This window comes from Perognathus longimembris, chromosome 11 (genome assembly GCF_023159225.1).
Source record: "Perognathus longimembris pacificus isolate PPM17 chromosome 11, ASM2315922v1, whole genome shotgun sequence".
Classification (NCBI taxonomy): Eukaryota; Metazoa; Chordata; class Mammalia; order Rodentia; family Heteromyidae; genus Perognathus; species Perognathus longimembris.
In genome coordinates, this window is record NC_063171.1 from 816,306 (window position 1) to 888,394 (window position 72,089).

Sequence of the window (72,089 nt, forward strand, 5' to 3'; positions counted from 1 at the left end):
TGGAACTAGCATGATGTGGTAATGGATTTGTGACTTGGGGATAGAAAATGTGGATGTTAACATTTTCCTACTTCAGGGAAGATGGTAGAGGAGTAGCAGAGCCCTAGCTAAGCTCCCTCTGACATCCCAGTTTTACCACTCCAGAGAAACTTTTACTCCTAGAAAGACAACCCAAGTAAGTTATAACAGTATAGGAATTCTGGCCAGGAAGGAAAAATCGACTTTGCTGGCCTGAAAACACAGATTTGACCTCCAGACAGTGTCCTGCTGCCATGCCGGCACCAGAGACAGCACAACATCAGGCACTGCACTCCATGCACCTAAAGCACACAGAGGGGACCAGGAAGAAATCCTCGACATGGCAGCAGACAGACGCAGATCACAGGCTGAGCACGGACAGGCTGAAATCGCAGAGAAAGTGTGAGTATCCCATGAAAGAAATTCTCACTGGCATCCACAGAGCAGCTTCTGGAAGCTAGCCCCTCCCCCACTGCCAGAGCAAAGCGCCATCTTTGACACTGGCATAGACCCTGTCAGACCAGACTGGAACTAAAGTGAGCCAGGGGAAGGCAAGGTCGAAGGGGCCATCTTTGAAAAGGGCAAGAGCGACTGAACTGTGAGAGCCAGCTCTGCCCAGGTGGGAGGATTATTCCCAGGCCTAGGCTCAGAGACTCAGCTAACCTCACCCAGCGGTGTCTCACCCCGCCCGACCCCACTGACTCTGATGCTGCCAACTCTCCAGCAACCGGAATTTCTAAAATCAAACTGAAAGCGGCCAGCAGCAACTGGCAGCATGGAACAATAAGATGCGAGAGTAAAGAGTTCCCAAGAAAGATAAATGGCCCCATTATGGAGGTAGCCCAATTCCTACCTGCAAATGGAACTGAACTCCACAGCCAACTCTGCCCAAGAGAAGGTCACCCCATCCAGGAGGGAGAAACCTCCTCCAGGCAAGCGACTCTCAGCCAGGTAAACCAGGCCGGAAGCACCCCGCCCTGCTGAGTCCACAGCCTATTCAGAGCCAGGCATTAAAGGCAGCATCCCCACAGCAGACAGGCGGAGCCACAATTCCCTAGACTGTTCAGAATCCCCCAACTACAGAAGACACCTAAGTCCTACCTGGAAGCTGTGCTAACCATAGGGCCCCAGGATTTAACAAAAAGGGGAGGAGGGTCAAAGCAGATCCACTTCCTGCAATCTGAAAGCAAACCAAACAAGCCAAGCAGCAGGAAAATAGACTGTAGACCATTGCAAGGAAACCAGAGACTGGAGAGAGCCCACACAAACATGGAAGACTCCAGTTTTTAACTTTTTTATTTTTCATTTTTGAATTGATATTTGTTTTTTGTTTTCCATTTTTATTTTTTTTCGGTATTTTTATGTGTTTTGTGTGTTTGTTTTCCTGTATTTTTTCTTTGTTTCTCTTTTCACATATTCTTTCCTTAAAATTACTTTCCTTTGACTAACACCTTTACTCTTTTCTGCACACTCTCCATTCCTTGTCATTTTAACCTCATTCTTTCTACCAATTCTACTTCTCTCCACCTTTCCACTTCACTGAAACTAAACCAAAATCATCACCCGCCATTCATTTTACTCTATTCTCTTCACTACCCCTAACTTACACTCCTGATTTACTTCCAGGACCTCCAGATTACATTGACCCATGATTATCGGGTAGAGTGTATCCCTGTTCAATCTGAGTGAATCAAAGGGGTTCATAGAGAAATCCCATCAGTCCCAAAAGAACTTAATATAAGAACAAAAATTGCTCAAAGGGTTATAATGGTAAATAAGTAATTACTGAATACAGGGCTCGGGATTGGTTGTTATATTAAAATTGTATTCTTTGGGGACACCAAATTTGTTTTTATATACAAAAAAGAGAAGGAAGGTATCTGTATATAATTGTGAACCTCTAAGATTTATACAAGAGTGCTAGGTAAGGTCTGCTTTGGATGTTAAACGGTGCTCACAGGTGCTTGTAGATTGCCATTTCCAACCTAAATGGGCAGAAGAAGCACAAAAAAGATGGCACACAAAACAAGCAGGAAGCAGAGCAGTCAACCAAAGACCTAGAAGAGAACACTCAAAATGCTCTACAAACTCTACTGATAAAAATGGTAATTGAAAGGTTTGAATCAATACATCAATCTGTCTATAAAGTAATAGGCAATATCATGGCCTCCACAAATAAAAAGATAAATGAACTTCAAGAGTCCATTGAAAATATAGCTACCCAGCTAAAAGATTTGAGAGATAGCACTCAGGACCAAGTTAATGAAGTAAAGAAGTCCATAGAGGATCTAAGAGAAAATTATAGCAAAGATATGGAAACCATCAAGAAAGACCAGTCATAAGGAAGAGAGATTTGAAATCAAGTAGCAAGCCTACAGAGCAGATTAGATGATGCAGAGGATCAAATCTCAGGCACTGAAGATTCCCTAGAATCTATGGAGAAAGAACAAAAAACAATACAAAACCACTCCAATCAGCAAAACAGATTATTCCAGGAGCTCCAAGATACAATCAGGAAGCCCAATTTAAGGTTAATAGATATTGAGGAAATGCTAGAGAAGGAAGTCTATGGAATAGGCAACCTATTTAACAGAATATTAGCTGAGGACTTCCCAAATATCAAGAAGGATAGGGCTATCCAGATACAAGACCAGACCAGAATAGGACATCCCACTGAAACATTGTGATGAAAACAGGATCAATAGAGACCAAGGAAAGAATCCTTCAAGCTGTTATGGAGAAGAAAATAATCACATATAAAGGAAAACTAATCAGAATTACCCCAGACTTCTCAGCAGAGACCATGAAAGCAAGGAGAGCATGGAATGTGGTATGCCAAACCCTGAATAAAATTAATAATCAACCAAGAATACTGTACCCAGCTAACCTCTCATTCATAGCCAAAAGTCAAACAAAAGTCTTCCTCAGTAAGGAAAAACAGGAAATAATATATCTCCACCAAACCAGCTTTACAGAAAATCCTCAAAAATGTACTACACAGGAAAATCAATCAAGATCACAATACAGACAGAGAAATGAACCCTAAAGAGAAAACCAGAATATTAGATCATGAATTGGGAAGACAATTTTCATTTATTTATTTATTTATTTATTTATTTATTTATTTATTTATTTATTTATTGCTAGTCCTGGGGCTTGAACTCAGGGCCTGAGCATTGTCCCTGGCCTCTTTTTGCTCAAGGATAGCAGTCTGCCACTTGAGCCACAGAGCCACTTCTGGCTTTTTCTATATATGTGGTACTGAGGAATTGAACCAAGGGCTTCATGTATATATGGCAAGCACTTATACCACTAGGCCATATTCCAAGCCCAAGAAACAGCTTTTAACAGGATAGCAATAATGAAATGAACAAATAATCATGTCTCAATCCAAACTCAATATTAATGGACTTAATTCTCCAATTAAACTATATAGGCTCATAAGTTAGATCAAAAATCAAGATCCACCTTTATGCTGCCTCCAAGAGACACAGCTATCCAGAAAATGCAAACATCTAAAAGTGAAAGGCTGGAATAAAATCTTCCAAGCAAATGGCCTCCATAAGCAGGCTGGAGTTGCAATCCTAGTATCAGAAAAAAAAATGACTTCAAATTAAAAATGGTAAGAAGAGAAAAAGGAGGTTACTACACACTAATAAAGGGAAATCTCCTACAGGAGGATATAACCATGCTAAATATCTACACCCCAAATACAGGAACACCCACCTTCACCAAATAAACATTACTGACTCTAAAAACACTCATAGACCCAAACACATTGATAGTTGGAGACTTTAACACTCCACAGTCACCTTTGGACAGATCAACACACCAAAAACTGAGCAAAGAAACCTCAGAACTAAACAAATGCATAGACCAACAAGACTTAACCGACATCTACAGAATATTCCATCCAGCAACACCAGAATACACATTATTTTCAGCAGCACATGGAACATTCTCCAAAATAGATCACATGATAGGGCACAATGAAAATCACTGCAAATTCAGAAGTATCAAAATCATTCCCTGTTTTGTCTAGACCACAATGGAATAAAATTAGAACACAACTCAAACAACCACCACAGAAAACCCCACAATTCATGGAGACTAAACAACACACAGCTGAACCATCAGTGGGTCATTGAAGAAATTACAAAAGAATCCAAGCTATTATGGAATTAAACCAAGATGAGTACACAAAGTACCAGCTCCTTTGGGATACAGGAAAGGCAGTACTCAAGGGAAATTTTATATCTGAGTGCTTACAACAACAAACTAGACAAATGGCAATTCAACAACTTTAGGAAGCACCTTAAGCTCCTTGAAAGAGAACAAGCCAAGCCACAAGCCTATAGAAGGAAGTAAATAATTAAAATCAAATCAGAATTAAATGACTTAGAGTGAAAAAAAATCGAAAGAATCAACAAAATGAAGAGTTGGTTCTTTGAAAAAATTGAGAAGATAGACAGACCCCTAGCAAATCTGACCAAAAAACAAAGGCAGCACACCCAAATAAACAAGATTAGAGATGAAACAGGTAACATCACCACAGAAACCACCAAAATTCAGAACACAATAGGGGACTATTTTGCAAACCTTTACACCAACAAATTCGTGAACCTGGAAGAAATGGACGATTTCCTAGCCAAAACTGACGTCCCCAAACTCAGCCATGAAGATTTAAACCTTCTAAACACACCATATCCAGCATTGAAATATAAACAGCAATAAGAGATCTCCCATCTAAGAAAAGCCCAGGTCCAGATGGATTCACAGCAGAATTCTACAAGGCCATCAAAACAGAACTCACACCAATATTTCTCAAACTCTTCAATGCAGTTGAGAGAGAAAGTTCACTACCAAACACATTCTATGAAGCCAGTATAACCCTCATCCTAAAACCAGGCAGGGACTCATCACAGAAAGAGAACTATAGACCGATTTCCCTGATGAATATTAATGCAAAAATTCTCAACAAAATTTGGGCCAATAGACTTCAACAGGTCATCAAAAAAATCATAAACCATGATCAAACTGGATTCATCCTAGGTATGCAAAGTTGGTTCAATATAACCAAGTCAATTAATGTAATCTACAACATCAACCGGAGCAAGGTAAAGAATCACATGGATATATCTTTGGATGCGGAAAAGGCGTTTGATAAAATCCAGCACCTATTTATGATAAAAGCGCTTGCCAAACTTGGATTCCAGGGAACATTCCTGAATATAATAGAGGCGGTCTATGAGAAACCAACAACAAGCATTATACTAAATGGTGAAAAGCTAAAGCCATTCCCATTAAAATCAGGAGCAAGACAGGTATGTCTGCTCTCTCCTCTCCTGTTCAACATAGTACTAGAATTCCTAGCCACAGCAATTAGGCAAGAAGAAAATACAAATGGGATCCAAATAGGAAAAGATGAAGCTAAACTTTCTCTCTTCGCAGATGACATGATCCTATACCTAAATAACCCAATAGACTCTACTCCAAGCTTCTAGAGCTGATTCAAAACTTTGGCAAAGTAGCAGGATATAAAATAAACCCTCAAAAATCAATGGCTTTTCTATATGCCAATGACCTGAAGACTGAGGCCGAAATCAGGAAAACAACTCCTTTTGCAATAGCCTCAGAAAACATAAAATACCTAGGAATAACCTTAACCAAAGAAGTGAAAAACCTCTATGATGAGAACTTTAAAAACATGAAAAACGAAATTAAGGCAGAACTAAGGAAATGGAAAAACCTCCCATGCTCCTGGATTGGGGGTATTAATATAGTCAAAATGGCAATATTGCCACAAGCTACCTACAAATTCAGTGCAATACCCATATCCTAACACCATTTTTTAATGAAATACAAGAAGCAATCAGAAATTCATATGGAACAATTAAAGACCGGGAATAGCAAAAACAATCCTAAGTAAAAAGAACAGGGCTGGAGGAATTACTATACCAAACTTCAAGCTGTATTATAAAGGTATAGCAATAAAAACAGCTTGGTATTGGCACTGGAACAAGCCTGAAGACCGATGGAACAGAACTGAATACCCAGAAATGAACCCGCAGAACTATACGTACTTAATCTTTGATAAAGGAGCTAAAAAAATAGGATAGAAGAAAGATGCCTCTTTAACAAATGGTGCTGGCAAAACGGGTTCAACACCTGCAACAAACTAAAACCATATCCTTATGTATCACTATGTACCAAAATCAATTTCAGGGCTGGGGATATAGCCTAGTGGCAAGAGTGCCTGCCTCGGATACATGAGGCCCTAGGTTCGATTCCCCAGCACCACATATACAGAAAACGGCCAGAAGCGGCGCTGTGGCTCAAGTGGCAGAGTGCTAGCCTTGAGCGGGAAGAAGCCAGGGACAGTGCTCAGGCCCTGAGTCCAAGGCCCAGGACTGGCCAAAAACAAACAAACAAACAAAAAACAACAAAATCAATTCCAAATGGATCAAAGCCCTCGAAATAAAAACAGATACGTTGAAAACACTCCAAGTAGGAGTAGAAGAAACACTTGGGCTACTTGGCACAGGACAGAACTTCCTTAATAAAGGCCCAGAAATGCTACAAATCAAAGAAAGGTTGGACAAATAGGACTGCATCAAACTGCAGAGCTTCTGCTGGGCAAAAGACATAGCTCAAAGATAAACACGAAAGGGACCAAGGCATCATACCTAAAATATATGCAGAACTAAAAAAATTATATTCCTCCAAAACAAAACCGCAAAGAACCAACAGCCCCCTCAACAAGTGGGCTAAAGACTTAAAAAGAGACTTCTCTGATGAGGAAATGAGAATGCCCAAGAGACATATGAAAAAGTGTTGTATGTCACTGGCCATAAAAGAATCAAATCAAAACAACATCCAGATTCCACTTCACCCCAGTAACACTGTCCTTTATCAGGAAAACTAACAATAATAAATGTAAGAGGGGATGTGGACAAATGGGAACCCTTCTTCATTGTTGGTGGGGATGTCAACTGGTTCAGCCACTCTGGAAAGCGGTATGGAGATACCTCAGAAGGCTAAACATAGAGCTCTGCTATGACCCAGCAGCACCACTTCTTGGCATCTACCCAGAAGACCACAAACAAGAACACACTAAAGCCACCAGCACAACAATGTTCATCGCAGCACAATTTGTCATAGCTAAAATATGGAACCAACCCAGATGCCCCTCAGTAGACGAATGGATCAGGAAAATGTGGCACATATACACAATGGAATTTTATGCCTCTATCAGAAAGAATGACTGCCCCATTCGTAAGGAAATGGAAGAACTAGGAAAAAATTATACTAATTTAAGTGAGCCAGATCCAAAGAAATATGGACTCTGGTCTCCCTCATAGGGAATGATTAGCACAGGTTTAGGCAGGTCACAGCAGAGGATCACAAGAGCCTAATAGCTATGCCCCTATGAATGCATAATATAATGTTAAGTGAAATCAACTCCATGTTATGGAAACGAGTGATGTATCACTGTTGTAATTACTGTCAACATGCCATGTGAAACTGTGGCTTCTTTTGTTCATGATCCTCTTCTATCCCTTCCTCTGGTTTTCCCCAGGCTCTCACTGTATCTCATCTGAATACACTGGATACTGTATATGCTGGTATTAGAAGTGAAAGGGAATATCAAAATTGATAGATAAAGGATAAAAAGACAACTCCAAAAGCAATACTTGCAAAACCATTTGGTGTAATCCAACTGAACAACTCATGGGGGGAGAGGGAGAAAGGAAGGGTGTAGGGGGGTAATTAGGGAAAAGGTAGCAAACAGTACAAGAAATGTACCCAAGGCCTAACGTACGAAACTGTGACCTCTCTGTACATCAATTTGACAATGAAATTTTAAAAAACAAACCGTTTCGCTAACAGAAGTGATTTACAGTCGTCATATTCTTTTCCTTTCCAATGGATAATTGTTTGGAGCCAGTGGCTCATGCCTGTGATTCTAGCTACTCAGGAGGCTGAGATCTGAGGATGGACATTTGAAGCCAGCCCTAGCAGAACAGTCTGTGAGTAGCAGAGCACTAACCTTTGGCAGGTAAAGCTAAAGGATAATGTCCAGGCCCTATGTTCAATCCCCAGTACCAGGACAAAAAAAAAAAATAGATAGAAGTTACAGGGCCATAGGTTTATGAGAGAATGTAAGTCTGTGTTAGCACACTTGCCTAGCATGTACAAGGCTCAATATTTGCTACAGCAGCACCACACCACAAAAATTAAAGCAACAAAAATAAGAAGGAAGAACCCCAAAGAAATCAATGTTTATTGGATAAAGTTTGGAAGGGTAAGACTAAATCAAAGAAAATCAGTTGTAAGCATTAAAAAAATGGTTGCTGTTGAAACTAGTGTATGGGATCCAAGCTACAGTTTAGGGCTAGAAGTGTACTTTCCTAGAAAGCATAGGTCCTGGGTTCAATCTTCAGTACTATGAGGGAATGAAAGAAGGAAGGAAAGAAGGAAGGAAGGAAGGAAGGAAGGAAGGAAGGAAGGAAGGAAGGAAGGAAGGAAGGAAGGAAAGAAGGAAGGAGAGATATGCCTTGTGATCTGATTTGAAATGTTGACTGACAAATATGGATTTCTTTCTCCCTGGTATATTAAGTGCAAATCCAAATGGTGCATTAAAGAAAACTTTGTAATTGTGGTCCATATTTTCTCTTCGGAACTAATAATGTGCAGTGTGCCATGAGTATTATCTTAATGCTAAAGTTGTGAAGGAGAGAAGCCTCTAGAAATAAGACATGTGAAAGTCTTCCTGATGCTTATTTAGCTTCATCAGAAAGGTATAGTAAAAGAAGGAGCCATAAATTAAGCTTAAAATAATGAGTGAATCTATTCATGAAGGAGCACATCAATGTTATTCACAAGTGCTTGTCTTGCTCCGTGGACTGGGGCCAGGCCCTCCAGGTGCTTGGATGACTGGTACCTGGGGATTTGTTGTCAAACTGGGCCTTGCCTTCACAGTAGCCAGAGAGATTCATTTGCTTAGGCCTCCACCATCTAGGTACTTTGAACAACATTTAAGCTATTTGTGCTTCTGGAAGCTAAAGGTTATGTTGATTCGGATTTGGGAGAATTTAGTTTCTGTTGAGGATGCTGTTGAGAATTCCCTTTCTGGTTACAGGATAACTGCCTTTTCACTGTATCCTTCCTCTCTCTCTGATAGCAATACAGAAAGAGAAGGAGAGGGATGAAAGGGAGAGAGAGAAAGAAAGAAAAAGGGAGAGAACTTGTAAGAGAGAGTTCTTGATATCTCCACCTCTTCCTATAAGGACAAACATTCTATCTGATTAGATCTTCTTTAACCTCAGTTATTTCGCTCTAGAATCTAAAGCCCAATGGGCTTTGGAGCCTTAGTGTGAATTTGGTGGAACACAGTTCTATCCACAGAACAAGGTTAAGGAACAGTTATGGTAGGACCCATTATAAGCCATCTGTCTTTATGTGTGCTAGAGCTGTGGGTCCATTCCTCATTCCTCTCAGTAGATGCTACTCTGTACATTAGGGTGAGCAATCACAGAATGTATAGAATGGAACACAGTCAATTTTGGGTGTGTCGGTGGGGGGGGACCCGCTAGTCCTGGGGCTTGTATACAGGGCCTGGGCACTGTCCATGAGCTTTTATACTCATGGCTATAGCACTATTACTTTGAGTCACAGCTCCACTCCTGACTTTCTGGTGGTTAATTGGAGAGAAGGGTCTTAGAGGCTTTCCTGTCCTGGCTGGCTTTGAATCATGATCCTCAGATCTCAGGCTCCTGTGTAGCTAGGATTTTAGGCATGGAGTCATGTCCAGCTTCAACTTGATCTCTTTATTTCTCTCTTAAGACTATTTGTGGAACTGAAAATGCATTTGAAGAACCTAGGAAGAATCTGGCATACACTGGGGCTTTATTGAAGGCAAGACCCTCAGAAAGATAATCAGAAGCCAATTTTTAAATACAAGAAAAATGAGAAACCTTCTAAGATATCTAACTTTCATAAAGACAACTGTTAAGTGAATTGCCTTGTTAGACACAGAACTCATTCTATCAGATTTTGGTTCAGATCAGAATCCATTATCTACATAAAAGAACTGAATCAGTGTCCATGACATAGGCAGGAATTGATTCTGAATCAAGTCTAGGAACATGAATATTCTTAGATCATAATAGCACAGAGAGTAATTGCTGATGAAGATTGTCATGGGTGTACTTCAATTAGTCATTGCTTGAGGCTGAGCAGAGAAATAAAGGAGGAGGAGGAGACGGAGACATGGAGATGATGGACATCATTATCATTTTGTAACAGTCAAATCACAGGTCTACATATCTATATCACCGTTTTCTAAGTTATATGCTTTAATTTGTGCCAGTTATGTATGCCAGTTACACTACCATGATTGTTTTTAAAGAACACTGACATGAAAGATTCAAATAACCTAAGGCCAAGATAATTTTTAAATATGTATGTATTTGTTTGTTAATCTGCCTTAAAATTTGAGCAAATATAGATTTTGTTCACTTAGAGTATTGCAGTATTTGTTTGTAGTGATATTTGTCTTTACACTTGTCTATAATTAGATTATAATCTTGGCTCTCAAAATATGTCCAAAGGCTGTGGACAGGATGATGGGCAAAGCCAAGGCAGAGTATAAACAAACTCAATGCCACCAGGGATCAACATCAGCTGCACATTCTTTTGCTGTTATTTTTAGATAAATGAAATTAACGTGAACACTGAAATGTCTCTGTCTTTGCATGTGAATGTGATACTTTTATCTAGTGCCAAATACTGAAGTGAAAACTGGCTTCACAAAGTTGTTTTCACTTGTAAGATTGCAAGTAGTTAGATCTCATGGATGTTAAATATCAACTTCCGGGCATTCTGCCATAATTTCAAGACAGTTAAGAAAAAATGATTCTTAAAACAACGTGCTTTGTAGTTAACTTAAACCCCTTAAAGGTCTTCTAGTAAGTTCATGAAGTCATTGAAAGGACAAGTCACAGGAAAGGGACTCTAATTTTTTCTTCATATGTAGATCTACATAAAAGCCACATAACTCAACATTGCTGTTGCCCAATCTGCATTAACCGATACCCAAACTGAACACAAGGGGCTGCTTAATTCTCAGTAGCCACTTCTGTATGTTTTCCTTAAAATACAAATCAGTGCTTCAAAACCATGTGGAGTAGCTACAAAGAAAATCTCAATGTAGATTTCTACTTCCTGCTCCAAATAGACTAGTTGGATTTATCTATGACTACAATCTATTAAAGAACCACAGGTGTGATTGCTATGCATATCAAAACTTGAATGGTACAGCTTTTTCCATCAGGTGTAGTCTTACCTGAGTAAGACAATATATTTCATAAAACCAGGCACATACTCTGGCCTTGTCTGCTTGCTTTGCTTTCAACAGTTTCCTTTACTTCCTTGATCTCTGGCCATACTACACTGAAATCCTGGAAGAATTATTAGATCATATTCAAAGAAGACCCAAAAAAAGTCCAAGACTTGGGAAAGTGGCCAGGATGTAAGCGAGGATGCACCCCAACTATGAGTTTTACCAGCTTTGATAAACCAAAGCATTAGTTTTAGATAGTAATAACAAAATTCACTTATATTGATACAAATAATTCATTATTGAAGGCTTTATCCTGGGAATAATGTATTGATTACAATTCTACAACCTCTATTGTAGCAACTATGTTTATAAATTAAATTTTGTCTGTGTGAGAAATTTAAGATCAGAACTCTAATGTAATTCAGAGAAACGTTTCCAACGTCTTTATGGACCTACAATTATGAGGGTAAGAGCAAGTTAACTGAGGGTACCCAAGATGAAAAATCCTAGTGATATCTAACCCACCCTCCAGACAGCACTTACATTTTTATATTGAAGTTTCTTGTTTTTAGGGAAAAAAGATAACATTGCAATAGTCTAAAGTTATTTCATAACTGTAAGTTAAGTACAAACATTAGGATCTTAAACAAAGATGGTGTAGATACTAGATGTAGACAAAAGCTATGCCTAAAATACAGATGACTTAAAATGTGTTTTTTTTCTGAATAATTATTTATTTATTGTCTAAGTGATGTGTAGCAGGGTTACAGTTTTATAAGTAAGGCAGTGGGTACATTTTTTGTACAACTTGTTACCTCCTCCCTCATTTCCCAAACATGGTGTATTAAATGGAGCCATCTTCAGCAAAAGGAGAAAGAAGATGGCATACCATGCTTACCCTGTCAGTTTCAAAGTTGGCTCCCCCTACCATCCCCTCATGTACTGGCCCTCTAGAACACTACAGCCAGTGAATTGCTGGTGACTTTGAGGAGAATAACCTGGATCTGGGAGATTATACCATGTCTAATTGAGGTCTCAGGGTATGAATTCCCCAAGCTATGATATTCTCCATCTAGCCATTTCCATTGTGCTAATAACACAAGGTTTAAAAACTTACATTGCTACTTGCTTATTGAATTTTGTCTATACAGAATGAGGAGCCTGTTAGTAGTAGGAAGGCAAGGTCAGATAAAGGTCAGTTAAAGTTAGGCAATGTTTGTCCTATCAGAGGAGGCTTAGAATCCAATAATAATGATGGTGATGATGGTGATGGTGATGATGATAATGTTTATATATTGTGCCTTGGAGAAGTTATAGGGAGAAGCCAGGTAATAGACGCCAGATTTAGGATCACACTAATAGAAATATTTGATTTATATGACTTCCACATTAGCTTGGACTCCTAATTTATATACACCATGTGTTCCCGTCCCATCTTAGAAGATTCTTGAGAATCACATGAAGGAAAATATCATACTAATAAGAAGTCCTCACAGCTACTGACCATGTCAAAATCTTTCTGCCCACCTCAAATTCTGAGGCTATGTTAAACTAGATGGCCTTCACTTTACTCACTTATTGTTCCTAATAGACTTTGCATGTAAAACTCATATGCACTTCGTGATTATGATATTGCATGTCTACCTCCTTGATTATACCCCTACAAGGTGTAAAGTGTGTCTGACCATCTATGCACCTTCCCCTGTAGAAAGCAAATTATTGTAAACATTACTGGCATTTGATAATGATTAGTCTATTGAATTTTAAAGGAGTCATAAAATATATATATAATTCCAGCATACACACACACACACACACACACACACACACACACACACACACACAAAGAAAGAGAGAGACAGACAGAGACAGAGACAGAGAGAAAGAGAGAAATTGAAGCACACTGCTCTAGTTTTTATCTGCAAATGCATCCAAAACTCGATTTGTTAAATGGTTGATACATTATTGGGAGGTAAAACATTGAGGGGATGAGAATTCATGGGAGATCATCTTCAGATGTATGGAGTATGTCCTTCAAGTAGAGAGACCCTGATATCTTCTTTGTTTCATTTCCTACGTTTGAGGTATCAGATTTCACTCTGTCAAATGCTTTCACTCTAATGTGTTACATCACATCAGGGCCAATGGAGAATGGACTGGAACATCCAAAATTGAGTAAAGATGAACATTTCTTCTTCAGAAAGTGATGTACTACAGGTGTTTGCTTTAGTGAGGGAAATCCCAGCAACATGTATGCAGGTTGCAGCTAGCGTCTTTCATTAAACATGAACAAATTTAAAATTCACTTAGTTAAAATACTTAAAGAATATCAATGCTGTTCTTTTTTTGGATGTGCCATAATCTGTTCATGGATATTTTTCATGGATACTATTTTTTCACAATTATGAATAAAGGCACAATAAGTATTTGCATACATAAAAAAAATCCCAGCTACAAAGGAGATGGAGGTCTGAGGATCATGATTCAAAGTCAGTCTAGGCAGGAAATTCCATGAGACTCATATCTTCAATTAAAAAGCAAAAAGCCAAAAGTAGAACTGTCGCTTAAGTGGTAGAGCATCAACTGTGAGCATAAAAAGCTCAGAGACAAGTGACCAGGCCCCAAGTTCAAGCCCAACAACCAACAAAAATAAATAAATAAATGATAGATAGATAGATTCTAGAAATACCCTCAGAAGAGGGTAGATGTTAGAGTTATCCACTTTTAACATGGATCTACCAAAACCAGAAGTCCAGCAAATGCTTACTGCACAGTGTGTCATATATTTCATTATGTTTTTAAAAACATCATTCAAGATTCCTCCTTACCAGATTGAGAATTAGAATACGATATGTATATTTATATGCATTATCCATGATATCTTTCTTCAATTGCTGTCATTTTTGGCAATTTGTATACTTAGGTTCATAGCTAGGAAATCTTTAATGGAATAACTTGAGTTGAGATCATCTTGATCGATGCTTACCTGGTGATCAAAGGTTTATTTCAAGGCCAGTATCAATGTATGCTGATAATCAATCCCTAACTACATCAACTATATAACAAATACATCAACTAAATAAAATAGAAACAAAAAATAGTATTTTCACTAAATGAAAATCTAACTAGTGCTATGATTGATTCATATCATTATTATAATCTACTGTACACTAAAATCATCTTTTGATCCTTCCCTCCAAAGTCAAATATATAGGTTTAGCTATAGCTGGATATATCTCCCTAGTGATAGTATGGTTGATTTGTATCGTATAGCAATCTCTAATTATATACACCAGTATATATAAAATAATCCTGTTCTATGTAGCTTGTATCCCAAAAGAAGTAATGTTTATTATTGTCCTCAAATATGAAGATCACCTAGATAGTTTAGGGTTCAACAGCAAGTATTTGGTAATTTAGGAATGATTAACTATATTTACAGCTATCAATTCAAAATGTTTATTTTTTAAAAATTATTTTTGGAATGCTTTTTAATATCTTTAAGTAGTTGTGCAAAGCGATTGCAATTTCAACAAGGCAATACAGTGCATCTTGATCAATGTTGCCCCTTTAGACATTCCCATCCACCCCTCCCAAACTACCTCTCCTCCATTTTCTTTTTTGTCATTTAACAATAAACTTTATATATTAATCATGATTTGTATCAAATTTTAAATTGCTTTGATTTAGGGAAGAGGTTTTTTAAATTTATTTATTTTCAAAGTTATATACAGAGGGTTTGCAGATTCGTATGTAAGGCAGTGAGTAAATGTCTTATCCAACTTGTTACCTCCTCCCTCATTTTTCTCTTCCCTCCTCCTTCCCATATTCCCTCCCCCTCCCACAGAGTTGTACATTTGGTTTACAGCATATTGTCTTGTAAGTACTGCTGTTGCATTGGTTTGCCATTTACCTTTGTCTCTCCATTTTGATGTTCCCTTTCCCTTGCCTGGTTTCAATAAACATATATACAATGGCCAAGGAACTGAAATCAGTAGCAGTGACATCAGGGTTAAAACCCTGGGGAAGAAAGATAAAAGAAAGTGGCAGAATTTCACATGGTACATTGAAAATGACAACAACAATGGTAAACCACTTATTTCCATAGCTTCGAATTCACTTCACTTAGCATCATCTTATGTGTTCATATGTACTAGGTATTGAGCTATTGTAATCTTCTGCTAAGACAATCCTAGATATGTATTAATTATCACTAATGAGGGAAACCATACAGTCTATGTTTCTCTGGGTCTGACTCACTACACTTTATATGTTTTTTTTCCAAGTGTTTCCATTTCCTTATGAATGGGGCAATGTCATTCTTTTTTATGAAAGCATAGAATTCCATTGTGTATATATACCACATTTTCTTGATACATTCATCTACTGAGGGTCATCTGGTTTGGTTCCATATTTTAGCTATGGTAAATGATGAACATAGTTGTGCTGGTAGTTTTAGTGTGGTCTGGCTTGTAATCCTTTGGGCAAATGCCCAAAAGTGGGAATGTTGGGTCATAGGGGAGCTCTATGTTTAGCCTTTTGAGGAACCTCCACACTGCTTTCCAGAGTGGCTGAACAAGTTTACAATCCCACCAACAGTGCAGTAGGGTTCCCTTTTGGCCACATCCCAACCATCATCTATTGTTATTAGTTTTCTTTATAATGGCCATTCTTACTGGGGTGAGGTGGAATCTAAATGTTGTTTTGATTTGCATTTCTGGCAATACTGCCAAAGGCTACCTACAAATCCAATGCAATACTTACCAATATCGCAACACTATTCTTTAATGCAATAGCGGAATCCAAAAAATTCATATGAAACAATAAAATACCCCCAAATAGCGAAAACAATCCTAAGCAGGAAGAACAGCACTGGAGAAATATCAATACCAGACCTAAAACTCTATTACAAAGCTATAGTAATAAAAACAGCTCGGTATTGGCACAAGAACAGACCTGAGGACCAATGGAATAGAAGTGACAACCCAGAAATGAGCCTGCAGACCTATGGCCACTTAATCTTTGATAAAGAAGCTAAACAATAGGAGGGAATAAAGACAGCCTCTTCAACAAATGGTGCTGGAAAAATTGGTTCAACACTTGTAACAAACTAAAACTAGATCCTTATAAATCACCCTGCACCAGAATTAATTCCAAATGGATCAAAGACCTCGAGGTCAAAACAGATACCCTGAAAATATTGCCGGAAGGAATAGGAAAAGCATTTGGGCTCCTTGCCACAGGTCAAAACTTTGTTAATAAAGGCCTAGAAGCAAAACAAATCAAAGAAAGGTTGGGCAAATGGGATTGCGTCAAGCTGAAGAGCTTTCGTGCAGCAAAGAACACAGCTTGCAAGATAAACAGAAAGCCCTCAGAGTAGGAGAAGATCTTTACCGACTATACAATGAACAAGGGCCTCATATCTAAAATATACTTAGAACTCAAAAAATTAAGTTCCCTCAAAACAAATCCACAAAGAACCAACTGCCCCCTTAATAAATGGGTTAAAGACTTACAGAGAGACTTCTCTGAAGAGGAAATGAGAATGGCCAAGAGGTGCATGAAGAAGTGCTCAACATCACTAACCACAAAATAGGGAACAGTTTTATCAGTCATTAAAATGTTCTTAAGCTGCAGAATAGTATATAGTCTTTACTGATACTTAGAGTGATGCATGTGGAGTAATTTTAAACAAATTTATGGTACTAATTTTCCTAATAAATATTTTATTATTGATGCTGGTAACAGTGAAATAACTCTGCAGACTAGAATTATATTTAGATTATCCAAGCTTCAAGAGAAGGGGAAAGTTTTATCTGTGGCTCCTCTGCAGTATCCATTTGCCTTTTTTTTTTTTTTTTGCTGGTCCCAGGGTTTGAACCTGGGCAATGCCTCTGAGCATTTTTTTTTCCTCAAAGCTACCACTTTACCACTCGAGAGCTCCACTTCCAGGTTTTTCTGAAATTGATTGTAGGTAAGTGTCTCACACACTTTCATGACCCAACTGGCTTCAAACCATGAGCCTCAGATCTCAGCCTCCCGAATAGCATAGGATTACAAATTTTTGACACCCATGCCCGCCATTTACTTTTGTCTAATGCAAATATCTATTCTGTTGCTTAACCACACATAAATCGAATAATTTCAAGTCATGCCAAACATTGTGTATTAGGCACCTCCTGCAAAATAAGCAAATAGCAAAGTAGCAAATAGTGATACCTTGGGAATGGATCCCCCAGCTTTATCCTTCCTTCCTTCACTCACTGTCTATCTGAGTGACACGCTAAAGCAACCTCACAGCACTCACACTCATTTTCCTCATCTTTAATATGATGATGGTGCTAGACTCCATCTCATAAGACAAAAGATGGTTAAGCAAAATAAGACATATGGAATCTTAAAGTAGGAGTGGCTAGCACATGCTAGCTAATTAATTTTTGGTCTGAAAAACACTGGGCTGGCCTTCAGGATGAGTGCCCACCACTTCTTTATTATAAAATGAGCCAAGTTGGGAAGCGTCAGATGAACTTCATCAGCATGTCCTTCTCCAGAACACCAGGGTAGAGCTGTCCTGGTCTACTACTAAGAGAATCCATGAGAGATGGACATGTATTTTAATTTCCAACACATCATCATTTGCACGATGTTGGCATTTTATCATTTACACTGGGCAGATTTGTTCTTGAGGGAAATCCCAATTTGCATAAAAGCTTAAGGAGAAATAACTTCTTATGCACTGGTGTCCAATAACATTTAGAGAAAGGCATCCAGGGAAATTGCTTTTTCAGTCTTTTTTGCTATAACTGGTTTTCAAGTGCTGCTGATGACTCTCCCCAGAAAATGGCTGGAAAACACTAATTCATATCTAGCTCTTTCCTGTTTGAGATAAAATTTGAATTTGTAAGTTCAAATTGAAAAGATCAATACACATTTCTGGACCAAAATACCCTCTCACCTCAGAAAAGCTATTTTTATTATTATTTTTGAAGAATCCAGGGGCTTGGCTGCCATTTACACTGGGATAATTGCACTGGGAAATGGCTGAGGGTTGGGTGCATTCCAGAAGGCACAGATCTAAAGGCCATCGGTGATACAAATCCAAATATACTTTACTTGAGCAAACTAAGGAAACTTATTGGCTTATGTTAAAACAAAACTATCTGAACTAAATTGGATTAGGGGTCAGATGACTCAGAACTCAATAAATCTTACGAGGTCCCATGTTTGTGAATGATGCACATGTCCCATGACAGCCCAAGAGCCCATTGGCTGTGCAGTCTCCACAGGAAGACAGAAAAAAGGCCTTGCTACCTGTATCCACTGCTTCCACCTGGGCCACCTGTCCAGCTTTCAGCTCATCTGTGTGGAGCAGGTCATTTGCCCATCTTGGTAGAAGCATTGTAGTGGAGTAAATACAAACAGAAGCCTAGAGACAGACTGCCCAAAAATCGATCTCAGTTCTTCCACCTCTACTATTGAAACCTTCCCCTCTCCACCAATCTCCACTGAATAGAAGCCAAGTGCAGCTTCCAGTGCTACTTCTGGAGGATGAAAGCAACAGCTAAACGATATCATAATTTTGTTATGCGGAATAACCGAGTTAGCACACAAGAGGCACTTAAAGCAGTGTCTGTCACTCTACTCACTGTGAAAGCAACAGCAGTGCTCTCAGAGCATGGTGATAAGGATGCTGGGTAGTTAGCCGAGGAGGAAGAAATGACAATAGGAGCACTCTGCGGCTATTACTCACCAAAGGCATGCGGAGTAAAGAGAGAACAGAGAACAGTAAGAACAACAAAACCTATAGTTAGTTGCTAGTATTTTTTTCCTAACCATGAACCAAACAGTAATGCTTGGTTTTATTCTCTTATAATTTGCCCCAGAGTTTGGTACTAGAGAGATTAAATCAACACAGTACTGTTTATGCCCTGCTTTTGATGTCTTAAATATCAACATGTTGCTTCTCTACTTTTGCAAATGAAGCATGGTAAATAGGTGGTTTTAAAGTAGAAAATCTTATTCTGGCTACTCAGGAGGCTAAGATCTAAGGATCATAGTTCAAAGCCAGCCTGGGCAGAAAAGTCACAGTGAGACTCTTATCTCCAACTAACCACTCAAAGAATGGAAGTGGTGCTGTGAATAAAGTGGTAGAGTGCTAGCCTTGAGCACAAAGATGCTCAGGAATAGCACCCATCCCTGAGTCAAGCCCCACAACTGACAAAATGGCTTAAGCCTATAATCCTAGCTACTCAGCAGGATGAGACTTGAGAATCGTGGTTAGAATGTAGCCTGGATAGAAAAGTTTGTGAAATTCTTATCTCAAACTGATTAGCAAAGGCCAGAAATGGATATATGTCCCAAATGGTAGAGTGGTAGAGCACCAGACTTAAGCAAAATAGCTAAGTAAGAAGAGAAGACACTGAGTTCAAGCCCCAATACACACACACACACACACACACACACACACACACACACACACACACACACGAAAGAAAGAGTTCAAAGTTTTTGTCTTAGCTGGACGCTGGTGGCTCCCACCTGTAGTCCTAGCTATTGAGGAGGCTGAGAACTGAGGATCACAGTTTGATGCCAGCCCAGACAGGAAAGTCAGTGAGACACTTATCTCAAATTAACCACTAAAAACTGGAAGTGATACTGTGGCTCAAAGTGGTAGAAGGCTAGCCTTGAACAAAAGAAGCTCAGGGACCGCACCCATGCCTCAAGTTCAAGCCCCATGACTGACAAAAAAAAAAAAAAGGAACAAAGTTTTAATCTTGTAAATCATATGTGTATGTGTACATATATTATGTACACATATATAATCTTATATATAAGATTAGGCACGCTGTAGTATAAACTGTAGATTTAATAAATGGTTACATATCAATATTAGCTTTGACAAAATTTCTATAGAATTTAAAGTTGGTAAAATATGGGAAAGTAGATGAGCACAGGTGCCTTTACCTTTACTTCTTCCTACTCAGGAGGCTGAGATCTGAGGATTGGTGCTTGAACTCAGCCTGGACAATCAAATACTAGACATTGTTATCTCCAGCTAACCAGTAAAAATTGAAAATGGAGTTGTGTCTCAAATGATAGATCATCAGCCTTGAGCAAAAACAGCTAAAAGACAGTACCCAGGCCCTGAGTTCAAGCCCCCCAAACTGGCACACACAGAGAAAATACTGAGGTTGAACACAACATGCTCTAGGGGGGAATCTACATACATTATAATAATAATAATTTTACTGTCTAAACACTTTTTTCCTGCATAGACAGCTATATATTGGATATGAAGAGGTGGCAGAAACAGTGGGGGAAGAAGGAAGAAGCCCACTCCTGGGTAAAGCAATGGAAATATGGCACTAACAAAGACTTCCCATTCCACAGAGAGCAAGAGCTGGCAGAGACGGTGCAGGGCTGTGGGTGTGCTCAGCTGTGCAGAGCTGATTATAGAAGATGAAAGGGCTGAGCAATTTATTTCATCTCACACTGAAACACTGCTGACAACTGAGATTGAGGACAGAAGGATTCATTTGTTCAACTTCTGTTCTGAAAAACAAGCTTCAAATGATACCACAGAGAACAGGGAGGAAATGTTGTGCTATAATAAAATGTCTTCTTTTTTTTTAACACACTAGTGGCAGCATTTATATTTTGTAGGTGTTTTGGGGAGGCAAAGAGTCATCTTTTTTATGGTTGTTGTCAATATCAAGAACTGTAATGTACAGAGCCCGGACCAGTCAGTCTCTGCGAGGCCAGGTTCACCTGACCAGACTGTGACTCCACGTCCATTCACTTCTGAATCCAAAGATGATTCAGAATGAAAAATACTAACACCGCAGGGTCCCAATAGTTCTAAGACATTGAAAATGGAAAAGATTTCATGCTGCAAGTGAATAAAATACAAAACAGAGTGTGGCTTTTAAATTTTATAATCCATTTTAGAATTGTAGTTAACAAACCAGATTTTCTTTACTTATCTACATTTTTCTGTTGGCTTGCAGTTTTGAAAGAAAATGTCACACTCCATCTTCAGTAAAATGTAGAATTACTTTCCAATGGCATATTTAATGCCTGAGAATGAGGAATATTTTCCAGTTCAAAGACTCATATAAGTTATTATGAAACCTAATCCACCTGGTAAGGTGCTCTTATCCTCAAAGATATATAAATACAGTGTCCTGTAGTGGCAGGCCAGTAGTTGTTTATGAGTAACACACAATACAGACCCAAATGTTAATGGAAAAGATAAAGAAATGAATTTTTCCTGCTGTCATTAAAAGTATCTGTAACCTGAACACATCATTCTTAAGCAATGATTACTTTCTTAAGCAACTCCCTTAAATGATTGCTTTGTTTCTTTGACATTTATACCAGAAATTCATTTAATTTCTCAGTTTGAAATGTAGGGTTTTCTTTGCAAGAAATGACCTGAGCAATAAAAATGGAAAATACTATGGCTAAAATAAATTCTCTAGAGCCCTTAGCCAGCTCAGTAATAATTAAATTTAAGAGTTCAATTTTCAATGGTATTTTTGGAACTCTTGCTGTGTGCCAGGCACAGTTTTAGGAACCAGGCACAGCACCATGGGGTCGCCATGTGAACCTGTGCACATTTACTTGCACATACTTGATCCAGTGGCACCAACCGTGTGGCGACCAGAAGACAATCCTCCAAGGCTGAGCCCTGCTTAGAGTCTCATGCATGCATATGAAAACTCTTTTAAAGGTAACTCTGAACAGGTAGGTTAGATTCTAGTTGTGAGTATAATTAGAAACATGACATGGATAAGACTATACAGGTTTACTATGGGTGGAAAGAAGAGCCATGTAACAAGAAATTTTAGGAAATGTGACGCTAAAGATTTCTTAAACCCAAGAGTTTAGGGCCAGCTGAACAATATAGTGAGGTCCTGTCTGAAGGGAAGCAAGAAAGCAGGAAAGAATGAAAAGAGGAAGGAGAGCACTGTAAGGTAAAGGAAGGAAACAAGAAAGGAAGGAAGGGGAAAGGATGAAGAGAAGAGGGAAGGTAAAGGGAGGGAAAAGGAGGGGACAAATATTTAAGCTGAGCTGGAAATGATTAGGACCCAACCTTCTGAGAATCACATTCTAAAGATGTAGGAGGGAAGGGAGCGGAAAGGAAGGGAGAAGGGAGGGGAGATGAGGGGTAAGGGGAGGGGAGGGGTAAGGGAAGGGAAGGTGAGGGTCCCCAAGGGACAGAGTGGTAGAAAGAAGCAAGGTAATAAAGGGACCAATGTTGAGAGGGTGATACATGGAGGAGTTTGATGTTCTTTCTAGGATTGCAGGAAGTCCCTTCCCATATGGAGAGTGGTGGAAGTTCCAGATGACACGGAAGCCCCAGCACCCAGGCTCCGGGTTCTGTTCTAGATGGTACAAAGTGTCAGAGGGCAAGTGCCAGAGGCGAGATGAACAGTAGGGACATGTGTTTAATTGGGTAGAGGTTATTTCATTGGGCTTCTTATTAGAAAATCACATGATTCAAACATTATAGAAGGAAACAAGCTTTATTTGTCTAAGAGTAATTAATGAACTCAGACACCAAATTGTACCTTTTTCCTCAGATGAAAGAATTGTGATTAAACCAAATGGAAGAGTGAGTACAGTCTGAAAGCAATCTGTTATAAGCAATGGCTCTGGATTCAACACGTTTTATCTGGTTATATGTAGTTTAATATGGCATGTAGTGATGAATATAGAGCATTGAGTAATATCCTAATATTGACTATAGTTTAATTATAGTTTATACTATACTATATATACCAATGGACATAAAAATATAATCACTTTTTTATTTATGCTAACATTTATAATAAAAACTACCAAAGATATTTATGGAGTAGATAAAACATACATTCCTGTAACTGCTCATACATTATATGGTCAATAAATGAATAAATTAATAACCATGTTTCAATCATTCAATAAAAATACATGATTTAGGGGCTGGGGATATAGCCTAGTGGCAAGAGTGCCTGCCTCGGATACACGAGGCCCTAGGTTCGATTCCCCAGCACCACATATACAGAAAACGGCCAGAAGCGGCGCTGTGGCTCAAGTGGCAGAGTGCTAGCCTTGAGCGGGAAGAAGCCAGGGACAGTGCTCAGGCCCTGAGTCCAAGGCCCAGGACTGGCCAAAAAAAAAATAAAAAATACATGATTTAATTGAAATTGTTGGCATTCTAAGATAATTTGAATAATTTTCTTGTTTACTACGAAGTTTAATTCTGTGGGTTGGGAATATGGCCTAGTGGTAAAGTGCTCACCTCATATACGTGAAGCCCTGGGTTTGATTCCTCAGCACCACATGTGGCTCAAGTGGTAGAGTGCTATCCTTGAGCAAAAAGTAGCCAGGAACAGTGCTCAGGCCCTGAGTTTGAGCCCTAAGACTGGCAAAAAAATAAAACAAAGTTTAATTCTGTCTGATACAATGGATACATACTGTTGATAACTGAAAATGCATACATATGCATATATGTGCATATATATATGTATGTGTTTAATCTTGTAGATCAGTTGCCAGAGCCAAGAAACAGTTGGATGCTAATTGACTTATGCCATGGCTAAGATCATAGGGTTATATTTCTGAAGCTATCATGTGGCAGGAAGATATGGCTGGAGAGCAGATTACAGGTTCTTCATATTTGAAGTTGATATTTCTTTATGCAATGCATAAATATAATCTCAAAACAATGTAGTGAATCCTTAAAGGTTTCCCTTTGAAGTGATTCCACTTATAAACCCTTAGAAGTGTATGAAAATATCCATTTCCTTACTGAGACCGGATAATATAATATAAAAGACTGGGCATGATCCTTCTTGTGGTTGTACCAACACTATCTCTGTATCTTATCTGAGTATATTAGAAACCGTATATACTGGTATTAGAACTAGGAAATTGAAAGGGAATACCAAAATCGAAAGACACAGGGTAAAAAAAGACAAGCAACTACAAAAGCAATACTTGCAAAACTGTTTGGTGTAAATGAACTGAACAACTCATGGCGGGGGAGGGAAAAGGGGAGGGGGAGGGGAGAATGAGGGAAGAGGTAATAAACAGTACAAGAAATGTATCCAATGCCTAATGTATGAAACTGTAACCTCTCTGTAATTCAGTTTGATAATAAAAACTTTAAAAAAAAAAAGACTGGGCATGATCAGATAATATAAAAGACTGGGCACTATCAGAAGTATATACTCAGTTTGAAGCATATATTTGCCTAAACATAACACAAATTATCAGGACTTTAAGGGTCTGAATTCAAGCCCTAGAACACACACACGTACGTACACATACACACTCACACACACACACACATACACACATACACATTGGCAGGGTGAAAACTGGGTTTATTCATATGTCAACAACTCATTAAATTGTACACTTTAATTGTGTGCATTGATTTTGTCAATTAAATCTTAGAAAAGTTATTTAAAGTGTATAACTCTCAAATGGCAAATATGTTTGTAGGATAGGGAAAGATAGGTAAGTCACACTGAGCTTTGTCTTCAATAAGTAAGCTTTTGTACTTTTTTAATTTAAAAATTTGGCCATGCCATGCTTCTTTAAATATTTTAATACAATTTTTTTAAGTTTTCTTTTTTAAAATTTTTATTGCATTTTTATTGTCAAAGTAATGTGGTTACAGTTACATACATAAGGCAGTGAGTACATTTCTTATCAAATTTTTTACCTCTTCTTTCGTTTTTTTTCCCACCTTCTCCCCTCCCCGATTCCCTTCCCACCTTCCCCAAGTTGTATATTTGGTTTACAGCATATTGTCTGCTAAGTATTGCTGTTGCATTGGTTCACCTTTTACCCTTTGTCCTTCCATTTTGGTGTTCCCCTTCCCTAGTTCCAATAAATGTACATAAAATACCCAGTGTACCAAAGTCAGTTATAGTGACAAGAGGGGTCAAACTGTGGAGAAGAAAGACAAAAAAAATGCATAATTTCATAGAGTACATTGGAAATAACAACATCAAAGATAAACCACTTATTTCCAAATCTTGTAGTTCACTTCACTTAGGATCATCAAGAGAAATGTATATATGCTTCTCTGCTAGGACTATCCTAGACAAGTACTAATTGTTTCCAATGAGTGAAACAATAGAGTTTATGTTTCTTTGGGTCTGGCTCACTTCACTTAGTATAATTTTTTCAAAGTCATTCCATTTCCTCAGGAATGGGGCTAAGTCATTCCTTCTAATAGATACATAAAACTCCATTGTGTATATGTACCACACTTTCTTGATCCATTCATCTACTGAGAGACATCTGGTTGGTTCCATATTTTAGCACTGGTAAATTGTGCTGCAATAAACATAATTGTGCTGGTAGCTTTAGTGTGCTCTTGCTTGTAATCCTTTGGGTAAATGCCCCCAAAAGGGAGTTGCTGGGTCATAGGGGAGCTCTGTGTTCAAATTTTTGTTCTTCTTCCTCATTTATTATTTCAATTTCATAGGTATTAGAACTCTTGGTACTGTTCTTCAATGGAAAATCAATCTGAGCTGGGCAATGGTGGCTCATGCCTGTAAATCTAGCTACTCAGGAGGCTGAGGTAGGAGGATTGTACTTCAAAGCCAGATGGGCAAGAAAGTTTGTGAGACTCTTAACAATTAACCACCAAAAGACTGGAAATGGAGCTGTGGCTCCAGTGGTAGAGTGCTAGTCTTGAGCAAAAGAGCTCAGGGACAGAGCCCAGGCCAGAGTTCAAGCCTATGACTAAAAAACCCCAGCACCCCCCAAAAAAAAAAAAGTCAATTTTGTTCTTTAAAATATTTTTCTGTCATTCTTTTCCTCTCTGAATCTTGGCTACTTACTGCTCCTGATTTATCTTCAAGTTTACTGATATTTTCTAATTTTGTTAATCTAGAAATATGAATTTTTATTTTATTTCTAAAAATGTTATTGGATTTATTTTTAATTAATCTATGTAATTCCCATAATGGCTTGAATTAATGGCTTGAATTCAGGGACCGGTTGCTGTTATTTATCTTTTTGACTCCAGACTAGTGCTCTACCACTTTAGGAACAAGTCTATTTCTGGCTTTTTGCTGGCTAATCAGAGATACAGAATCTTACAGGGTTTCCTGCCCAAACTGGCTTCAAACCTCCATTCTCAATTCTTAAGCTCTTGAGTAGTTAGAATTACAGAAATAAGCCACCAGTGCCTACTAATAATTTCTATTTTCGACTATGAACCCCATCTGTCCACAAATTATACCTATTTTTACCTTGAACCATTGGAAATATTTATAATACATGTGCAGATTCTTATGGTGGCAAAGGTTTTCGTTAAATTTTCTTTCACTACAAATTACAAAGCAGTCATGAATATGTCATTTTCGCCTGTGTGGATAGCTTTCTTGTTTAATGCTTTGGTAGTTTTGGTGAACTATTCAGAACACAAACCATCTACTCTAAATCCTAAACTCTTTCAATCATTTATTCTGGATATATGGTTTGAGACATGAACAGAATTAAGAGTTCTGTGAGTATCACTGCAAATGAAATTTATTGGCTATTGTATTTTTCAGCAGATTTAACAATAAATTTAGTTATTATATTACTACTTGGTCCATGAAAATAAAGTGACCAGAAGCCCAGCGCTACTTTTGAAATGACTTTTTTATTTTTTACAGGTTGTATCATCTACTGCCATAATTTATATATAGATACAGATTACTAAGGATATCATCTTATGAAAATAAGTAAAACTACGGGATATCTCATTCCATATTTGTTTATTAAAATATGCTGTTCTTTACATTATGTAGCCATCTTCCTATAAACATTTTTATTTCTTTTGGGTTAATACCTACAAATGGAACGGCCATGTCAGAATACACATGTATTTCAATTTGTGATCAGATTTTCTGGTTTTGTTTTGAGGTGCTGAGGATTAAACCCAGGCTTTGGGCAAGTCTGGCAAGAATTCTACCATTAAATTACACCCCAGTGCTTGGGTTTTGAGAGAAGAGTCCTGTTACACAGCCCATTCTGGCCTGGAATTTGCAACCCTCCTGACTCTGCCTCACAGGTGCTGGGACCACAGGTGGGTGCCACCAGTCTCAGCTTCACTGGCTTTCTTATGGTAAGGGTTTGGTGAATGTTTCCTTCTGTTCTTTGAATTTAGTTTCTTTATATCCAAGGCTTGTTATATATTTAAAGCTTGTTATGTGTTAAGAATGTTTGTTAATAAACAATATGTAGGTAGGTTTCACTTTTATCCAGTAATCTATTTTTTCTTTTTAATGAAGTGTTGAGTCCATTTTTACTTACTGTAATTATGAACTTATTTAATTCAGTTTAATTCTACCATTTGATGTCTGCCTTCTAATTGTTTTAGTAGTTATTGTTTGATAGTTTATTCATATGTTCTTTGGGGGTAATTATATGTTCTATCTGTGTTCTATATTTATAGACTATATGACTCATATTTATTAGCCAGTCTTGTCTAGGTTAAAGACTTCTTAGCAATACTTCTTTGTGTGTCTGTCTGTATGTGATTTAGTAGTTAATGTCTATATTACAGTATTCCTGATTAGCACAGTATCACCTTGACATGATTATAATATATAGAGAACAATCCAAAAACTATATAACAGTTTTAATTCATTTAGTCTCCATTGTATTCTTTATATTTTTATCATATACTTCACATACCATAGGTAATTATTTTTTATTGTAATTATTTTTATATTATATAATTAATGATATTTTAAAGAAATTCAGCAACTTTATGAGTCTGGAGAAACTAAATTAAGGTTCAAGGTAGCAAGAGAGCCAGTACCTGATAGTTCAAGATTTTATAGCTGGGGGCTGGGGATATAGCCTAGTGGCAAGAGTGCCTGCCTCGGATACACGAGGCCCTAGGTTCGATTCCCCAGCACCACATACACAGAAAACGGCCAGAAGCGGCGCTGTGGCTCAAGTGGCAGAGTGCTAGCCTTGAGCGGGAAGAAGCCAGGGACAGTGCTCAGGCCCTGAGTCCAAGCCCCAGGACTGGCCAAAAAAAAAAAAGATTTTATAGCTGAAACTTCAAAGAATTTAGCCCAGTAGTCTGAGACTCTTTTTCTCTATGGTATCTACCAATATGTACATAGTGCAGACTGAAAATTAAAGAAGCAAAGCAGAATAAGATTAAGAATCTAAGGACTTTTGTCAGTTTTGTGATTATGGAAAGATAAAAAGTAGATTAAAAGACCACAAAAAATATGGGCTTCAGATAAAAACCCCAAACATTGTACTGAACCCCAAAATGACTAGAGCCTGAATGTGGTTAAGCTAGAAATAGACAGGCCTTACAGAGACTGAAACCCAGCTGTGAATAACCCCAGTCTCAGTTTGGATTAAAGTAATCCATTCTTGTGCTAATTACCTACCAGAAGCTAAAGCAACTCTCTCTAGTGAAGAATGGTATTTTTCTAGAAACTCTGTAAGTTTTACACACAATTTCTGTGATTTAATTTTTGAAAAAACAACAGGTATACAGGAAAAAAATAGGGGAAAGAGGCAATAGAATATGGTCATAGACAGTCCAAATGCTAATTTTCAAACACAGTTTACAGGATTTGAAGAATATATGGTGGATAAAAGATGACAAGAAAAGATATCAGTCAGAAAACTGGAATTTATATCAAAGGATTGAAATGGAAATTATACAATTAAATAATATAAAATAAATAATAATAAAATACTTAGATATTAATTTAAATAATATCTGAAATTGAGACTACAATATAGACCCTCTCAAATTTACCAGAACAACAAAAACTAAAGTTACTGCAGCTGGGTGTCAATGACTCACACCTTGTACTCTTAGCTGCTCTGGAGGCTGAGATTTTTAAGATCACAATTTGAAATCAGCTCAGGTAGAAAAGTCTCTAATATTCTATATTCATTTAACCAGTAAAATGCTAGACTGGAAGCATGGCTCCTTAAGTGGTAGAGTACCAGCATTGAGCAAGCAATGTGACTAAGAATATGAAGCCCTTAAATTCAAGTCCAGTACAAAAAAAGGGGTTACTCAGTCACAATGATAATGCAATAACAGTGTGAGAAAACTAAAATTATTGTATATTGGCATAATCACTTTAGAAAAACAAATGGCACTTCTTTATAAAACTAAGAATGTACTTTTCTAATAATCCAGCAATTTAACTCCAGTGCTCACTAGGAGAAAAGAAAACCACACAATAAAAAAAGACTTGTATATTTTATCCGATGTGTTCATAGTAGCCCCAAATTGGAATTACTTCAGTTCTTCATCAACAGAATATATTAAGAATAAACTAGGAAATACTGATACAATAAAATGCTACTCAGAAATAACAGATAATGAACTATTGTTTCACATAGGTGTTCCTGTAGTTCTAGAAAAAGAAGACAAGGAAAATATATTGGCTGCAATGCTTATGAAGATGATTTTGGCCTTTTCAAAGCAGATGAGATACTTTAAGCCACATATTCACTTAATGCAATGAGCTGCAATCAGGATAAATACAGGTAAACAATCAGTTTAATTGTTGGAAACCAAGAAAAATCTCAATAAATTCAGTGAAACAACAGTAAAATTGAGAGCTGACTTTCTAACAGGACTGGTGGAAGCAAAAAGCCAATGGATTCATAACTGAAGTGGTGTGCCTGGATAGCGTGACTGTGTGCCACACTCTGGAATAAATCTCTTACAAGCATTGTCCCATACCATCCTTTAGCACTCTGAAGAGGTAAAATTAGCGTTTCCATTTTACAGAAGGAAATTGAGGTTTGCAAAAAATATTTGTATATCAGACAGATGATAAAGATTTAATTTTGTTATGACAGCAATTCATCCTGTATGTTTTAATGCTTCCTTTCTTCTCTTGTTCTCCACTTTTGTGAGTGTTAGTCCTAATGTTCCCTGGTTCAGCCCCTCTTCTACTAATTCGTACAGTAAGGACAATCTGCACAAGTTAATGTTGACAAAGGACCCAGAGAAAATTGTGGTGGAATGTCAGTGTCTAATATTGTAGATATGGGAGAACTGACCATAGAGAAAATGTATTTAATTGGCATCAATCTTTTGAATGTGCACCGTGTATCTACTTTCCATTTTAACACTATAGTAGATATCTGAAATGCTTCCTTCTGTCTTGTTAGCACTGGATTGTAACATGTGTAATTATTACAGAAAATTATCAAGGTGATGAACTGTCATTTTAGCTAAGAGAATATCTCCTTTTAATGAATATTATTTCATAAGGAAATGTACTGATGACAGCTTATTTCATTGGGAGCTATTGATGCTCCTATTGATGTTTCTCCTAAACAACAGTATATCACTAGTAATGATGCCTAAAAATCTACACTGGTGCTAGAAATGTAAACTGAAGAAAAATATGTAGGAAATGAGTACATAAGAGTAAACAAAATATTTTACTGTGTTGTGTTCATCTATATACAAAGGAGACTTTACAGAAAGTAATCTTTTGTCAATGTAAGGTAGTCATTTATATCCCAAAACTATTTTTCTTACATAAATTTTCTTTAAGCCTGTGATACAATAGAGTGATGTATCTTTAGAATTATTTTTTGCATGTATTGTAGGTGAATACACAATGTGCAAGTGTGTGTGCGCGCATATGTGTGTGTGTGCAGATGGTTTCTAAGTTACAGTGGTGCAACTTACAATTTTTTACTTTATGATCGTAAAAAACAATGCACATTCAGTAGAAACCGTACTTTAAATTTTGAACTTATGACTTTGCCCATGCTAGTTTAACAGTGTGCCATAGGATATTCTGCAAGGCTGAGAAAACCAGTAAGCAGCAGCTCAATAGGCACACCATTACCAGGATAACATTGGCTACTATATGTGCAGTATGTTGCTATTTTATTGTAGTTTAATAGCATCCATCATTTCTCTGGATTTCCTAGAAATGCCTGAAATCTACCATGGGCTTAGACTTAAATGTCGAAGTTAATCACATATCCAAGATTCCAAAAGTTAGTGGCCTAAGACTATAGAAACATTTCTGTTTTTCACATCCTGAATGATTCTATCATTGGTCTTTATGAGCATGTTCATGTGGTCTAGAATTAGTTACTTCAGGTAGAAACTAAGTATGAATTTTGTGTCTTCTAATTTAATAGTCTTGGCTGAGATCACTTCAAGTGCAGAAAGAAGGTACGAAATAAAGAAAGACAGAAGCTGTAAGAACTCCTAAAGCCTTGGTATTTAGTGTAACAGTATTATTTCAACAGTATTCTGTTGGTCAAAGTAAATCAAAGATTAGCCAAGATTCATAGAGAAGTAACTGCACTTGATAGAAGAGATATGTGAATTGAGATATGATAGAAATTCTTGAGATTATCATTGAAAATGGTGAACTGTAGCCTCTGGCCACAAAAATGTATATTTCTTGCACATGCAAAATATACCCCCACCTTTCCAATGCTTTAATAATCTGATTATTCAACTATGGTATTATCTCAAAGCTTAGGCTTTTACCATTAAATTGGGTTCCAATGCTAACAAGGACTCCATAGACTCTGTTGTTCACGTGGAGCTGCTAAGTTGTAATTCTTCCTGTTTTTTGACCTATAATAAAGTTATTTTCATCTTACCCCAACACATATTCATCAAACATTATGGTGAGACAAAGATGGGGTAACTGTGACTGAGGTTCTTGTTTAAGAAAAAGGGAAATTACTGGGCACTGGTGGCTCACATCTGTCATCCTAGCTACTCAGAAGGCTGAGATCTGAGGACCTCACTTATAAGCCAGCTCAGTCAGGAAAGTCCATAAGACACTTATTTCAAACTATCTACCCAGAAAAGGCTGGAAGTGGAGGCTGGGAATATGGCCTAGTGGCAAGAGTGCTTGCCTCACATACAGTAAGCCCTGGGTTCAGTTCCCCAGCACCACATATACAGAAAATGACCAGAAGTGGTGCTGTGGCTCAAGTGGCAGAGTGCGCTAGCCTTGAGCAAAAAGAAAACAGGGACAGTGCTCAAGCCCTGATTCCAAGGCCCAGGACTGGCAAAAAAAATAAAAATAAAAAAAAATAAAGGCTGGAAGTGGCACTGTGGCTCAAGTAGAGCACTAGCGAAGAAAGCCTAGGGACAATGCCCTGAGCTCAAGCCCCAGGACCAGTGCAAAAAGGGCGGAATATGAGGGGATGGAAAGAGACTGATGCACAACAGTTTTGAAATATGGCTAGAAAGATTTTCAGTGTCTCCTACTGGAGCTTCAGGGAATATCCTCTGTGAGGGATCAGTTCTGCCTCCTGTAAACGTTTTCCTGACCTGGTGCTTGCTCAGCTCTTGACTATGTTCCTTGAGCTCCTGTCCCTGGAATCTGTATCCTTACTTGCTCTTGAATCAACTCAACTAAAGAAATCAACACCTTTCAAAACTGATATATTTGGGGGGACTTTAGTAATAATACATGCTTTGTAGTAATAGGACTTATTAAAAAGTTCAGATGTGTTGGGCACAGTGGTTCATGCCTGTAATCCTAGTGGCTTCTAGCTGCTTGGGAGATGGAGAATGGGTTGATCATGGATCAAGGCCAGCAAGTCCTTTCTCAACCAGCAGCTGCATATGGTGGCATGCACATGTCATCATAGTTAGTGGGAGGTTGAAATCAGGAGGGTAATTGCTTCAGGACAGCCCAAGCAAAAAAGTCTGTGAGATTCCATCTCAATGAAAGAAGCTAGACATGATGACATATGGCTGCCATCCAAGCTGTGACAGGAAGCTTAAAATAGGTGGATCAATCCCCAAGTGCATGCCTGAGTAGGAAGCAAGCCCCCATTTTAAGAATAACCAGTGTTATTGGGTACCAAAGGCTGAGGCTGTGATCTGAGAGTCGTGCTCAAAGCCAACCAGGGCTTTTATCTCCAATTAACCATAAAAAAGTCAGAAGTCAGTTGTGGTCCAAGTGGTAGAGCACTAGCTTTGAGTGAAAAAGCTAAGGGAGAGTGCTCAAGCCTGGAGTTCAAGCCCTAGGATCTGCCAACCCCCACCCCCAAAGAAAAGAATAATCAGAGCAAAAAATGACAGATTGCATGGCTAAGTGGTAATTGCCTGCCTAATAAGAAGGCCTGAGTTAAAACCCTAGTAGTGTCAAAAAATAAAACAAGCTCAACTGGTATGATAACCTTTTAATTTATATAAGTACATGTCACTGTGTATGTGGAAATGTTTGCCATTTGTATAATTTCATTAGAATAATTTATATATGTTTGCTATTACTGTGTGTGCAACCTTCCTAATTAATGTGCTAAATGAAGCTGACTTCTAATTCAGTGAAACAAAGAAATACATCTTGTGACTTGAGAAATGCAGTATTATTTTAGTATCTCTTTTTTTTTTGGTAGTAGTGGGCTTTAGGGCATTATCTGTAGCATACTTGAATATTTGTTTTCAGTTTGATGTGTGTGTGTGTGTGTGTGTGTTTATAGGAAATTTTATTATAGCACTAAAAGTGGCAGACACATCATGTAATTAGCATTTATCTTAGATGCTATGCTAGCTGTAGATACATGGTTACATAGTTACTGGATGCTTTAGTTTCTCCTTAACCCTCACAGTATGCCTTCAACATTAGTATTTTTAGTGTTGTTATTTTTCTTCAGGCTCTGAGAATTACACAGCTAGGTCTGAGAGTAACACATACATTGTACAACCCCTTTCTCTTCTTATGGGTCAAGAAGTCAGACTTGCTACTTATACTAGCAGTATAATCCACAGCATTCTCCACTGCTTACTAAGCAAAACTCATTACAAAGTTTTCCCTAAATAAAATAGCAGGTTCTTAACTAAAACCACCAAAATTCAAATAACTTGTAATAGAAAGCTTAATAATAGATAATTTGTTATTTTCAGGGCATCCCTTGGAACTCTAGTGATAAATTAAATTATATTATTTTTCTGAATAAAGAGGAAACTGTGTTTTCCAAAGCACAAAAAATTAGCTTCAAAATTAAAATTTCAGAATGTAGACTTAAATGAATGCCATCAATTAATTTTTATGAAAGAACTAGAACTATTTTGCAAAAACAATTCATTTGTCTTCTGAATGAAAATTAGACAAATATTTTATATTATTGAGAAAAATTATGATCTGATAGACCAAACAGTCCTTTTAACCTTCAATTAAAAATATCAGGACTCCAGTATACTCCTCAATCTGCCAGCCACAAATGAGTAGAATGCAGAGAATATTTCCCCTACAGGGCAAAAAAAAATTAAAAGGTCCTCATTGACCTTGATGGACAGACCTCTTCTCAGTTCCATTGTCTTCATAAGCTTGAAAAACATCCCATTACACTGGCCCAATAAACAAAACTTAAAATACAACTGATCACTTAATAGGATGTGTGTGTGTGTGTGTGTGTGTGTGTGTGTGTGTGTGTGTGTACCAGTACAGGAGCTTGAATTCAGGGCCTCCCTCTTGTACTTAGCTTGTTTTGCTCAAGGATGGCACAATACCACCTGAGCCACACCTTCATTTATAGCTTTTTTCTGATTAATGGGAGGTAACTCTCAAAGACTTTTTTTTTTTTTTTTTTTTTTTTTTTTTTGGCCTGGGCTGGCTTTGAGGGGCATCATCACATCTCAGTATCCTGAGTAGCTGGGATTTCAGACAGTGCTCAGCTTTTAATAGGATTTCAAACAACATGTTCCCCATGTTATTTTGAATTTCACAGATTTCAGCTGCTTGCAAAGCTACTGCTAGCTGGATTCTTCATGAAGTGAGGAGATAGTGAGAAGATGGCTCTCTTCATGTCTGTGCGGTTGCCCAGAAATCTGCAGATTGTATATGAGGCTTCACCACTCTGTATGCAGGAATCTGAGCAGCAGTACAAAAAAAAAAAAACAAAACAAAACAGAATTTTAGCCTTTCTGCAGTTTTCCCATCTTCATTCGTACTGTTTTTCTTTGAGCTACCTGTAAGGAAAAATAGCATGAAAGTATTTCTGCATCCCTGGCCATCAGGTTGACTGACAGTAGATTTGTTTCACTAGCCAAAGAAAACTGTCCATGTGTGCTGATCTAATTTAAGGAACTAGAAAGACATATAAGCTGTGTAAAAATGTTTATGACAGAGCTAAAGTGACGAAGTCATTTGTTTCCATCTTCTTAGAAGTGAAAATGGCTAACTCCCAAATTTTAATCTGACTGAAACAAGATGAAATGAACCATTTTCTGTGCAGAACCACTCAAAAGGGGGTGGTGGATGGAAGAATTTGCTGAAATGTGATATCTGGAATAACGAGCCACGGAGAGAAGAGGGTAAAAAAAGCATAACACCCCTGCATAGCCTTGTGGTGGTACACGATTACACTCAGACTGCCCACACAAATTGGTCCCAGAAGTTTTCTCTTTAATTCAGGATTTATGGGAACATCTGATATTATAAAATTGACTGAACAAGAACAGATGCCATAATTATGAGGGACTCTATTCTTGGATGAATACCAGAACTAAACATGAGTATATGGAGTGGAAACGTTTATGCTTAAGTACATATACATATTTACACACACACACACACACACACACACACATACTTACAAACATACACATACAAGCTGATGTAAATAGTTCATATGAAAATAACTAAACAATTCTTGGAGAAATGGAATTATATTCACATTAAGTGGCTCATTTTTCTCTCTTGCTAAGAGAAAACAAGGGCTATTAAAATGATAGTTTGCTCGGGTTGCTCAATCAATACTATAACACCTTCTACCTTTGTTTACAATTGAGGAAAGAAGAAGCAGCAAGTGTTGGATGCAGTGTGTGGTACATTGCTATTAAGTTACTCAGGCTGATTCATCATCATCAAGCTTTGCATGTTTGCTATGGAAGACTTCATTTTGAGTAATCATTATATTTGGCCAGAGGTTGTTCCAACTGATAGAGGAAAATGACATCTTGATCTTTGAAGAAACGATTTAAAAGTAGTAGAAAATGTCTTCGTAGTCTGAACTCACACACTATTTTTTTTTAAATCCTGGAAATTATCTCTAAAGAAAAAGAACCATAAAAATCCTGATGTTCTAGCTATATCAAAATTTAAGGGCTGGGTGTGGTAATAATAACTTAATATTTGGGTCTCTTCTGAGACTATTTGTAAGGTATCAATACAGAAGAAATCGGAGACTTAGGATCAGTCAGATGAGGTGTTCTCTGTGTGAAAGAAGAGCCTGTGGGCAATAGAAACTGCCTTTTCTGTAGGGCAGTGGGATTTTCTGAACAGAGCAGTTGGCAAAGACTACCCTTCTCTAAGGTCTTTGTAAACATACCCAGAGAAATGTCAGAATAATACCTCCAGGGGACCTCATCCAAGATTTGTTTATTGGATTTACACAATTGAACCAATCATGATTAAATTGCCTCAGGGCAAAAGTTCAAAGGGATAACAATCAAATGCATTAAAAGTAGAGCTGCAACCAGCATATATTAAAATAAATAAGATGTCACTAGAAGTAATGTCTTTCAGTTCTTTGCAGCTCTGCCTATTGAAGTTCATTAGACAAGGATTGGGCCAAATTATAGTAAACAAAGAAGGCTACATGTGGGGAAGGGCCTTCCACAGAAATCTAATTTTTTTTCTGAGGTCTTTACAAGATACAATGTGGTAACTGTTCATATTTCTATGAACTTCAGTAAGCATTGCTTTCTACAGTGTGTTCCTGAGATGTGAAATTATTAAGTGCTAGTCAGCCATACACTTTTGCTACCATGATGATTCATCCAGGAAGTGGGAATTGAAACCTGCTTATCGGTTGTTCATTCCTTAGAATACAGTTTCCCCAAACTTATTTGACCTGTGAAGCTCTTTTTCTAACTAGAATCTTGCAGGAATACATTTGGGAAAAGTCAACTCTAACTAGCCCAACTACAAGCTTTCTACACAGGCCTTAGCCTAAAAGCAGAGAGCATGGATTGGTTGGTTTGGGCTTAGCCCAAATCCCAGTCAGTGCATTTACTCTACATAATAACAGTGCTGTTTTCTTTCTTCCTTCAGAGCCTCACCCCTTTTTGTTCCTCTCATATATTCTGACTAATCTTAAAATAAGGTTTTGGTGCTTGGTAATCCCTTGATGGATTTCTTTTTACACTTGTGTTGAGATAGCACAGAACCTTTGATATAAAAAATGAAATTCTTTCTTTCATTGTTTTATTAAAATGTCCTTTATGTTTTCATTTGTTTTCCTTTTTAAGTTATACTGAAGTAGTTGTACAAAGGGGTTTCAATTCCACATGCCAGTTTATGAGTATGATGCATGTTGATCAATGTCACCCCCTCATTGTCTATTTCCATAATGTAAGTAAAATATTTTGATCACATTTTTCATTCTCTATTCTCATTAGTCTTGGACCCTCACATCTGTATATAGTCTTCTCACTCCAACAACATTTAATCCAGAAAAAAATGAATTTTTGTTTTACTGAGATACTTTGAACTAACAAGAGAAAAGATGTTACTGTTGCCTTTATGCCAGAAACAGAGATCCCTGAGAATGAACTAATTCAACTATTGAGGGACTAGAAGCACAATTAGCATTCTATACAATTTGATTTCTGTACCCCTGTCTTGTATATAAGTTTAACTGATTTGGGGAGGGAAAGGGGAAGCACAGAAATGGTGGGACGAAGGGTAAACAAATTGAGCAGTGTTATTCACTAGATAATATGTTGGAAGTGACCTGTACAAGATGAGGGGTTGGGGGCTGGGGATATAGCCTAGTGGCAAGAGTGCCTGCCTCGGATACACGAGGCCCTAGGTTTGATTCCCCAGCACCACATATACAGAAAACGGCCAGAAGCGGCGCTGTGGCTCAAGTGGCAGAGTGCTAGCCTTGAGCGGGAAGAAGCCAGGGACAGTGCTCAGGCCCTGAGTCCAAGGCCCAGGACTGGCCAAAAAAAAAAAAAAAAAAGATGAGGGGTTGGGAAGAAGGAGATGGGAGAGAAGGACATGGGAAGGAAAAACTGAGAGAAGAAGGGAGAGGGTGACACTGTTCAAAAGGAAATGTATTCATTACCTGATTTATGTAACTGTAACCCCTCTCTGTATCACCTTTACAATAAAATTTAAAAAGAAAAAGACTATAGGTGTTTATGTATGTGAGAAATTTCAAGAGTTATCTTGAAAACAAAGCCATACTGATTTTCATATGCAATGTTCTAATTGTCTACTCCAGAAAAGAATAGAAAGCATGACATTTTGTTCAGCGCTTTTCCAAGGGAAATCCCTTAAGAACCACATTTGATAGAAATGTCCCTCTAATAATTTCCCAATGTCTCTCATGTATGAGCTCTATGTGAAAGTCTATTCTGCCTACAAAAATATTGTAGAAAAGAGAAATTGCATTTCATGTCATCTTTTCTTCTCAACACTCAATATTCTTGTTCCTTGTATGATAGAGCATCAGATCACTCACAGTCCTGGACACTTCATTTAAGGTATTAACACCATTGTCAATATCACTTTTAAATGCAGCATTCAAATATCCAGACCAAGTCTGATACTCAGCATAGGGGCTTCATTATCCTTTCACACAAATATGCTCTTACTATATAATTCAGTGGAATTTTCATTTATGTTGAGCCATATTAATTCTCAAACAAGGGACAATAATTATTTAAATAGTTATATATTTCCTAATAATTCCCCCAAATAAACACCAACATTGCTCAATATTTCTGCTCCTATATGTCCCATGATTGACTGGCAACAAATGTTCACAGTAGAATCACAACACAATGTCAAGGATTAGGCAGAGAATAAGTTTCATGCACACTGGAAAGAGCATTTTAAAGAACTTGGTGGATGACAATTTTAGGTTGTGTAAAAATTAGGGAAAAGAGTAATGACATGGTAAGAGCATTGATGCTAATCATAAACGTGTTCCACATAAAATAAAACACAAAAACTGCATAGAAAACACTTAATCTTTTCTTTTCTTCTTTTTTTGGGGGGGCTTGGATCTTTTACGTGTGACTTGCTACAGAGCTGGATGACTGAGGCCTTTGGGATTTACAAGAATTCACCTACTTAAGGTTGGACTATGTGTAAGAAACTACAGTAGGCATTGGAGAATTAAAAGAAAAATCTCTGCCTTTGGGGAATTTATCATCTACAGGCCAAAGAAGGGAATAAAAACAAAAAAGCTCCAATATCATCAACAATATTTACATGATAAATGGCCATATTGCAATATAGTAGCTAAAATTAGATAGACCTTCCAAGAATTGCTAGTAAATCAGAAGTTTTGTCAAATATTTGCAGAATTGATATGAAGGATATAACTAGTCATTTTGTTTAGTTTTTATCCTGCTTTCTCAAATAGCTCAAGCATGAATCATTTGGGGACTCAATTTTACTCATATTTTGGAATATTTCGTCCAGGATACAGTCTCTGCAGTCATGTGCAAGGTGCCTTCTCCATCTTCATGCAGTATATCTCACATGGCAAAGTACTACATTGAGAACACTGATCTATTTTCCTTAGTGTTGCTATCATACGAAGTGACAGAATTTAGAATCAGAATTTTGTAAATTGTTTAATATTTCTCATTAAGTTTTGCAAATATCCTCTGAGGCTAGTTGGAGACTAAGACCCAAAAAAACTTAAATGACTTATCTATGGTCAACTCATTTGTAAATAACAGAATCAAAACCGTCTAATAAATTCTGATTTCTGTCTAATAAGCTTTGTTTGCCAAACTACTATTAACTAGCCACTTAGAATATTCTACTAACAATTTTATATATAAAAGTAACACAGGAAACAATAAAATATTTAGCTAAGTAACAGTGTATATATATATATTCTTTGTATATAGAAAGTCCTTCCGATTTAGTCTTCTGGCAAACCCTTTCAATCTATCACTTCTGTCTAAAGAGGAAGTAAGCTTCATGTGGCAAATGTTGCTTTTAGTTAACTGACATAGGCTCCTTGAGATGACCACACTCTTCATTGACAATTCATACGCTATCTACTAGATAAAAATATTCTAAAGTATTTCTGGGAACTCAGTAACAACTCTGCTAGTCTGAAATTCACTTCCTTTTTTTTAATCTTACTTAGGGTTTTATTTTATATTCTACTTAGGATTATTTGTTTTAGTTGGACATGTATATTTTTTTGTTTTCTGGTTTTTGTTCCAGTTACACACAAATTTTCAAATATTGTTTTCCTCTGAGATCACAGCTAAATGAATTTTTTCTTATCTTGTACTCATACTCATTTGGTCCAGGATAATTTAATTCAATTAGTGTCCCCACCACTAAACTGAGCTGAAATTCCTTTTAAATAGTTTTTATATCTTTTCACAAACGGAAAATCTTCGGAGAGCCCTGCACATGTTCGAGATACTGTGCTAGACACTGAGATAATGATGTTATACATATGAATTAAGTGTTACAATCTAACACAGTAGAGAAATAATCTTAGTGCAATGAGATAAGGCTCATAATAAAGATTGGACAATGAGTCCAGGATAATATAAGTGAATAAGATCACTTTGTTCTTCAGCATAGTAATGTTGGTACCTATTTTGGAAGTTAAATGAGATAGTTTCAAGTACTTATGGTAATACCTAACATACTGAAAGGGCTTAATAAATGGCAGTTATTTTTGTAACTATTGCTCTTGGTATTAATAGGCATCAAAAGGACCTTAATAAGCCAGGTCTGGTGCTAATGATGGTAATTCTAATGGCTCAAGAGTCCAACACCTAGAAGGTCAAGGTGGTTTGAAGGCAGGACAGGCAGAAAATTCTTCAAATCTCCATCTGTAATTAGCCAGAAAAATACCAGACTGGATGTGTGAATCAAATGCTAGGCTTCCAGTTGTTAGCAAGAAGCTGAGTTGAGAGCAAGAGTGAAAATACCTGAGTTCAAGGCTCTGTACCAACACACACACACACACACACACACACACACACACACACACACACCTTTAAGGAATTGTGAATCCTTTCTGTTCTTTGTCCCTCCAGAAGGCATATAGAGCCAAAAATATGGTGTCTACTTTATAATTTCTTAAAATTTAAAATGTTGAGAATAAAATGATGCCTCTTTCCTGCCTATGAAAATTGCTCAGCGATGGTCAGTGATCAGCTGCTATGACTTAGTGCATTCAAACAGAGATTCTGTTCAGTTTGGAATGTAGAAGACACTGCAGATTAGATGGTATGCATGGAGATATGCTTAGGTGTCTGGGAAGGGGTGCTGAATGACTAGCTGAGCCGTTTTGGGAAGAGGAGGGAAGGTGTCAGCATCAAAACAATTTGATTGCCAACCATGTCACAGCTATTTCCTATTGAATGGAAGAAGATCCACCCAGGAAGCTGGGACTCAGCAGGCAGGACACTCTCAGGTTTTTCTGGACATTCAGATTGCTACACTTTCCAGGTAAAGCTACAGCTCTTAGCACTACAAGTCCTTGAACAGCAGAGTTCCCAAAGGTAGCCCATGCATCCAACCTGAAATGTTAGGCAGAAACATAGTGAGCATCTCGGCTGTTTTCCTACTGTAGGATTTATTCATGCACTAATAAAGGCTATAATGTTGTAGTGTTTGGAAGCAGGATAAAAACAAATAAGGCCATACATTCAGGATTCTTGGATTTATTTGGAGTGACAATATAAATAAACAAGAAAGTACCAAACAATGCATAAGTAAAATGGAAAAAATAAAACCAAGTGACATGGAATGTAGCTATATGGCCATTGGGCCAGTGTTCAGAAAGACACATCATCTATGAATAAGAATGACAAATCCAATGCAGGGTTCTAGAAAGAGGCAGAGACCAGTGATGAGATACTGGAACAAAGGCCAGAATGTAGGAAGCTGTGGGGCACACCCCGCTGGCTCCGCCTGTGCGTCCCCACCCTGGGGTCATGTGGGGCGATTACGCGGAACCAGAAAATCAGTTCTAGCTGGTCCCGCCTCCCAGCCTTGGGACCACGTGTGTCCAAGATGGCACCTGGAGATGAACCTGGAGGCGGTCCTGTGGGCTGTGACACAGAATTAGGCCGCCTCTTAGGATTGGTCCCTGGGCCCTCCACCCTTGATGGACAGCTCAGGCCGCCCCTCATAGCCCCTAGTGCGCACACCCCTCCCCCTCCTGTCGTTTTAAGGCTAAAGCTCCTCCCAATAAAGCGAGACTGTGTGTGACACTGACCCGGGCTGTCTGAATGTTCTCTAGGGAAAGGGGGGCTGGGTGCGGGCGGTCCATCGACTCTTCACCTTTTCTTGGCCCACCTCGGTCAGGGTGTACTTTCCCGCCTCTCCCACTGTTCAGGAGAGCGCTGGGGGCCAAGGACCCGACATCTGGTGCCCAATGTGGGGCACGAGGAAGCGTAGGTTTAGAAACTACCGGCGAGCCAAGTCAAGCAAGTTCCAAGAGGAAAAGGTATCCCCGGAAAGGATGGGGCAATCTCAAAGTCAGCATGGTGATCCAGCACTTCGGGTGCTGAGTTTCACGCAAACCATAGGACTAGACATCTCAGACTCCCAGGCCAAAAGGATTCGGGAGGCCTTGATGCGTGCTGCGCCCAGGCTGGCGCCAGCCTTTTCAGCCTAGCTACTTGGGAAGGATCTGCGGAGGGAGGGGGGGAGGAACGTCTTGGATGGGAGGGAAACAGCCCTCCTGCAGCCCAGGAGGAGAGGGGCTCAATGCCTCACTCAAATGAGCCCATAGATGAGCCTTGGCCTGATCCCCTGGATCTTGGGCCAACCGCCTTGGCCCCAGGACGCGTGGTGGACTGGTTTTTCAAAATGTGGCTTCTTCATTTCCTTGCCAGATAATCTGTGAAAATTTTGTTTCCTAGGAAAAGTTTTTGTTTTCTAACTGACCACGTGATTCTAAAATATGGGCAAAATAATATCATTTTGCCACTGGAATTCCAGGAAACTCACATGGCCAATTCAAAAAAAGAAAAGTTTTTTTCTAAGCGCACCCCAAAGCTTGTGCACAACTGTTTGTATGTCTGTCTGTCTGTCTGTTGGTAAAACACGTAAAAACTAGCATCATGGTTTAAAAATTACTTGCCTTTTTAACTACTATTTTAACTTACCTTAAGTCTTTGCAGCCTGTGGGTGGAGTCACAGTGAACAGCCTGGAGGCAATCCTGACTCTTATCACCGGACTCCAAGCCAAAAGAGAAAAACCCAGGTTTTAAACCCAAACTGATCATGTTTGCGTACAAGCAAATGTGTCTAAGAAAAACTCCAAAAGGTTCAAATATGCAGCATGTGGTATAAGTATAATTATATAAAATCAGTGTGTTATTTTTTATGTTTATCTATGCTAAAAGTCAAGTATACATCTGATCCTAACAATTCTTTGGTATAGACTAAGATTTTACTTCTCCATTTTTCTTTTCCTGTGTTCTCATAAACTCTATATTATCAAGGGACCAGAGTCATTTTGGAATGAGTGCACAAATGTGGCTACTAACCTTGATTTTCCTGACCCAGGATTAATAATTGCTTTATAGGATACAGGTTGACATGTGTGCTAGCTCCATGGACTGTGGCAGACTGTGGCTACAGGAAGCTGCCTGGTTTCACTACTGGTGATTCCTTATTCTCTCTCTCTCTCTCTCTCTCTCTCTCTCTCTCTCTCTCTCTCTTTCTCTCTCTCTCTCTCTCTCTCTCTCTCTCTCTCCCCCTCCCACTCTTACATGGAAAACTGATCAGGGAATCTAGGAGTCCTGTGAAGATTTTGACAGGCCCAGAGTGCTCCCAAGCCTTCTAAAATGTTTTTAAAGTTGTCACCCTGCTTAAATCAGTAGGACACCAGCCTACAAAAGCCAGAATACTCAGAGTAAACAACCAGTAAATACTGGGAGATTTCAAATGTCTTTAACCTGTCTATGTAGAAGAATTTGCAGGCAACCCAGCAGGAGGCCTGCTGATTCAGGGTGGAAGACACAGCCACTTCCAATCCGCTGAAGCTGAAACTTATGCCCTCTTGATTGTTATTCATTTGTGCTCTCTAACACCTGCCAGTAAGGTTAAATGATAATGATATGATTTGATTTGATGGCACCCCTTTGCGAGGGCTGCAGTGTATCCCCTCCATTTCTCGGGATCTGACGCTTATTGTAATAGACATCAAGGATTGCTTCTTTTCCATTCCTCTTAACCCACAGGACTGTGAGAAGTTTGCCTTCTCTATCCCCTCGGTTAACTACCAGGGGCCAGACCAAAGATATGAGTGGGTGGTACTACCTCAGGGCATGGCTAACAGTGGGACTATTATAGCCACAGCCACTGCACAGCCTCAGAATTTTCAAATGGCTCAAGGACTCCATGAGCATATGCATTTAAATTGGAGAGGGTTACATCAAGGATTCCCCCTAGTTCCTATAAAGGACTTAAAAAAGATCATAAGGACATGCAAATCATGTATGCCATTTCTGCAGGTCCCACCTCTGCAATCTCCTGGAGTTAACCCCAGAGACCTTAAGCCTAATGTTATCTGGCAAATTGATGCAACCCACTATGCTCCCTTTGGAAAATTAAAATATATATTTATGTTCATAGACACAGACTTGCATGCCTGTTGGGCAACTGTCCATTCAGGTGAGAGGGGCCAGCATGATGAAAGCCATTTTATGCAATGTTTTGCCATCCTGGGCCTACCCCTACAGGTAAAGACAGACAACAGGCCTTGCTTTATAAGCAAACCATTGCAAAGGTTTTTACAAATGTGGAATATTAAACACACCACTGGAATACCCTACAATCCAAGGAATCAAACGTTAATCGAGAGGCATAACAAGACCCTAAAGGACCAATTAATTAAAACAAAAGGGGGTAGCAGCCCCCATGACCAGTTAAGGACAGCCATGCTTACACTAAATATTTTAAATTTCTCAAAGACCAACCTCTGAAGGCTTTTCAGAGGCATTGGTCAGATCAGACACCTTATTTAAAGGTGGAAGTCCAATGGAAGGACCCCCTTACTGGATCATGGTGAGGTCCTGACCCACTTATTAGCGTGGGAAGGGGCTTTGGATGTGTTTTTCTGATTGGGGAACCAAGCCCAATTTGGATATCTGTTAGAGACCTAAAATACTGTTCACCCCAAGAGAGTACCCAAGAGTACTCTCTCTCGAGGTATGCCTTCTTATTTGTTCTCTCTAGAAAAAGAAAAAAAAAAAAAAAAAAGACCGTGACAGATTTCTTCCTGCTCCTCCCTGGAAATACGGGAAACCTGCCTGGGTGTATCAGCGGTGGACAACAACGGAGACAGCCAGCCTCCCTTCCTTCCAGTGCCCGGCTCTGCTTGCTTCTTGGATTCTACCTCAACGTCTTTTATGGTGCAATGTTTCTCTGTGGTGATAATGCCTACAGCTATTGCCAAAGAACTGGAATGGAGTTGCACTGTTATTTCCCTTTTGTCTTTCCCCCGTTGCTGAGCTTAGGGGCTCCTGTTGGGGAGAGAATAGGCATTGAGGGCCTTGGCAACTTGCTTCAATGTTTATGATAACCTGTCCACTAATGATGTGTTAAGTTGCTAGCACCTTGGCTGCCGTGGACCTCCAGAACCGCCAGGGCCAGGACCTGTTCATCGCCAGAGAAGGGGAACACTGCCTCCTTTATTCTGAGCAACACTGAAATGGACTGAACTCCAGTTTACCCTAGACTGAGCCAAATGAGTAGCTCCCTTACCTTTTCCCCCTTATAGGAGAGAACCCCCATGATCCTCGTGTTTACATTTGCCTTGTGTTTGCATTTGCCTCTGTGTTTACACTTGACCCTTGCTAGGTTAAATAGGCTTCCCCTAATTCTATCCAGTTATTGGTGGTCTGGCAGCATTATGCTGCTTTTAGCCAATTGGGAACCCTATGAGGTTGGCCTTAGCCCTTACCAGAATGTGCAGGTGTGAGGCAAAATAATAACAGGGCCTCCTCTTGAGTGTCAATTCCTCCCCCCCCCCAAGTTCTTCCACTGGGCTGGCAAGCCATGCAGGTAGGTTTGCTTGAAGAGCTAGAGTGGTAGTCAATGATGGCTAAGATCCTCAGAGGGGGACAACCTAAGACAGGCACACTCTCAAGTAGGGCAGCCACCTGATAATAAAAAAACAAAAGGGGGAGATGTGGGGCCCTGCCTGTGTGTCCCCGCCCCGGAGTCACGTGGGGCAATTATGCGGAACCGGAAAATCAGTTCTAGCTGGTCCTGCCTCCCAGTGTTGGGACCATGTGTGGCCAAGATGGCGCCTGGAGGTGAACCCGGAGGTGGTCCTGTGGGCTGTGACACAGAATTAGGCCGCCTCTTAGGATTGGTCCCTGGGCCCTCCACCCTTGATGGACAGCTCAGGCCGCCCCTCGTAGCCCCTAGCTAGGTGTGCGTACACCACTCCCCCTCCTGACATTTTAAGGCCGAAGCTCCTCCCAATAAAGCGAGACTGTTCGTGACACTCACCCGGGCAGTCTGAATGTCCTTCCGTGAAAGGGGGGCTGGGTGCGGGCGGTCCATTGGCTCTTCACCTTTTCTTGGCCCACCTCGGTCAGGGCTCGCTTCCCTGCCTCTCCCGCTGGTCAGGAGAGCACTGGGGGCAAAGGACCCCGGCAGGTAGCTTTTAGCCATGTAACCTCAAATCAAGGGACTCATGCTCAAGAAAGCCCATGACAAAATGGGGCTGAGAAGGAGGCAATGTGGCTGAGATTAATTTCTCACCACTGAGCACAGGGTGCATGTATTTGCAGTGGAAGAATTTAAATATCAACAGTGAGCATCAAATACTATGAAAAGGGCATACCAAGTAGACCAGATAAAACTTTTTCTGAAGGGGTGTGGTCTGAACTTCTCTTTCAGTTAATACAGATCTAGTGTAATGACAGCGCTATTGACAGAGATGAATGGCAATTAGGAATTTACAACTACTGGATCCTGTGCAAAGACACAGAGTAGAAAAAGCCACACTTCCATTGCTACCAAAACGTAGCTACATTTTCTAACAGCACATTTAAGTTTGCACATACTTGATTCTTTTCTGGGCTGATATAATACATATCATATCATTACATCCACTGAAAAAGGACTACCATTTATGGCTGGGAAGATGATTGATAGGAGAGATGTTGTCTTTTAATATGTCTCTTAAGTTAGCAGCTGTTAGTAGTAGTCATGGTCAAAATGCATGGTCAAAAATAAATTTACTATATAGTAATACTCTAGAAATTCCTAATTTTTCCAACTAATGAGAGATAATATTTATAGGGATTATTTTTATGAATACATAAAATGCATGATATTTAATATTGAGTTGGGGATATTATTTGAATTTGAAAACTAATTCTAGAGATTCATGCAGGAAGACAATAAATTAACTTCTGATGGATTCTGTATTACAATCCTTTGGCTCATCTCTAGATAGCCTGGGAAAATAATAGCAAAATTAAATGGAGCAATTGATTAAACATACATTTGTGGTATACTTTCCCCCTCTCTAGGTTGGAGTGAATTACAACAGTAAACGTCCCTAGTCCAGCTATTTCACTGTCTAGACACATAAAAAATATGGTTAAAAAATGTTGGAAATCTTACCTAAAAAGTTATTATAAGTGTGAGTTTTCATTATCTCCTAAAAGTAAGAGACAAAAACATATTTTAGAATAAAATAAGAAACAGATTTAAATTCACTTGACAAAAAAACTATACTGATCTTAATGTCTTCTTACACTGTTAGTATTTTGGAAAATTAATATCTTCAAAATTTGCACAAAGTTAATTTTCTATTTTAAACAGAACCATCCTACCTATTTATCGGCATTATCTTCTGTTACATTTTATGCAAGACAGAAAAAACCTTCGTGCAAAATTATACCATGATATAAAATCTACATATAAGACATACTTGGGGGCTGAGAATATGGCCTAATGGTAGAATGTTTGCCTCATATACATGAAGCCCTAGGCCCAATTCCTCAGCACCACATATATATAAAAGGCCAGAAGTGGCACTGTAGCTCAAGTGGTAGAGTGGTAGCCTTGAGCAAAAAGAAGACAGGGACAGTGTTCAGGCCCTGAGTTCAAGCCCCAGGACTGGCAAAAAAACAAAAAGACAATAACACATACTTGGAACTTGGTACTAGTGGCTCATGTTTGTAGTCCTAGAAACTCAGGAGACAGAACTGAGGATCCAGGTTCAAAGCCAGCCCAGGTAGTAAGGTCTATGAGGCTTTTATCTCCAATTAACTACCAAAAAGTTGGAAGTGCAGATTTGGCGCAAAGTGATAGAGTGCTATCTTTGAGCAAAAAATCTCAGTGCCATCACCCAGTCCCTAAGTTCAAGCCTCAAGACCAGCATAGACTACACACACATACACACACACACAGGCCCTGGGTTCAAGCCTCAAGACCCCTCCCTCCCACACTGAAAATTCCCAGTGGGAGAAAAGGTAGTATGCTTGCTATGCAGTTACACCTTGTGTACATTCCTTGTCATAGGCACAAAGCTTGTTACTTCCACCTTGTAGATTCAGTACCTCCAACACTCTGGGAAAAAAAAGAAAAAAGGCATGAACAGAACACAGGAAGCCTCGAAGAGAAGGGAGGAGTGTAATTCTTCGGCTCACACTTTCACAAGTGTAATGAGGGAAGGGAAGAAAGAAGGGAAGGCCAGAAAGCCAGTAAAAGCAAACTTTGGATGGACATTTGAATAGAAGCAATCAGGAAGGACTTAGGAAGAACAGAACAACTCAAAGTTCAGCATGACCTTGGGGGTACCATTTCTGTCCAGTCTAGTGTAGAGTAGCACCCTAAGGAACCTCTAAGGTTTACAGCATCTAGGAGGATGACAAGTGAAATGAAAATTAAGATTTGAACGGTGGATTAGAACCAGCAATTCCTAATTATCTGATCTAGAAATGTATGGGTTATTTTATGTATATTTAACTACTTTAAAAGATTTTTTCTACTTTGGCTGGAGAATATCATATTATGTAGAGTGAGATACTACAAATGAGAAGGACAGTGGAGTGGATATATATTGCTAATCTTGTTCTAATAATAACAGCTACTGTTTGACTTGAGGGAGCAGAAAGTGGCAATACCATTCAAATTAGTGAGATCATGAATCACAGAAAAAGAAAGAGATCTGAGGATTTTGTACCTTGGGGATAATTTTCCAAAATGGTAGACAGAGAAAGGAGTACACATAATGAAAAGGCTGAAACCTTGTGAAAGAGTAAAGGTGACTAGTTAGCTTTAGGATATACACGTTTGAGTAACAAGTAGATCTAACCCTCACTCATATGTAGATGAGATTTAGAAATGAAGAAGGATTTGAATCAACTCATCTAGTAGTTTGGTGACCAAGTGAATATTTTGCCCAACTGAGTTTCTGCTGGGTTTGAAAACATCTGGGCTGAAGATAATCTCAGAAGTCATATTCTTGAGAATATTCCTGGAGGTAAAGGTCATAGCCAGAATTCCCAGCAATGCCTTCATCACTGGTGATCAACTCTCAAAGCAAAGGGATTCTTCTTGGCTCCAAGAGAAACTCTGGAAGAATGATTCAATGTTTATTCTGCAGTGCTGACCTGACCACAAAGCAATTTGGCATCAAATCTCAACACAGTGCAATCAGAATTGTTCTTTAGCAGGGCGCAAAGGGGCTGGGCCTTCCAGATGATCTACTTTTGAATGTAAGAAGAAATCATCAGGAACCAGCAGGTAACCATGGCAAAAACAGCCTTGACAAGAATCCATGGACTGAGAGAAATGTATGGGTTTTTATTCTTCATAGCATACATAAACTTCCTGAACGACAATATATATGAACACAAAACATTATAATATTGATCAACTATTGAAGTTCACTACTTATTTAACAAAGAGAGAGAAGAAAGAAAGAAAGAAAGAAAGAAAGAAAGAAAGAAAGAAAGAAAGAAAGAAAGAAAGAAAGAAAGAAAGAAAGAAAGAAAGGAAGGAAGGAAGGAAGGAAGGAAGGAAGGAAGGAAGGAAGGAAGGAAGGAAGGAAGGAAGGAAGGAAGACAGAATTCAGGGTGACTGAAATGAAAATCTCTGACTATAGAATTAGAAACTGTAGTTTTTAGTTTATGATTTTTCCTCCAAGATAAACGTCCTTTTTTTACTCTGCATCTCAACTATGAATAATAATATTGATTGCTCTCCCCAGTTTACACTTAAGAAAAATAAAATAAAGCTCTTTCTAAATAGAAAGTACTCTGTAAAAACTAAATAGCGATAAAATACTCCCCAGGTTGTATATATCGAAGAACTTTTTTTGACTTTGCTATCTTTCTTATCTGCTCACAGAGACTTGTATAGATGTGTCTTTTTCTATTGCTTCATTTGTCTTTCTTTTTCTACTGTAATATCCCTGTCTCCCATTCTCACTTCCACTGGTATCAGAGAAATGTCTCCTTGTTCCTGGGTCTACAGCTTCTCCTCTGCACATCTCTCCATCTTGGTTAGTTCATCTTATTTAATTTCATGCTCTCTACAGACCTTCTCTTCTTCTGTTATAGATCTTACTGTGAAAAATCTATTGTTTTGCAGGTCTCTGCTCAGCCCTGACTGGCCCACCTCTCCAACATCTCATTTCTTTCACTGCTCCCCGCGTAACTTGCTCTGTCTGTATTTAATCTTCCTACAAAGGGTAAAGTGGTGTAGGATGAGCTTATAAATTATAGAAAAACAAAATCATTTTTTCTTTATTGTCAATGTGAAGTACAGAGGGGTTACAGTTTCATATGTAAGGGAGTGAGTGCATTTCTTACCGAACTTATTACCTTCTCCCTCATTTTCTCCTGCCTCTTCCCTCACCTTTTCCCTCTCCCCCATGAGTTGTACAGTTGTTTACACCAAATGGCTTTGTAAGTATTACTTTTGGAATGGTTTGTCTTTTTATCCTGTGTCTTGATTTTGGTATTCCCTTTCCCTTCCCTAGTTCTAATACACACACACACACACACACACACACACACACACACACACACACACAGAGTATGCAGGGTATTAAGACCAGTCAGATACAGTGACAGCAGGGGTAAAACCACAGGAAGGGAATATGAGAGAAAAAAAGAAAAGAAAAGGGGTACTTTTTCACATGGCATGTTAAAAATAGTTACAACAATGGTATACCACTTGTTTCTATAACTTAGAGTTAATTTCACTTAGCATCATCTTATATATTCATACAGGCATAGATATTGGACTATTGTGTTCTTCTGCTATGACTAACCTAAACACATGCTAATTATTTCCTATGAGGGAAACCATAGCATCCATGTTTCTTTGGGTCTGGCTCACTTCACTTAGTATAATTTTTTTCCAAGTCCTTCCATTTCCTTACGAACGGGGCAGAGTCATTCTTTCTGACAGAGGCATAGAATTCTGTTGTGTGTATGTACCACATTTTCCTGATCCACTCATCTAAGGGGCATCTGGGTTGATTCCATATTTTAGCAATGACAAATTATGCTGCCTATGAACATAGTTGTGCAAGTGGCTTTAGTGTGGTCTTGCTTGTAATATTTTGGGTAGATGCCCAAAAGTGGGTCTGCTAGGTCATAGGGGAGCTCTATGTTTAGCCTTCTGAGGAACCTCCATACTGCTTTCCAGAGTGGTTGAACAAGTTTACATTCCCACCAACAATGTAGTAGGGTTCCCTTTTGGCCACATCCCCTCCAGAATTTGTTATTATTAGTTTTCTTTATAATGGACATTCTTACTGGGGTAAGATGGAATCTCAATGTTGTTTTGATTTGCATTTCTTTTATGACCAGTGATGTAGAGCACTTCTTCATGTGTCGCTTGGCCATTCTCATTTCCTCTTCAGAGAAGTCTCTTTTTAGGTCTTCAGCCCACTTGTTGAGGGGGCAGTTGGCTCTTTGAGGATTTGTTTTGGAGGAATTTAATTTTTTGAGTTCTGCGTATATTTTAGATATGAGGCATTCTCCCACACTGTGGGCTTTCTAATTATCTTGCAAGCTATGTTGTTTGCCCTGCAGAAGCTTTGCAGTTTGATGCACTCCCATTTGTCCAACCTTTCTTTGATTTGTTGAGTTTCTGGGCTCATTTTAAGGAAGTTTTATCCTATGCCGAGGAGCCCAAGTATTTCTCCTATCCCTTCTTGTAGTGTTTTCAGGGTATCTGATTTTACTTTGAGATCTTTGACCCATTTGGAATTGATTTTGATGCAGGGTGATATCTAAGTACCTAGTTTTAGTTTGTTACAGGTGTTGAACCAGTTTTGCCAGCACCATTTGTTTTCTTTCTTCCATTCTATTTTTTTTAGCTCCTTTATCAAATATTAAGTAGCCATATTTCTGTAGGTTCATTTCTGGGTCTTCAGTTCTGTTTCACTGATCCTCAGATCTGTTCTTGTGCCAGTATGAAGCTGTTTTTAGTATTATAGCTTTGTAATACAGCTTGATGTTTGATATTGAAAGTCCTCCAGCACTCAAGAACAAAATCTTTCTACTAGCAAAATTGTGTTCTATGGATCTAATTTGTCAATATATTGTTTAGTACTTCACAAAACCAGACATGCACAATATGTCATTAAAAACTGACCATATCGGAAGACATCAATTCCCATTGATTGTAGGTCAGAGAAGCACAAAATTCATACATTAGAGACATATTGATAGAGATGCATTTCCTTAAGGACTTAAAATCATATTACTGACACTTCAAGAAAGTATTTGGTCCTTAGTCCTTGGGTATTTTTTAGAGGACAGAGTAGTGTGATAGCAATAGGAAATGAAACCTTGAAATCTGAAATGCTCTGACTTATGTACAGGTATCTACACGAGGGGTGTTGTAAAAATGTAGGAGAGATGGAAAGGCATTCAGAAGGACAATGTAAACCAAATAATTTATGGCTTAATATGAAGTAGCCATGAAGTTTGAAATACCTAGGTGTTCACCCCAAGTGTTGGTGAGAATGCACTTATTCAGGCTCTCATGGGCATCCTGTGTATGCTGCATTCTTCTCAAAACACAGACATAGGTCTTTTATGTAAAAGGGTTTCAGCTAGCTTTTTGAGATAGGGAGTACCTTTGCTATAAAAAAGATTTCCACAAGGAGTTCTAAAATGTTATGATCAGGGGCTGGGGATATGGCCTAGTGGCAAGAGTGCCTGCCTCGGATACACGAGGCCCTGGGTTCGATTCCCCAGCACCACATATACAGAAAACGGCCAGAAGCGGCGCTGTGGCTCAAGTGGCAGAGTGCTAGCCTTGAGCGGGAAGAAGCCAGGGACAGTGCTCAGGCCCTGAGTCCAAGGCCCAGGACTGGCAAAAAAAATAAATAAATAAATAAAATGTTATGATCAGAATAATTACTCCAGCTACAACTTGAAAATGACTGAATTGTCCTCTTTGGGGTGAAACCAAACCACCATTATCATTTTAAGTGCCTTTCTAAGCCACATATTAGTAAAAACCCACATAATCAACAGCAAAAAGTCAACTATTCACAATAGCTTGTTAGGACAGAACTGAGGATATCTTCACTTTTCTTGCCCCTGGCATTTTCTCTCCTTGTCTCATTATTTTAGTTTCTTGATAAACTATGACCTGATTTATTTGTGATTTAAGGATTCTTAATTCTTTATTGGAAGATATTTTTGGTCATTGCATAAACAATTACTTGGTTCTCCTATAAAAAGATGTTAGCTGCCCTTATGAACACCTAAGGTGATGCTAAGTGAAATGAACTCCATGTTATGGAGACAATTGTTATAGCACAGTTGTAACTACTTTCAACGTCCCATGTGTATTATTGATGATGTTCTTGTATCACCTTCCTGTGGTTGTACCTACACTATCTCTGTAATCTTATCTGAATATATTGGAAACCGTGTATACTGGTATTGGAACTAGGAAATTGAAAGGGAATACCAAAATTGAGAGACACAGGGGAAAAAAAGACAAACAACTACAAAAGCAATACTTGCAAAACTGTTTGGTGTAAGAGAACTGAACACCTCGGGGGGAAAGGTAAGGGGGAGGGGGGAGGGGGGTATGAGGGACAAGGTAACAAACAGTACAAGAAATGTATCCAATGCCTAACATATGAAACTGTAACCTCTCTGTACATCAGTTTGATAATAAAAATTTGAAGAAAAAAAAAGATGTTAGCTGGATGCTGGTGGCTCACTTCTATAATCCTACTTACTCAAGAGGCTGAGATTTGAGGATCATGGTTCAAAGCCAGCTGTGGTGGGAAAGTCCATGGGACTCATCTCCATTTAACCCTCCCCCAAACCAGAATAGAGCTGTGGCTCTTTTGGCAGAGCTTTAGCCTTGTGCAAAAAAAAAAAAAAAAAAAAAGGAAAGCTCAGGGACAGTGACCAGGACTGAGTTCAAGCCCCAGGACCAGAAAAAGAAAAGATGGTAATAATGTCTTCTGACTGGTTGTACCAGGTTTTCTTCCGTCCATTACAAATCAATGAGGTTATTACCTACCCGATTCTGCATGGTTGTATCATGAGTTCTGCAACACTAAATATTAAGCATTAAAGTTCCTGGCCTGCACTAAGTACTAAAATCTAACACTTCAAATGATATCCCACGATCTTTCTGCTTGAAGCAGTAGATTACTAAAGACTTTTACAGAACAAAAATAAAGCATCTAGGAAAATAAAGGAAAAACTTCATGAAAAAGTGAAAAGTTTAAAGTATCATAGAATGCATTATCCTCCCAAGTGCTTGGTTTCTTTTTGTGTGATTTCTCTGGGTTTCTAAGTTCTTTAGGACAGAAAATATCATATAAGAAGAAGATAGACTTCACTAGAGACAAGATATGGAGTGCAGTCACTTTATGACTCTTGTTATAATAAAAGCCATTTCCTAACATGATAATGAAACTCTTTATTTTGTGAAGTTAATATGCACTCATTTAAAATGTATGTGTTGGACAAAAGCAAGACGTTATCAAAAGTAGATACCAACATGCAAATAAGAGATATGTAAGTGCACATGTATGTCTCAAAGAGTGATTGTTATGCATCTTGACTTTTCTAGTACTTGATTAAAAGACAAAACACTTCCCCCTGAGATTTGTTCTTTTGCCTAATGTGCTCTAATTGTAACAGAATGCTTGATTCAGCAAGAGATCCCTGTTCGGTAATAAATTTGGGAGCGTGCAACAAGTGATAGAGCTCTGGTTAGTTCATCTCTGTCTTTGGGTTGTTTTGTCTGTGTCCTCTACCTAATGATATTAATAGAGTTAAACATACATAAATTGCTCATGTCCTAAGCTTTTCCCTTCCCACTGTCTATGTGCATCTCCATTCTAGAGAACATCTCTTATGATAGTAATGAGTCACAAGTGTGCAATAAAGAGCTTCCCAAGAAAAAGTTAATTCTATATTTTTGGTCTTTCTTTTCCTTACCATCTCTCTTTAATCAGTACTTTTTCAAAATTTTATTTACTTTTGTGTTGGTACTGAAACTTGAACTTAAAGCCTAGGTGCTGTTCCTTATCTTTTTTACTCAGGGCTGCACTGTACTCTACCACTTAAGCCACAGCTCCACTTCCTGCTTTTGGGTGGTTAATTAGACATGAGAGTCCCATAGACTTTCCTGCCTGGGCTGGTTTTGAACCATGATCTTTATATCTGAGATATAAGTATAAAATATAAGTATAACTCCTCCAGAAGAGTTAGGGAAAATCAGAATTTAAGTGTTTCTTTATATAAATTATCTCATCTATATCTGTGATAGAAAATCAACTAGAACTCCAATACAGTGTTTTCTGAAATGTTTCTTACCATTACTAAATGTTCACACAAACTCAGTGACTGCTTGTCACTGCTTTGTGCTTATTTCATTATCCTTCCATCTCAGAGTCTCTTATTTACCTATTGTTATTTCCTCTCCTGAAGTAAGGAGACTGAGCCTGAGTAACCTCTTACAGCCATCTTGGTGCCTCTTGCTGGATGGAAAGAGGTCTACACTCAGTGCTAAAAAGCCTCGAGGTAAAATGCAGATGTCATAGCCTTAGAAAAGCTGTGCATGGAGAATGCTCTGATTCTTGAGATCAAGTGTGGCCAGTGCCATCCACATGGTGGGTGGCATCTTGTCTTCATGGTGAGGGAAGACAAAGCCCCTCCCAGATGATGTATGTGCCTGAATCCCTGAAGGCAGGGGTAGGCACTTGGCTGGCAGTTTACTAAACCTGTCGGGTCAGTGCCTGGGCCTGGGAGCTTTCTGTGACCCTGCTCCCTGACATGACCCTATTTAGGCCTGGATCAGCTCAGGCACCATGATGCCAGGCCACATGTCTCCATTCTTGTCTTCTTGTCCTGTCTTCTGTCTCCTGGCTGTTCAATTTCAACTCTCTGTTAGAGCTGAATTGGGTTGTTGATATTGATTTTGTTCTTTCGTTCATCCTTAGCCTTCATGGCTCAGTTTCCTAACAGGGTGTAGTGTATTTGCTGGCTGTTGGTCTTTGAGACAGGAGTCCACCATGCAATTGCCAGCCTTGTAATAGAGACTCCAAAATCCGGTCTCTCAGAATGTGGCTCCTCCATTTTCTTACCATACAAATACTCCTTCTCTTTCCCTCTTCTCTTTCTGTCTTGTACATGTGCTCAACTTCCTGCACTGAAAAATCCAACCAAAATCCAACATTCATTCATTTTTACATTTAGCTTAATCTAATGTTTCGGAATTATTGTTTGAAGCAAAAGTAGAAAAGCCAGATGTAGAGTGTTTTTACTCTATGAAGTCATCTTTTGAAGATCTTTGTCTTACAGTGCTGGGTAAATCTTGTTAAAGCAAGTGAGTGGATAGGGCAGATCTGGAAAGGCTGCTTGCTAATTTTTGGAGGAAAGAAGTGTCTCCATACAGTCTTATCAGCAGAAGACTGAAATGCTCATTTCACCTTTCTTCATATTGATGAAAATTCTATGCCTTCAAAATAAAAGTAATGTAAGATGAGCACTGGTGGCTCCATCTGTAGTCCTAACTACTCCAGAGACTGAGACATGGAGGATTGTGGTTCAAAACAAAGTAGAAAAGTCTTGCAACTTCATCACCAATTATCCAGAAAAAAAAAACAAAACACTGGAGGCATGGCTCACATGGTCGAGTGCCATCCATGAGCAAAAAAGCAGAGCTTTGAAGACCAAAACAAAATTTTTTTAAAGGAAGAAAAAAGATTATATTACAGATATCCCTGTTTGTAATTTATTTGTTATATATGATTAAAATTCTTTCTTGTTATCTGTCTCTGTCTCCTCTCTCTCCTCTCCTCTCTTCTTGCCTCTTGCCTTGCTTTGCCATGCTCTGCACACACACACACACACACACACACACATACACACACATATAGTGTGCATATATATATATATATATATATATATATATATATATACTGATTATTCAGTCCCAAGGCTTGAACTGTCCTGGCTTCTTTTTCCTCAAATCCAGTACTCTACCATTTGAGCCACAACACCACTTCTGGCTTTTTCTATATATGTGGTGCTGAGGAATCAAACCCAGGGCTTCATGTACATAAGGCGAGCATCCCACCACTAGGCCATATTCCCAGCCCCGCATATATATTTTTATAAGTTCTACTTTTACAGAGCATTATGAGGTTTTTTAGTCCTCCATAAATGTAGAGAATAACTGTTCCCCACAGATATATTATAGAAAGAAATCCTTATGATTAAAATGTGTCCCCGCAAAATAAAGGAAAGACTCAAAACAGCCGAAGAGCACTCCAAATGCTTTGCAATCGGGAATAAGCAGTGGGAAGCATCCCAGAGATGTAAGTGTCCAGAGAAACTAAGAACCAAAAGCCCAGGATGTGGGACTCTTCCATGGTGCTCAAGACCAGGTTCCTTATCCCATAGCCCCTAAGTCTGCCGTATGTCTTCCACAGACTAAACATAAAGCACACAGGGTTCATTCCAGCCTGCAGCAACTGTTCTGAAAGGAGCATATGTGTTTTTCCTAGAGACTAAAACTACAGCATGTGAGAACCAACCATTGACATTGCAGACAACAAGTAGTATTTATAAATGAACTTGAGTGGGTCTCTTACAATCTCTGTCTCAAAGTTCCCCTCTGAATTATGGGACAGTATGTATTTTGCATGGATGTTGGGAGATCTGCATAAAGCACTTGATTACACAGTACCTACTGGACAAATTTCAAGTCTCTACTGTCTTTTGTCTGAAATGAAAAAATAATATTTTGTCTTACAAAGAAAACACATTTTAATATTTTGGCAACAGAATTGGAATTTTATTGAAATATGGACTACATTAAATCTATTATTAAACTATTAGAAACTAAGCACCAGAAGTTCCTGCCTACAATCAGAGCTGCTCAGTAGGCTGAGACCTAAGGACTACAATTCACAGCTGGCCCAGGCAGGAAAGCCCATGAGATTCTTATCTCCAGCCAAAAAGCCAGAAATGGAGCTGTGGCTAAGTGGTACATCACCAGCTTTGAGTGAAAAAGCTTCAGAACAGAGTCATACACACACACACACACACACACACACACACACACACACACACACACACACACACACACCACCTCTAAGGGTGCTTATTGTAGTGTATTACATTCTGCTTTCGTTGGCTTTTGTTCTTTTTTTAAAAAATTTCTTTACAAAGGGATGTTAGAGTCACTTATTTCCCTGCAAGAAGCATTGTGGATGTCTTTGTAAGTCCAATAGCATTATCTGACAAATAATCAATGTTTGGCTGTAACCCAAAGGCCCCCAGAGCTAGAGGACATTACTCAGCTCGCTATCATAGAAAAGGAGGCAAACGCAGTATAAATTGTCTTCTACACAGGAATTATCAAGTGCTTTTTGCTGAGGATTTTCCATCATAACCTTTCCCACAGGGTTAGATTTGAAGCTCAGGATTATTTTGATTGTTCATCATGTCATCTTTGCACTCACACAGCTTTTCTCTCACCAACTTCTTGCACTGCGAGCATGGCTGGGGGCTTGCTGGTGTGCTTCAGGAAAGTGGAATGGAAGTTCCATGTCCTGGTGCTTTGCATTTTGCAAGGGGTTAACATGACCTTTTCACAGACCCACAATACAATTAGAATCTGAAAAGAATGCAGGGCCCAGGTATAAAACACTATTCAGCCTCGCTGACAGAAATACTAACAGGATGGAATAACTGGAGTGTATGTAGAAAAAAATAAATCAAATTCACTCACACTTACATATATGAAACTATTGTAGAGTCGGAGATCATGATTAAAGATATTGTTTCTTTCTGGAACAGCCCAGCAAAATTGAAATACTTAATACCATTTTCCAAACCCACCTTCAGAAAAAAAACACAGGTTCAGAAATTCTTTCTTGCCAACCAAATATGTTATTGTTGTATTAACTGTGAAAGGTGAAGTATGTAACAGCTAAGGGGAAATGTTCGCCAGTGGACCCTTTCTAGCTGTAAGAAGAGGAAGCAGAAGCTGGGCACCGCTGGCTCATGCCTTATAATCTTTGCTACATAAGAGGCTGAGATCATAGGATCACAGTTCAAAGTCAGGCTGGGCAGGAAAGTCTGTGACACTCTTATCTTTACTTAACCCACAAAATACTGGAGGTGTGGCTCAAATGGTAAAGTGCTGTCTTTGAGCAAAAATGCTAAAGGATAATACCCAAGCCCTGAATTTAAGCCCTAATATTGGTTCACACACATGCATGTACACACATACACAAAGAAGAAGCATATAACTGAACATACAAGGTTTTATGTAGTTACATACATGATCTCTTGTAGGTAGTTAAGCTACCTGACTGTATAGTGTCTTGCAAGTAGAAATCTGGAATCAGGCAGATGTTCTTTAATGTTGAATGCCAATAGGGCATTAATCAGCACACTATAATGCTTTAAAAGAAAAAAAAAGTATGTGTTTATAAGTCAATAATTGTACACATCTAGGGTGACTGCAGTTTTGTTAGTTTTGAGGGATCTGTAGCATCAAAGCTATTGTTGAAGTATGAATTAGGAATGTCAATGGGCAGTCCCCACTGAGATTCCATAGAGAGCAGCAGAGGAATGGGGCAAGGAGAGTTCAGGGTGACACTGAGGTCAATGGAGTTCCCTGAGAGGCTGTTCAACAAGAGTAGCTGCCCCAGAAACGTCGTTTGCACTTACAGCAGTAACCTGGACAATAGGTTAAGAATTTGAGAGCTTTACCAGGGAGTTGGAGGCTGTAAAGTGAGCTGCTCCAAGAATATTAACTTGATAAATTAGTTTCTAAATTCCTGCTCTCATCTCTTTGAGCCATTCAAGAGACATTGAAGATTGTGGCGTTCTGGATGCTGGCCCCAATCTATGGATTGTTCACAAAGAAGTCAGTACTCCTAATTCTAAACAAAGACTGTTGGCAGCATAGCAAGCTTTCTGCAAATAACTTTTTAAAATTTTGTTTCTGTTTTACGCCATTTAAAGTCTTTTGATGTTTGATGTTTGAATCTAAGAGTATACTGACAAATATGGTAATAGCCATTCCACACTGAGCAGGTAACATAATAAAGAAAAAAAAAAAAAAACATTGTGAACTATGTGACATGTTTTAAAGTCAAATGTTTCACCAGCTTCTAGTGGCTCATGCCTGCAACCCTGGCTACTCAGGAGGCTGAGATCTGAGGATGAGGGTTGGAAGCCAGCCTGGGCAAAAATATTTGCCACAAAAAAATTGGAAATGGGATGGTAGCTCAAGTGATAGAGTGAAGACCTTGAGGAGAAGGTGCTGAGGGACAGTGCTCAGGCTCCGAATACTAGTACAGAAAGAAGAAAGAGAAGAGATAGAGAGAGTAAGAAAGCAAAAGAAAGAAAGAAGGGAGGGAGGGAAAGAGGGAGGAAAGAAAAAAAGGAAAAAGAAAGGAAGTGAAGGAAGGAAGGAAGTGAAGGAAGGAAGGGAGGGAAGAAGGGAAGAAAGAGAAGAAAAGGAGGAAGGGAGGGAGGGAGGGAGAAAATGTTTCAGCATGAAGGGCCCAAAAGAAGAATGAGGGTTTTTTTTTAACTTTGAAGATTTACCAATACTTCGAAAATTTATCAATAAAGTTGAATGTGATATTTATCAATGAGGATGAAATTCATCAATGAAGCTATGAAAGCTCTCCTTGGGAGCAAGTCAAAACATGATATTTTAACAAAGATGTCATGGTGAGTGACTCATCTCAATTGCCCATCTATGATGAAGCACTATGCAAGTAACACATCTGCTATAAACATTTGTAGAAATCCCCCATTATACCAGAAACCAAACTAGTTAAAAGTGCTCTTGTAAGAAGTTTCATGAAAATTGATTATACTTCATGCCATGTGGGAGCAGTTTTCAGAGCAACCCAGACAAAAATCTTTCTTTTGGGAGTGTCATGATGGGGTTCGAACTTCAGCCCTCATGCTTTACCACTTGAACCATGCCTCTAGTCCATTTTGATTTAGTTATTCTTTTCAGTTAATTCCTGTGCTTTTTGCCAGTAGTAGCTTCAAACCATAATCCTGCTACTTAGACTTCCTTATGGCTGTGAAGGACACCAAAGCTTTGAAGGCTTTGAAGGACACCAAAAGAAGAAAAGCTAAATATAGAATATAGAGTCGCATACCCCAGAGGCAACAGGCTGCTGGCTGCTGACAGCATGCTTGATCAACCAAACCACAGCCAGCTTCTCCATCCAGCACAAGCTATATGCAGAGTGCTTTCATTTCCTTTACAAAGGAGGAGGGGGAGGAGGAGGAGAGCAGGAAGGGGAGGAGGGAGAGGAGGAGGAAGAGGAAGAGAGGAAGAAGATAGTGGTTTTGGTTTCGGTCAAAGAAAATGTAAACTGGCCAACTTGACATCACTGCAGTTGTAAAAGGTCATCTTAATATGTCTTATGGAAAAAGCTTCATAAAGGCAAAAGATTCTAGGATCCATGGAAGTAACAGAGCATACCTAATTTTTCTTGGTCATGGCCAATGATGGAATTTTTGTGACCTTGATACAAAGTGAAAAATGCAAGACCTTTTGTTCAAAGCATGAATTTACTGTAGCTATAGAAGAACATGGAAAGCTGGGCACTGATGGCTCATACCTGTAATTCTAGCTATTTAGGAAGCTGAGATCTGAGGACTATAGCTCAAAGCAAGCCTGGTTAGGAAAGTCTGTGAGACTCTTATCTCCACTGAAAAGCTAAAAGTAGAGCTGTGGCAGAAGTGGTAAAGTACTAGCCTTGAGGAGAAAACAAAATGCTCCGAGACAGCACCCAGACCCTGAGTTTAAGCCCTAGGACTGGCAGAAAGAAAAGAAAGAAGGCAGGCAAACAAGGTGGGAGGGAGGGAGAAAAGTAAGAAGAGCATGAAACCATACCACCACTATGAAGGTTGACTTCCTAAGCCACTGACCTTGCTTGACAGCCTCTGAAGGTGCCATCAAACAGTAAGAAACTAACATTTCACTGCCAGAATGGGGCAGAAGGCTCTGAAGTTCAAGACTCTCCTGTTGATATAATAGGACCCTGTTTCAAGAAAAAAAAAAATGTCTTCAAGGAATGAGGGAGGGAGGAAGAGAAAGGAGGGAGGGATAAAAGAAGGACTATAAGGAAAGGAAGGAGAGAGAGAGAGACAAACTAGTATTTTTATGATTCTCTGTAATTTCAAACTGCTTTTTCTACATTTCAATCGTTTCTGGAACTCTTCCTTGTGCCAAAGCTAGTCAAGGAGAGGATAAGAATGTTGAGGAAGATATCACTGTTCTAGACATTGGGTTAAAAACTTCCATTCTTTTTATGACTACCATTACGCTCATTATACGTGTGTACATGCATGTGCACGTGTGTGTGTATGAGCATGCGTGCATACATGTACTGGGGCTTGAACTCAAGTTCTTGAGGTCTCGCTTGGCTTTTTTTGCTCAAGGCTGATACTCTAACACTTGAACCACAGCTCCACTTTCAACTTTTTGCTGGTTAATAGCACGTAAGCATCTCACACATTTTTCCACCTGAGACTGGCTTTGAATTCCAGTTCTCAGATCTCAGCCTCCTGATTCTCCAGGATTCCAGTCACTTCCAGTCCCTGGATCACTCTCACAATACTTTATCATTGGATAGAAGAACTTTTTCTGTTCATCCACAAGTATAGCATTTGATGACCTTGAACTCTGAGTGCTAAAGACATCACATCTTAGTTAGCACATGTCACTGCCACCAGGTAAGGCTCCCACTACTACTGCTTTGAAACATGCTACAGTTGGTAAAGGAAACTATGCTGTTAAACCAACCCAGCGCAAAGTCGGCATTATTTATTTATGATGTTACATGAATCATCTGTACTTTCCCTGATAAGCCCTGGGCTGTGTGTCTTTCATTTCAGCTGACATTTGGCTGCCATTTTCCAGGCTAAGTAACTACTGTGCAATCACTCTGAGCTGATGCATGGTCATTGTTTTGCACAAAATGGATTTTTAAGTCAGTTGAAAGGCTTTCTGAAGAATATAATTTGACAAAGTAAATTTTTTCCCATATAACAGAAATCAGCCAGCATGGCACCAAATGTATTTTTTAAGATAGCTAAAAGGATTTCTACAGAGAGTTTGACAAAGTATTTTACTTTTGTGCACAAAGAAAAAATTGATTAGTTTTGAACAAAAAGGATTTCTCAGGGTGCTGAAAGGCTTTTCTCTGGAATTAAATATATTCTTCAACTTGCAGGATAAGGTACTTGAAAGTAGAGTCTTTGAGAAGACAAATAGTTGTCAGTGACATTTTTTTTTTCCAGGAACAAGTTAAAAGACTCTACTTAAATGACATTTTCAACCACCTAAACCTGGTTTGGTGCCAGATGTCTTGCTGCGCCAGGAAGATGACCCATTTTTCAGTGTCTGAGGCTTATTGCATGATTCATTCGTTTGTTTGATCCGGCTCCTCACTTGATAGAAATCACTGAGCAGACATTTCACTGAGCACCCGTCCTCCGTCACTTTAACTGTAAGAGACAAGAAACCTGAGCAAATTGAAGGGCATGGATTTTAACTTAAATTGTTTAGCTTCGGGGAAATGTTGCTGACAATTTTTCAATACCCACACTGCTTCTATCTGAAGAGAGGAACTGATTTGGAAACATGCAAACCTCTATAAAAATTGATTCAGTATTTTCCTAAAGCACCAGCCTGCTGCCAGGGAGGCTTTAAAGTTGCAGGATAAGTGTCCAATTTGCTTCAAAATTATGGACATAATATACGTGTGCAGGTGTATAAGGGGGTGTGTGTGTGTGTGTATGTGTGCACATGCCCACACATAATGTGGGAGAGTAAGATATTAAGCAAGTATGTTATAGTTTTCACACCAACAAATTTAAGGACAGAGGTCTGTTCTTACAGACACAGATTGCTATTTGGAGTAGAGTAAAAATAATGTTACTCTGAACAGATAATGAACAATTTAACAAAATGAATGCCAGGGAAATGAAACATGTTTTGTCAAAATGGGGTATAAAGAAGTAAAGAGAAGGAGGGCAGAGGAACAGAGACAGGAAGGGTGGGTAAATACAATCATTAGAGTCAATGTACATATCTGAATGTGGAGCCATATACAAGTGAATGGGTGGGGCTGGAAAAGATGGGGGAGAATGATGCAAGGGGTGACACTGATCACACTGCATTGTACTCATAAACTGATCTGTTGAATTTAAACACATGTGTAAAACCACTTAAAGATAATACAATAAATAGATATTTTTAAAATATTTTCATGCAATGTAATACTGCTACAAATTTTGGATTTGTTTTGGGGGTAAGTACTGGGGTTTGAATTCAGTTTCTCACACTTGCTAGGTAGTTATTCTTACCATTGGGCCACACCACTAGCCCTGATCCTTGCTGGGTGTTTTTGACATGGGGTCTTACTTTCTGCTGGGATGGTGTGTAAGCGCAATCTGTTAAGCTTGCTGTTGTAGCTAAGATAATAGGCATGTGCCAACAAATCATGCTTTCCATTGAGAAGGAATCTCTTGATCTTTTCACCTCGGGTGGACCTCAAACCAATCTAAGCCAGCAAATTTGTAGGATTACATGTATGAAACATCAATATCACAAATTCAGTGCTCTTTTTTCTCCCAGTTGTTTGTCCTCTTGGTACACAGGTTGATGCAAAGGCAGAGTAAAGTCATCCTTGCTAAGTCATACCTTGGCTATTTACTAAGCTAAAATAAAAAATCAAATCTAAAGGGTCTTCATGAAAAGTAAATTGTTTCTTTGGGTCTGGCTCACTTCACGTAGTATAATTTTTTTCCAAGTCCTTCCATTTCCTTATGAAGGGGGCAGTGTCATTCTTTGTGATAGAGGCATAGAATTCTGCTGTGTATATGTACCACATTTTTCTGATCCACTCATCTACTGAAAGGCATCTGGGTTGGCTCCATATTTTAGCAATGACAAATTGTGCTGCCGATGAACATAGTTGTGCAAGTGGCTTTAGTGTGGTCTTGCTTGTAATCTTTTGGGTAGATGCCCAAAAGTGGGTCTGCTAGGTCATAGGGGAGCTCTATGTTTAGCCTTCTGAGGAACCTCCATACTGCTTTCCAGAGTGGTTGAACAAGTTTACATTCCCACCAACAATGTAGTAGGGTTCCCTTTTGGCCGCATCCCCTCCAGAATTTATCATTATTAGTTTTCTTTATAATGGACATTCTTACTGGGGTAAGATGGAATCTCAATGTTGTTTTGATTTGCATTTCTTTTATGATCAGTGATGTAGAGCACTTCTTCATGTGTCGCTTGGCCATTCTCATTTCCTCTTCAGAGAAGTCTCTTTTTAGGTCTTCAGCCCACTTGTTGAGGGGGCAGTTGGCTCTTTGAGGATTTGTTTTGGAGGAATTTAATTTTTTGAGTTCTGCATATATTTTAGATATGAGGCCTTTGTCCATTGTAGGGCTGGTAAAGATCTTCTCCCACACTGTGGGCTTTCTAATTATCTTGCAAGCTATGTTGTTTGCCCTGCAGAAGCTCTGCTGTTTGATGCACTCCCATTTGTCCAACCTTTCTTTGATTTGTTGAGTTTCTGGGCTCTTTTTAAGGAAGTTTCGTCCTATGCCGAGGAGCCCAAGTGTTTCTCCTATCACTTCGTGTAATGTTTTCAGGTATCTGATTTTACTTTGAGATCTTTGACCCATTTTGTTGGGCCTGGGTAACTGCAGCCGTAATCAGGACACTGGGGATGCAAGGCAAGTGAACCAATGCATATTTTATTTTCAAGAGGGCCAGGGTTTAAGTAGGGTTAGAAATCAACTTACAATTTCAAGGGTAAAAGGTTAAAATAGCATGTGATCCATTATGATTATAAAAATTGAGGAATGCAATTACTGGGAGGAAAGAAGCTAATACAGAAGTTTATTCACTACAAAAGTTAGCTGCCTCAGAGAGAGTTTACATATCTAAGGCTGAGCTATTTCCTAGCTATTATTTGCTCAGGACTTTGACCAGGACTCCATTCATCTAGAAGATACTTCCCTGTTTACTATGAAAAGACTTCCTGGATTATTTGGGAAGAAACTTTGCTAATTACTAAGGAGAGGCTGTCTTATTCATATTGAGAATCTACCATATGAAGGCAGCTGATCAAACTAGTCTCCTCAAGGAGACTTTGTATGGGGAAGGGGGAGATTCTCCTGACCAGGAGTGGTGTCCTTTGGCCGGCAGACACAAAGAAACTCCTTACTGGGAATATATTCCCAAGGGCCTATTAGTATGCTAGTAAGGCATCGAAGTAAAAGTGTCAAGGCTAAGTCTTCCACTTGGTCAATGAAATTAATTCTCCCACACCATTTGGAATTGATTTTGGTGCAGGGTGATATCTAATGATCTAGTTTTAGTTTGTTACAGGTGTTGAACCAGTTTTGCCAGCACCATTTGTTGAACAGGCTCTTTCTTCCATCTTATTTTTTTTAGCTCCTTTATCAAAGATTAAGTAAGTAGCCATATTTCTGTGGGTTCATTTCTGGGTCTTCAGTTCTGTTCCATCGGTCCTCAGATCAGTTCTTGTGCCAATACCAAGCTGTTTTTTATTATTATAGCTTTGTAATACAGCTTGATGTTTGGTATTGAAATTCTTCAACCACTGCTCTTTCTACTTGGGATTGTTTTGCTATTCAGAGTCTTTCATTGTTCCATATGAATTTATGGATTGCTTCCTCTATTGTTTCCCTCATAGGGGATAATTAGTACATGTTTAGGTTAGCCATAGCAGAAGATCACAATAGTCCAATAGCTATGCCTGTATGAACACATAAGATGATGCTAAGTGAAATGAACTCCATGTTATGGAAACAAGTGTTATATCATTGTTGTAATTATTTTCAACATGGCATGTGAAACCGTACCCTTTTTATTTCTCTCGTATTCCCTTTCTGTGGTTTTACCCCTTCTATCACCCTCATCTTAGCACCCTGGATACTGTATATGCATGTATTAGAACTAGGGAAGGGAAAGGGAATACCAAAACCGAGAGACAAAGGATAAAAGGACAAATGATTCCAAAAGCAATACTTACAAAACCATTTGGTGTAAACAACTGTACAACTCATAGGCAAAGAGAGTAAGGTGGAGGGTGAGGGAGGGGAAAAATGAGGGAAGAGGTAAGAAGTTGAACAAGGAAGGCCTTACATATGAAACTGTAACCCCTCTGTACTTCACTTTGACAATAATGGAAACAAAAGAGTGAATTGTTGATACTTTAGAATTGACATTCTATTAGCTATTTAGAAATGTATCTAGAAAACCATTCTATTAGTGCTTTTGTACAAGTTTCATTTATTTATTTATTTTGTTGGAAATAGGGCTTGAACTCACATCTCTTTGCTTTTGCACTCAAAACTGGCATTCTACCATATAAATCACAGCTCCACTTCTGATTTTTTTTTTTTTTTTTGCAGGGGAGGGCATTAGTTAAAGATAAGAGTCTCATGGACTTTTACTGCCTGGGCTGGCTTTGAGCTGCCATCTTCAGATTTCAGCCTTCTGAGTAGCTAAAGTTACCGTGTGAGCCACCAGCAACTACCTAGGAGTTTTCTTTTTAAAGTTTTCTTACTTAATAAGTTTATACTACTGTTTGAATCAAGTCTCTGGTTTGTTTGCATTAATTGGCATATGGGAGTGAATATTCAAAACTTACTTTTATCTTCGTTTGTGGATCTACCTCTAAGTAATCTAAGGTGAATAAAATCCTTGTATCCACAAGACATTCCTTTACAAGTTAATAAGTGAAGGTGATTAGAGCTAGAAGATGATCATGAGAGGGTAATCTCTTTCTAAAAGGAGGAGCTCATGCCCACATGTGTACTCATGTTTGTATTATTACTGAGGCTCTACCTCTAAAACCTGAGGATGAACAGTAAGCACAATTTATTGACCAAATTCTTTGCTTGACCACCAAAACAAAACAAAAATAATATGAACCTACAGGTCTTTGGGTTATTAGTCTATTTTTGTTATGTGTTTGCCCTTACCAGGGCATCCCCTTTTCATCACACCTGGTGCTCTACCACTTGAAGCACAGAGATGAGCTTTCTTCTGGTTAATTGAAGATGGAATCTCTCAGTCTTTTCTCCTTCAAGCTAGCTTTGAACTGCACTCTTCCATTCTTCGGCATCCTAAGTAGCTAGATTTATGGGTGTGAGCCACTATTTTAACAAAGATATTGGCACAAAATGTTCTATTTTACCTGCAGCCTTGACTAAATCCTCATGGTGTCTTAACGACATTGTCACACACGTTTAAATCAGCAGTGTTCATGTCTCATGCTAATCAAAGTTGACCGCTCACTGCAGACATCAGAAATCAGGTGGCAATAAATAAGGGAATCAGATAGGAGGATAGTGTGCCCTTGTTGTCTGGGAGTGCAATGCCCTAGAGAAAACAGAATGTGAGGACATGTAGCAGCCAGAACCAATATCCTCAACCCCTGAGGTAGTTGGGAGTCTTGCAAAGTGAAACCACATGCTTAGTTCAAATAAATATTTGATGCCATGCTGGTTATATGAATCGATAAGGCCAGCCCTCCAGATCAAAAAGGCAGGAAAAGCTGCACATATTTTGAACACTGCCAGAGCAGAATGACTTCACAACAACATCAATGCAGGATGAGCTCATAAGAACTGAGAAGCAGCCAAACACTGACAGAAAGAGAGCAAATATAACTATCCATGAGGGACTACTTCACCATGATGAATTGTGCTGTTTTCCTCAGCAAATGGAGAATATGAAGCACCCAAGCTGCTGAAAAATATACAGTCATGGAAACCCAGATCTTAGCCATTGCTCACTCCCAAGATGCAACTAATGTTCAGAAAATTACAATAGAGAAAGCTGTACTTTTTTCACTTAGATTTATGGCATGAACCCTAGTCACTGTTTCATTTTAACAGAGCTATGGGGTGCTATTTTGTGAGTCATGTGGTTGGGGTAGCTGGATAATGGTGTACTCCTGTCTTAATGTAGCCACCACCTCTGACGAAAGTGACAGTGGGCTGGGGCAGAGGCTCAAGTGGTAAAGCTGCTTGCCTAGCATGCATGAGGCTCCAAGGTCCAATCACCAGTATCTGAAGTAAAAAGGAAAAAAAAATGTCAACTCATTTTTGCTTAAGTAAACTAGCCTTGATATTCATCACTATGAATCTGGGCAAGATAATTCCAAGCAATTATTAGCAGGGATTTTTTTTGTTTGTTTGTTTTTCTGTGTCATCAAAATGTGGGCTGGAATGAGACTTAATTTAGTAGGCAAATAAACTGTAAAGTTAGGCCCTGGTGGCTCTTAGCTACTGAGGAGGCTAAGATATGGAGGACTCCAGGGTAAAGCCAGTCTAGGCAGAAAAGTCTGTAACCAGCAAAAACCCTGATCAGAGGTATGGTTCAAGTGGAAGAATTTAAGCAAATAAGTATAAGCCCCTGAGTTCAAATCCTGACAGTGACAAAAAAGAGCAAAGAAACATTTGACTTTACTAAGGTGGTATTTGAAAAGGGCCAGAAAATGATGTTTGATGGGCAGTCAGAGCCTTATCTGTTTGAACTTCAATACCAGCCAAGAGATTTCAAGTGTAAGTTGTGCAGGTGGTTTTCCTTAATTTTTAGCTGAAGGAATCTGACTCTTAAATGGAGAGATTGACCAGTGGTTGCTTGTCTCTGGTTTTCTTCCTGTGACCTTCAAATGACCTGAGTGTCTCTGACTGTCATGAGCTCCCTGAATGGGAGTTGTCATGTCTCTTCAGTAACATCTTGGTGCAGGCTTCCCTAGAGTAGAGGGGGTTTTCATTTCCTCAATTAGTTTCCCCTACCTCATGGCCCAGCTCGAGGATCCCTTTAGACCCCCATAAGCTCAGCAAGGGAGACTGAGTTTCTGAACAATTCATGTTTCACAGCTCAGTGTTTCCTTCAGGTTTGTGATGGCTGTCCAAGAGAAATAAATCATCAGACTCCTTAAAAACGAGGGTGACACGATCTCAGGTCATAATCAGATCCATTGCTATTTTCTTCTGGTCTGAACTGTCGTCTGTGAGGTCTGGAGTGCCATCTTTGCAGTAAGTAAGAGCTACCGCCAGCCTTCTCACAGTGTATGCAACAATGAAAGGGAAGTCTTTGGGTTGACTCTGAAAAGGATCTGGGAGTTGCTGTGGAGTAGATGCCAACCAATGCAGGGGACAAACTGGCTGCCTCCTCTAGTCCCTTTGACAGAAGGGAAAACTTTCCTTCAGTGACTGGTTTTGCTCATGTTTAAGAAAGGTTCCACCTACAGAATTCATAATGGTGGGTATGTGCGACACCCTTTTATCCTAGGAGAGGACCCTGGGCCTCCTATCCCCACTCTGATCATGTGAGTCTACCTCAAAAGTCAACAATTGTCATTCAAATATGGTTTTGAGGAATGGTCCTTTAAAACAACATGGAATTGGCTCATATAGTGCTAAGTGGTAGAGAGAGAGAGACAAAATATTGTATGCAATTTGGTACTACTTTAAATAAATAAATATATATGCATATATATGAGACATTAGACAGTGATGAGGATAGGAAGATGAAGAAATTATTCACAGCATTATTTATGAAGGTTATGTTTTTTTTCAGTGTTTCCATTTTCATACATTTAGCCAATAATATTTTCAAATAATACTTTCAAATAAGTGAAACTATCATAAAAGTATAAAATAAAGGAATACAGTTTATTAGAGTGTAATCAGCATCAGTATCCTGAGGGGCATAGGATGGGGATAAGAAGAAGGAATAGAAAGAAAGTCACGTGAGGGAGACATCTGTCTTACTATGTTAGACTTTTAGGCCTTTAATGCACTTGAGGCCCTGCGCAAGATCTTCAGTTTTCTAAAGCCTCAGTTTCTTTCTCTGTGAAACAGACAAAAAATATAATGTATTTTAAAAATTAAGCAAGTCAAGCACTGGTGGCTCACACTTGTCATCCTGGCATCTCAGGAGTCTGAGATCCAAGGACTGCAGGATAGAGCCAGCCTGGACAGACAAATCCCCAAAACTTGTATCTCCAATTAACCAGAAAAAAGCTCTAGCCTTGAGTAAAAAAGCCAAGTGAGAGTGAAGGCTCTGTGTTCAAGCCCCAGTACTGGCACAAGTACACACCCACAAAATGTATTAATGAGACAGTGTATACAAATCACTTAATATAATATCTAAAGACAGAAGAAACTCTAAATAAATGTTAATAAACCCAC